The sequence below is a fragment of the Dermacentor silvarum genome, chromosome 7 (assembly GCF_013339745.2).
Source record: "Dermacentor silvarum isolate Dsil-2018 chromosome 7, BIME_Dsil_1.4, whole genome shotgun sequence".
Classification (NCBI taxonomy): Eukaryota; Metazoa; Arthropoda; class Arachnida; order Ixodida; family Ixodidae; genus Dermacentor; species Dermacentor silvarum.
In genome coordinates this window covers 53,288,995-53,360,576 of record NC_051160.1, presented here as the reverse complement: position 1 = coordinate 53,360,576, position 71,582 = coordinate 53,288,995, and the positions used below count along the sequence as shown (strand labels likewise).

General features: G+C 44.6%; 3 protein-coding genes across 5 annotated transcripts in view; 1 reads left to right on the top strand and 2 right to left on the bottom strand.

Annotated features, from left to right (window-relative positions):
* Window positions 1–21,197, bottom strand: part of LOC119458858 (uncharacterized) — a 32,800-nt gene extending 11,603 nt beyond the window's left edge. Inside the window, 13 exon segments of the mRNA XM_049671477.1 lie at window positions 2,687–2,767; window positions 3,913–4,083; window positions 5,602–5,659; window positions 7,491–7,614; window positions 8,494–8,599; window positions 9,385–9,484; window positions 9,927–10,321; window positions 14,207–14,371; window positions 14,373–14,486; window positions 14,570–14,583; window positions 15,294–15,379; window positions 20,347–20,480; window positions 20,971–21,197. Coding sequence (XP_049527434.1) covers window positions 2,687–2,767; window positions 3,913–4,083; window positions 5,602–5,659; window positions 7,491–7,614; window positions 8,494–8,599; window positions 9,385–9,484; window positions 9,927–10,321; window positions 14,207–14,371; window positions 14,373–14,486; window positions 14,570–14,583; window positions 15,294–15,379; window positions 20,347–20,423 — 1,491 coding nt within the window. The 5' untranslated portion in view covers window positions 20,424–20,480; window positions 20,971–21,197.
* A 10,920-nt stretch (window positions 21,198–32,117) lies between these two features.
* LOC119458020 (28S ribosomal protein S10, mitochondrial-like) lies at window positions 32,118–41,269 on the bottom strand. Its single transcript, XM_037719810.2, has 6 exons — window positions 41,135–41,269; window positions 40,682–40,843; window positions 39,838–40,019; window positions 37,924–38,032; window positions 35,074–35,163; window positions 32,118–32,328 (listed from the first exon to the last, which is right to left on the bottom strand). Exons 1-6 carry the CDS (start codon window positions 41,165–41,167, stop codon window positions 32,236–32,238), a joined length of 669 nt encoding a protein of 222 aa, XP_037575738.1. The 5' UTR covers window positions 41,168–41,269; the 3' UTR covers window positions 32,118–32,235.
* Window positions 41,270–41,645: 376 nt separating this feature from the next.
* LOC119458022 (tubulin-specific chaperone E) lies at window positions 41,646–65,949 on the top strand. Of its 3 annotated transcripts, XM_049670677.1 has the most exons (14): window positions 41,646–41,744; window positions 43,056–43,175; window positions 44,692–44,776; window positions 46,567–46,773; window positions 48,625–48,813; window positions 50,391–50,493; window positions 51,373–51,548; window positions 52,711–52,840; window positions 57,251–57,400; window positions 59,032–59,179; window positions 59,500–59,562; window positions 61,323–61,382; window positions 62,739–62,829; window positions 65,616–65,949. In XM_049670677.1, the coding sequence occupies exons 2-14, from the start codon at window positions 43,076–43,078 to the stop codon at window positions 65,635–65,637; spliced, it is 1,524 nt and encodes a 507-aa protein (XP_049526634.1). In that variant the 5' UTR covers window positions 41,646–41,744; window positions 43,056–43,075; the 3' UTR covers window positions 65,638–65,949. The 3 variants fall into 3 exon arrangements, with proteins under 3 accessions (XP_049526634.1, XP_037575739.1, XP_049526633.1); XM_037719811.2 differs by lacking the exon at window positions 41,646–41,744 and having other exon boundaries at window positions 42,871–43,175; window positions 62,739–62,821; XM_049670676.1 differs by lacking the exon at window positions 41,646–41,744 and having other exon boundaries at window positions 42,873–43,175.
* The last annotated feature ends 5,633 nt before the right edge of the window (window positions 65,950–71,582 follow it).

Sequence of the window (71,582 nt, the reverse complement as noted above, 5' to 3'; positions counted from 1 at the left end):
TTTGGTGACACATTGCAAGATCTGCAAGACTCTTATTCAAGATCAGCTAGGTCTACAAGGTTTGCGAGAATTTTAAATGAAACCTTGCAGATGGCACCTCGAACATTCGGCACTCTGGGTACCGTCACACGGTGCAATACATTGGGCAACACTGTCCAGAAATGGCACATTGTTGGTGGCTCCATTGCACCAAAGCAATGACTGTCAGGATTCAGAAGACATATCTGGACGAGCAGTGGTAGGCAATGCTGGCCAATGTGTTGCCCAGTGTGATAACACCTGTAATATGGTGCCAGCGACAACTATTTGGACGCAAAAAAAGGGCAGATTTGTGCTCCAAGGTGCTCACAGATTTGCTTTTTTTTCAGAACAGGTCTTTTGTAAGCAAGCAAATGTAAAATGTAGGACAAGATTGGTGCCACAACTGTGAAAACAGGATACCAGCTCCAATAAAATAATGTCACTTTTATAATTAGTAAATTGCAGTTAATCACAGATAATAACTGATGCAATCACATTGAATCTCAACCAAATTAAAGCAGAGTTGGTCAATTTCATTAAACTTTCCTACAGACGACCTTGCTGGTACAGCAGATTTTAATTAGTTTGACTATGATTTATAGAATTTTCAGTTAATTCGATCCTGACCGAAGGTCCCAGCCAGCGCGCATATATTTATATGGGTCCAAACATTCATTATTTCGATCCAAAAATTGGCCTTTGCCAGATAATTCAATCTTAAACAGTCCTAACACACGCGCCTGACCCCAATAGCGGCCCCTTTAGTGGCATTGTCTGTTTCGGCAGAGATCAGGGGATAGTGAATGCGCTGAACGCACATCATCTCTCATCAAGAACAGCTATTTTTCGGCATGCCCTGGGACGATTTCCAAGCAATAACCATAGCTCACAATGTCTCATTACGGTATTTAACTGAGTCTTAACACACTTTTTCTTAACACACAGGAATAGTTGGGCCGGGCCGTAAGCTGCCTGCACGGTGCAATCACACAAAACCAAAACCGCCTATGCGGCAGTCATATGGTTAACCGCAAAATAGAAATGTATTGCGGCGAAGCCAACTTTAGGAAACCAGCCGCCTTCGTGCAACACCTTCGTGCAACATTGGCCATTTTTACAGCTAAAAATTCGAGTGCGCGTTAAGATTTCTACTAGGTTTAGGAGCTTAAATTTCATTTCTATGTTACTTTTCTACTTTGGAAACATAGAAAGTTGGCACGTGTTTGATTTGGAGGCATGTTAGAATAGGGCAAATACTGCCAAGTGAACCATCAGTGTGCTCTGGTGTTTTTTCTGCATCTTGTTTAATTTAACCCGCCAGATAATTCAACCAATTACATCGGTCCCATCAGGGTCGAATTAATGTAAGTCAACTGTAATAGCTCCTTACACTGTTCCGTCAGCTCTTTTGGTGCCTTTTATCTATCAGTGTGTGTCAGTGTCTCCTAGCATGCCTGACTACGCACATGTGATAGCAGTCTACATAGCATGACCTCCAGGTTAGCCAGTGCAGTTTGTGGGGATGCATGACTCTCACGCGTCCCCTGATGTTGTTTCCCCGCATGGCTCCTGTCTCCTGTAATCCGGCTTTGCCGCATGGCCTAACGGCAGTGGCAGTCGGTGTGGTTACGGCGTATTACAAGAGATGGAGTGAGTGTTGCACTGCTAACGCCACCGAACGGCAGGGTCACTTGGGCTCAAAAGGGAGAAGGCGAATCCTCTTTGGTGTGGGGTCGCTGAGCAGCGCGGACACTTCGCGCGTGCGCCGACCCGCTTCGCAGGACCGTCCCGAGAAGGCTTAGGAGCACGACACCGGAATGGACGAACATGGACTGTTAGAACGTGCCACCGCTCGCGTGACCATATACGTGAATGACTAGGCGTTGGTGTCTAGCATGCGGGCAAACATATTCGCTCGCTATCTCATCGCGGTGAGTCGGACCTCCTTGATTTGTCGTGCAACCATTGGCGTAGTAATTCGACTAGCATGCATTAGTGTATGAAAGCTGCAATAAATGCCCTTTTGATTGTTTGCACTACTGTGTTGTCATTCCTTTGTCCCAAGAGCACAGGTGAGACCCCACAAGTTGTGCAAGAAACTCTGCTTAGTGTGGGCTGTTTGAAATGCGGGATAATTGTGCAGTGCCTATCATTTTTTGTTCCAGCGAGCATCGAAACAAAAAATAATAGGTGTAACATTAAGACAAGGGGAGACGGCGATGTGTATTATATAGCAAACAGGCGTAGTTGATATTCCAGTTAAGATTAAGAGAAAGGTTTAACAGGTCATACAATGCATAGAGCAGACAATTGGTGCTTTATTGAAGTAACAGTACAAGGGCAAAGCGCATATGAAACAGCAGAGGACTAGGTGTTGTGATGAGTTTAGAAAACCCGCAAACTTAGGATGGAGTAAGCTCAAGCGTGACAGGTGTAACTGGATATCGCTGGGAGAGGCCATCACCCTGCGCTGGACATAAATTACAACAATGATGGTGACGTGGAGCACCTTCAGCTATAATTTTCTCTGCAGCTAGGTGTCTTGTCACTAAAACAACTGTTGCAAGGTTTCTAGAAGAGCAATCTGACAATCTAAGATTGGTTCGGCAATCACCTCGTATGTTTATGAGGAGAGATGAATAAACACAAGGAATTTGTTGCTCACATTGCTTGAGCATCCCCAGTTCTCGCTCTTCCAGATGGCTTTCATGTGCAGCTCTTGAACTTCCTTCTCGAGGACTTTAACCTGAACAGACAGGAAAAGAAAGACAATTTCTGATTAAGAATGTGAAAAGGGATACGGGAGATCAGCTTCCAGCAAAATCACAACACGAGAACAAGATAGCACTGAAATATGCCTATTTGTCTATTAAGAGACGTACACCCGGGCCAATTAGGTGCATAGGAATTAGGAACCTCCCATTAACATTCTGAACAAATCTGCATCTGAATTCAAAATCTGAACTCAGATTCTTCTGAACTCCACTGAGCATAGGACCGTTGTGAAATTTGCATGCAGTGTGTTGCCTACTAAGCACTCGCTGTCATTGTGCCGGAACACTTGCTGTACACAATCGTGTTTTTGTTGGCAGACCTGCACCTGCATTTAGTGAGAGCATCTGTGCATTAAGCTTTTTGTGCGCGTGCTGCTCATGGCGGTGCTTGGGTACAGTGCATATCTTTTTGAGTCAACGTGGCGGCAGCGGGCTGCTTTTGTTTCTCAAAGAGGCCACAGAGAACGGCGGTGCGTTAGGCTTATCGCTTATGAAAAACATGCAGTATGCTTCCGATGGTGCTGCGCACTATGCCACATGTGCTGCTGAGCACACAGTTGAAGATGCTTATCGCAATAGGGTTGGCAGTGATAACTCATATCAGCACGTTCGTCGGTGGTTATATTCTTTGCCGAGGCCGCCACCACACCTCCATTAATTTCCGATGCTTATCATCATACCTGCACAGAAGCTGCAATCATTGGTTAGCCCGGTATATGTACTTTTCACAAAGGAAGATCTTTTGTGGCACAGAGTGGTAACAGCCACGTCAAGAGTCGAGGTGGCGCTTTGAACGTTCCGCAACAAAATGTGATTGTGGCACACACTAACGAGTAAGCATACGACGAGCCGCTACGGCTTAAGTGATCAGCCAGTACATTAGTCTCTGTGGAGACTGGGTCGCGGATTTGTCGCAACTGCGTTTAAAGCATTAGTACGCTTTAAGTGGGTACATGTTAAAGAGATTTCACTGTATCTACTTCAGCTAAGGTGCAGCACTGCACTCTAATCAATGGAGCCATTGAAGACATTCATGTGGAGGCCTGTTTAAGAAAGGGGTACGTTTATGGGGGTACGCTTCTCAGCCAATAAAGAAGAAGCTGACGACAACAGTGACCTTTTCGAGTGCAACGTCCCGCTCGGCCTGGATGGCCCGCAGCCGGTGCCGTGCCCTCTTGCCTCGGTGGTCACGCAGACGCTGCACAGTCGCCAGCAGCGTCTCCTGGTGGCGCGTCACCCGTGCTGGCGCCCAGCTACCTTCCAGACCCTGGAGTATCTTGTCAAGACCCTGCAAAGGCAAAACGATGATGCCACCACTGGCTGGCAAATGTTGGCATATAAACAGTGGTGCAGCCATTCACACAACGCAGCAAGCGCTGAAACTAGCTTGCACGCTGGTACAGCAGCTTCACAGCACAACAGGACACTAACAACACAATGAAGCCTTGCAACCAGCTTGGACAAACTCTGCTAGTAGCATCAGAAGGCAATGATAGAGATAGAGCGAGAGGGCTAAATGGAAGCTGAAGATGTCAGCCCCGATATATGCAGGACGTGTTACTTCAGATGACGTATTTGAAATTACCGTATTTATCCAAATCTATCGTGTGCCTTGTTTCCAAGAAAATGGGTCTGTGAATTGCCAACGCATTACAATCGGATACATAACCAAAACCGTGGTCATGGCGTTGGCAACAGCCCACTGTCAGAGCCCTCAGACGGAGCACCATCGCCATCCCAAAAAGGTGACTAAGCATGTTTTTGTGAAGGTCGCTGTTGGTTCATTTTGCGCGCAACTGTTATTTTGAGCGGTATTTTCGGCCACTAACATTTGGAGGTACTATCACTTTCGCAAGACTCGGCACTGGATGTATCAGCAGAATTGGCCCCACCGTTCCTGGTGCTATGCCAAGCTCGTTATCTGCGCACAGTGCCAGGAAGGCTGTCAGACGCATACATCGACAAGTTCGATGCAGTCTCGCGAAAGTGATAGTAGTATCTCTAAAGTAATCATTTGAGGAACACCGCCTCTGTGTACTTGGTGTCTGCAGCCAATGAAGCGCAAATGGCGGTGACGACATGCCGCTTTCATTAAAAGTTCATTTAAAAAGAAAATCCCGTCTGTGAAGGTAAATTCTGCACGTCTCCCCGTTTTCTAATGGTGAACGTGGGGGGCATTGCTATATTTTTCTTTTATGAATCGGCAGTATATTACATTCAGGTGCACTTCTATGTTCTTACCGCTAAGCCCGAAAAAATTGGGTGCACGTTAGATTCGGGGGCACATTGGAATCGGGTAAATACGGTACATCAAGGGGACAAGAAAATAAACAGAGAAAAAAAAGACAAGGAATAAACAAACAAATCAAGCACACATGACTAAGAGAAGTTCAAAGAATGTCTACAAGACCTGACTGGCGTAAGTATACCAGCAGGGCCTTCGCGGCTTGGACTGCATCCCCACTTCTGTCTCAAGGTCCTAAATATCACTAGCCCATATTTGTCCCCGTGTATCAGGTCGTTGCTGCTAAGTGCGCGGTGGCAGAGCGGCGACAGTGACACACAGCATGTGCTGAATATCATCAGATAGTTTTGCACTTGTAAACCAGGAAACTGAGTTGCCCGATCTTAAACAAAATGCCAGTGGTATAGGCTACACACAGCACTAGACCTAGCAAGAGTTGTAATAAAAGCCACTTGGCAGCAGCGTGACAAATTGGTTTAAATGAATGGCATCGGAGCGCTGCCAATAAATCACTGCATCTCCACAAACAAAATCCAGGAAGGAAACGTCAAACAGACTCACACTCAGGACCAGGTTGTCGCAGTTCTCTTCATCGCCTGAGCCATCTGATGCATCACTCCTGAGAGCACAATAGAGAAAAAATGAAAGTCAGGCCAATAATCAGCTCCTTCAATGTGCAGCAAGCTAACCACGACATTGATTGTTCTGGATGCAAACTCATGAAATTTTCAGCCAAACTGATTTCGTTCAAAGGACATGCAAAGCTCACACCAGTATTTGCCTCTGTGTTCAGCTTAGCAATCTTTCCTCTATTTAGCTGTAGCTCGCTGGCACTACGAGTTACATATTTAAATGCTCTCATATCTGCTTCCCTGCCCCTATATCAATATTAAAAAAAAGGAAAAAAAAAGGGAGGATCCCCACTTTTTATTGATCACCTGTGCATGCTGGCATAATGTGAAAGTAAAACATCTCTCATGATGCCTCACTACGAATCTGGGGCATCCTTTCAGCCACAGGTGTTACATGGTACATGAAACTTGCCAACAGAGCCTCATATGCTGTATTATGGCAACAAGACTTCCAAATTCTAGACCATTGCTATGCAATGAGAGAGAAGAATAAAGGTAACCGAGGAGTTTGACTTTTTCTAACAGCAAAATGAAGCGGTCCACCACCACTGCTGCGAGTAGTGATGGCTAAAACTACTACGGCCATGTTAATTACACATACACAATTACCCAAGAAAGTGGACGGGGAACAGTCGCAGTCATAGTTCAATTGGTAGAGCACTGCACACATGCGGACACTGTGGATTCGGCTCCCTCTGGTGACAAGCTTTCTTCTCTCCCACTTTTACTTCCCTTTGCATTATTACTTCCACATTTAAGTTAAGCACATGGTTAATCTTCCCAATGCTTTCCTCAGCCTGTTTGTCCGCAGGCTCAATAAGGTAGTTACATAAGAGCCGCTCATTCTTTTTTTTTTTTCCACACCTTTTCTGAGAGTTGTAAATGAAGGTGTAGATTACTTGTCTCGTTCATATGATAGCAGACTGGCAGGAAGAATCACGATGACAATGACCAAAGGAAAAATGGTCTTTAATGGAAAAACGCCTGCTATCTAAAAAAAAAGTAAGCAAATCGACAGCAGCGAGACTGACTAGCACAGCCGTTGGTCAACAGACAAAGCAATGTAATTTACAATCAGCCTTTACATTTATGCCTGGCCCTATGGCGTTCTAAATCCACCGGCAGAGACCACAGTGATTTAAGAATTTACTATGTGCACTGCGTGCGATTTGTTAAGGACAGGCTTGTCTTTACACAATTGCTTACAGCAATGGTGACATTACAGAGATTGATGCACTGAGCACACCTCACACAAAAACCGAATGCAAAAACCTATCAGCATGTAGGCAACATACGCAGCTCCCCAAGATTACAATTTTCCTGTTCTTACCATGTGCCACGTGATCACCGTGCACTATTTTACTCCTAGATTCACTGCCTTAATAAGCAAAAGGCATAGTGTCTACTGTGATAAGTTAGGTTTTATATGAAAGTGAGATACAGTGGAATCTCGTTGATACGATTCTGCATAATACCTATTTTTCTTATATACCATTTCTTTTTCTTATTTATGATTATGTTCGGATAATACGTTTTATTTTCCGGTTCCCATGAAGATCATATCAACGAGATTCGACTGTATACATCATCTTTTATGCTCTGTATTACCACTACTGTAATAGCCTTTTGGGGCCTCATTACAAGTTTGGGGGCTAACAGTATCAACAAACAGACAAACAAACAAACAAACAAGATACAGTAACCATAGTGTGTGTTATTGCCAAAAATGGTGCACTGTCAATTGCACTGGGACGTGGAATGTTGAGTTTGCAATGTCAGAACAGGCAGAATGGGAAAGAAAGAGCCTGTGTCACCGACCTTGCTTCTGCTAGCTTCTGCAGTTCCTTCTGGTACAGGTCCAGGCTTTGGTTGGCACTTGCCAGCCGCTCACTGATTGAGTCGTCCCGTTCTCGCTGTGCGTAGTATACGTCTGCCAACAGTTCTGCAACAATCAGTGTTGTTGTTTTTTAATGTAAACAAAATGTTAGTCAACGGCATTAGCTTTCACTGTTGATGCCTCATTGGTTACAAATAAGGATGCAGCCCTTTACTTGCACTCGTAAACATCTACAGCAATAGATTTTGTAAGAAGCTTTGCAACTCCAACAGGCAAGTTTACAATCAGTTAGATCATTTTTGTACGCAAGTTGACACAACTGCATGAGCGGAGTTTGGGGTGAAAATTACCACTCAATGTATGGTCGCACTGGCGACAGCAGGGCTAACGTGTGCTTTGAAAACTGAACATTAGCGTAGATGCATTGCACATAAGACATTCGGTTAGAGCTCATGTTGGTGAGAGAAATAAGACTATACTCATCATTTCTTTAATATGTGTGTCATTGGACATGCTAATTAAAAATAAATTAAATTCTGGGATTTTACATGCCAAAACCACGACATGATTATCAGGCACACCGTAGTTAACATGATGGCAGACTGGCAGGAAGATTCACGATGGCAATGAGCAAAGAAAAATTTTGACCCCCTGGGGTTCTTCACCATGCACCCAATGCACGGTGAATGGGCGTTTTTGCATTTCGCCCCCGTCGAAACGCGGCTGCTGTGGCCAGGATTCGATCCCACGCCAGCGGGCTTAGCAGCGCAATGCCAAAGCCACTACATCACCACGGCAAGTGGCATGCTAATTCAAGGAAAGATAGCATTCCTCGATGGGCAGTGCTTGCAACAATGCATTGGGCTGATCATAAGAGCAAGTGGGATTTTTTGCTATACACATTGACAATAACATTGAGTAATCTCACCAACCAGCTGACGCCAGTTAAAGGATGAAAGAAGGGAGGGCAATGCCCCCACAAACCTGCAAAGCTGACACCATTGGCCGAGGTGGAGAGAGACTTGTCTGGCGACTTTATTCTTCGCAGCAGCTCCAGCTGCGACTGAAGGTGCTGCACCTGGTTCCACAGCTGTGCATTGACAAACAAGTTATAAGCACTAGCATGGCAGCCCCAATTATTTGACTAATATGGCTAGTGAAGCTCTGTACTCTAACTAGACATTTGAACAATGAAAAACATTGGTGTACTGAACTCTGGATTCATTTTTTACCATCTGGAGTTTTTCTATGTGCACCAATATCCGACAAAATAGGTGTTTCACTGTTTTTGCAGCTCCCTTTGCAGTCTTGGAACACAGGTTTCTTAGCACAGCTGCCGACACCTTTAGAACCAATGAACTTGTCAATCAATCAGCCAATCAGCTAATCAATAAATCAATCAATCACACTGCAATTTGATTGATTGTGAATTCAACCCATGACTCTTAGCAAAATCATTTGTTGGGCGAATTTGTACATGTTTATTAATACAAAAAGACGAGCACAAAATGTAGTATGAAAACGAAGCAGCACTCATCCTATCATCTTCCTTGGGGTCATGCTATTTCATGCTCGTCTTTTGATGTTCATGACCTTCTGCCCACAAGTGGAACACCACAGTTGCCAAGTCACCCAAGTGAAAAGCATGAATGAATAAAAAAACGGGACTGTGATAATAAAACGATTGCAATAATCTTTGATTTAGTCTGCTTGTCAATAGTATGACTGCCTCTGCACTGCCAGTTACCATTGGCATCATTCAATCAGTGTAACGGAAAATAGAATGTAACACCATTACGTAAAAAATATTCTTGCATGCCATTGAAACAGTGAGAAAACTTGAGCCCTTTACAACTGCAGCAAGTCTGAACTTACCTTGCTGTTAATTTCTTGGAGTGCTTTCACTTCTTCGGGTATCGCTGCTCGTGCCCGCAAAGTTGCAGAATGATCTGGTTTGCTATTGACCAAGCCGGACCTGAATGACAAGCCACTTTCACTCTATAGCAGACTACACACTCCGGTTTGCTGCTTCAATCTTAGAAGCCTGTATTGTCTAAACTGATGACGTCTTTGGAACATCTGAACCATGCCAGAGACATCACTTAAACACTGAATTGGGCAGACACTGATTTACAATCACTGATTTTCTTAGGCCATGAAGGCCTAAGAAAATCGAAAAAAAAAATTATTCTGTCAAGCTACAGTGGAGATTACTGCTGTAAAATGGCCAACAAATGACTCTCATAAGAAATAGAGGTTTGCAAAGACCGAAGGAAACATCAAGCAAAAGACACTGTAATGGGTGGTGGTAACCACGTTGGAACTACAGAAAGGTGGCTCTGATTTGGCCAAAATGACTTGCCAGCACTTCTAAGTTGATGACCTAAACTCAAATGAAAGAATCAAGCTGAACCCACCTAGGTCGATATGTCCAGATGCCTGGATTATCTGCCTGCTCCTCATCAACTTCGTCTAGATGGATGACGGGGTCGCTGTGAGTCCGGCGTGGGCTGCCAGGGGGCGCCACAAGCCAGGCTGGTGTGCAACCACCGTTGGCACCGCCTATAGTTGCAGTGGACCTGTCACTTTCAACACACCCTCGGCGACACGTGGAAGTACTCAATGAGCCGGGAGTCGCCGCTGTGGCAACTGTTAGGATGGGTCGCGATACAACGTCGGGGATGTCCCGCTCCGAGCTTCCGACAGGACTCGGCGGGAAATTGGCATAGTGCAAAGGGGTTGAGCTTGTTGGGAGGTGTGAAGGTCTCGTGTGCAAAACATTTCGTGTGGAAGTTCCCGCTGGTTGGCTGGGCTGCGAGTTCAGTAACAAAACGTTTTACAAGGGCAAAAAAGGAATGAAGTCTCATGCAGCGCACACAAACTTGCAAAGCAATAGCTGGGCATCTGCCGTCTCATGAGCTGCTTTTTTTTCACCCACATTTCCAGCTACAGTTGCTATGAGCTGGTTGCGTTTGGCTAAATCGAGTACTTTCCACAGAGCAAGATGACGAAAGTGCTAACAATGACTGTTGCAGTTCTAAGAGAAGCCTCAGCAATAATAATGAATCTGTAACTGAAAGAACCTGTGCCAAGACTTCTATAGCACAAGGTAGCTTCAGTTAGATTCATTGCCAATGCCATACTTCCAGTAATACGTAAATGTAGACAGCAGAATAGCAGCACCATAACAACGACACTAACTATTGTAGGGACACTCAACTCTGGCGTTCCCTGATGCCAATCTTCACCGCACTACTCTCACGTATTCTGATGTTCAGCTTCCCCGCATGACGCACATGCAATGGTGGGAGCCAGCATCAGAGTCGCACAACTACAAAATATGGCACAAACTCTGCTATGCTAGTGCCATCTAACGGCCTAGATAGCTCGGGCACGACACGAAGTTACTTCACCCTCTTTGGCTGCAGGATGTCAGGGAGCATGGATCAACCACTAGCTGATTGGTGAGCTCCACGGCACTTTTCTGTGCATGGCTTTCTCACTTCGCTTTGGAGTGCAGCACCAGCACGGGCAAAAACAATCCCTGGGATGCATTTTGTTGACCATATGTGTGAGTGGCCCAATCTTCGGAATCCAGAATGGCCTCTCATTAATTCAATAGCTTCCCTTACTGCCACTTTCCCTTGGCAGCCAGGCGCATGTCCTGTCGGTATGTGTTCATCTACATCTCTTTTGTGCCGTTGTTTTCTTGAAGTATGACTCACCAACTAGCTCAAACTGAGGGGCAACAAAAGAAACTAAAAGAAAGTTCTGCCTGGAATAGCTAGGCTACACATACAAAATGTCAAAAGCAGAGCGATGCACATAAAACACTGAGAATAAGTGTACATGTTCATGCCCATTAACGATATTCTGTTTCTCCGGGTATCACACCAAAGCAACTCATTGAAGCGCTAATCCTTTGCAAGGAGCAAATTCCATTTGTCAAATGGCATAGCAAGCGTGAAAGCATGAAACCCGTGTTCAGCATGGCATGCACACACAAGGAGGCCATGAAATTGCATTACATTTATCCTGTCGGATAGGAACATTTTGCATTCTGACAAGTCTGCCTTTTTTGGGAAGATTGGTTACACCACAAGAGGTGGAACAAACACAAGGCACACTGGGTGTTGATATACAGATAACTCGGCACTCTACAACTCTTGTCCTCGGCACTTCTTGTCCTTTACACGCCAAAACCACAAACTGATTATGAGGCACGCCGTAGTAGGGGACTCTGGAATAATTTGGACCACTTGGAGATCTTTGGGCTTAATGTAGTTTGTCACGCTTAACTCTTTCATTACTGTGCCTATAAAAATAATCAACTTAACAGTTTTTCTGCGCGCTGGCAAACATTTCCGTTGGACTTCTACTAGCAACGTCATGCACAGTCTCAAACGACGACTGAACTTTAACTATTTGCAAGATTTCACAATTTTCAGCAGACTGGGGAGTTTAGAAAAATAAAGCTTTGTCTGAATTTCAATCAATCAATCAAACAATCTTCATTAGTGATAAAAAAAGAGTGGTACACAATGAAACATGCAGAAGGGGGTACCAAGGTTACAAACCACAGACGGGACCGACTAAGTTTGTACACTAAAATTTATTACAGCGAACATACAGGATTTGTCCATGAAGTAATGAGACTGGGTCTGGTAAAAAGAACTTATTGATCCGATCAGTACATATCATTAAAATGCTTCAAAATAGTCTCCTTGGATGTCGATACAATGCTGCCAACGCGATTCACACGCTGCAAAGGCTCCCTGGAAGTCAGCTGCTGTAACCTCTTTCATAGACTCTGTGACAGCCCGTTGGATGGCAGGAACATCGTCAAAACGGTGACCTTTCAGGCTTCTCTTGAGCTTTGGGAACGGGAAAAAGTCTGCCGGGCTCACATCGGGGCTGTACAGTGGCTGTGGCAAGGTTGCAACCTCTATCCGGGCCAGGTAGACAGTCACAACGAAGGGTGGTGTGGGCAGGAGCGTTGCCGTGGTGGAGCTTCCAGCCCCCCCCCCCCCCCTCCGGTTGGCAATCTCCAGTCATTTCCGTTTGACGACTCTGTGAAGGCGCTCAAGGACTTCTTTGTAGAACACAGCATTGACGGCTCGTCCCAGAGGTACACATTTTTGTGGACCACCCCACTCTTGTCAAAAAAGACAATTAACACTGTCTTTACCTTGGACTTAGATATCCTCGCTTTCTTGGGGCGCGAGGAGTTCGCGGTGTGCCACTCCGAATTTTGGCGCTTTTTTTGGGGGGTCGTACTGGAACACCCATGATTTGTCGCCTGTTATTACGCCGTCTACAAAGTCTCATTCCCTTTCTAACTGCACAAACATCTCACGGGAAACGTCAACTCGTCGTTTTTGTTCATCACTCAACACTTCTGGATCCAATTTTCAACAAACCTTCCGCATGTTCAAATTCTCACAAATAATTTTGTGAATCGTTGTTTTGCACATGTTGAGGTCTTCGGCAATTAATGTGATACTCAAACGACGGTCGGAGTCCAGGCCATTTTTTTACTTTGGCACATTTTCATCCAAACCACTCATTGAAGGGTGTCCAGATCGCTCCATGTCTTCAACGGTCTTCCGTCCATTCAACTCACTGAGGGCCCCGTCTTTGTAAGCCTCCTTAACCAAGGCAAGCATCTCGGATGTGGTTTTGCCCAGGTGAAAGCAAAATTTAAGCGCGTACTGCTGCTCCAGCGAACACTCCACTTTTGATGTTTTCTGGCGTGACAAAAACTTGAAAACAGCTTTTGCGCCACTTCAGATCTTGACTCTGTCAGAGACTGCCACCGATGCATTACTTAGCTTAGAATCCCCACCACAAATCCCGCTCGCCAAGCGGCAGGCAGTCTCGTTACTTTGCGGACAAAACCTGTATGATAAAGGCAAATTGAAAATCTTATACTAATAAACACAGCAACAAAAATTTGAACAATGTACAGTCAACGACCAATTTTTCAGACGCCTGATAATTCGGACGGCTTCACGGCACCGCCACGTACCCCATAGAGCCACATAATGTATAAGAACGTCTGAAATTTCGGACGCAGAAAGCCTTCGCCGTCCGATTTTCTGGAATTTGCAAAATTTTGCAAGACGATGCAAAGTTTGTGCTTTGGTCAACTCAGCCACATAATTTTTAAATGACAGCAGCAGCGAAGACACAGAAGCTTCTCTCATGTGTAATTTTCCGATCCAACATCTAGGCTGTTTTGAGGATGTCTCAAACAACGGTAGATGCGCATGAGTGCATGTTACTTTGATAATTTTGTTCGACTGATATCAAGGGCAACTTTATTCTCCTAAGTGTGATTGCTTTTATCCATCAACGTTTTCAACAGTGTATATATATATTATTACAAGCAATCCTTCTCGTAGAGTGGGGTTTTCACTCACACAAGAGCACGCAGTCGATTTCAGACTGACCTTCGACAAAAGCTTGACTAGCAGTCTAATCTCTTGCATTTTGAGCACGGCATGTGCAAATGCGATTAAGGTCTGTAAGGTTGCCCAACGTAAGTATATAATTTCTTCAGGTATTAATATCAGGGGTGCACGTTACAATAGAGTACGCATCAGAATAGAGTAAATACGGTAAATGTCTACATAATTCCCCCCAGACTAAAGCTCTGGCTCATTCATAATGCCAAGCAAACTCCCGCGAATCTCACCGTTGAATGGCACAGCTTGCGCTCCTGTGCAACGCTGAGGGGCAGAGAGCGGAAGTCGTTTCGGCTGTCGGGCATCGGCGTGCCACTACCACCACATCCACCACGGCCACCCCCATAGCTCAGCGAGAAGCAAGGGGGCGTGCCACCGCCAAAGTTTGGCGGGGGGGTCGAGAATCCACTGGCCGTGCTCAGCCCAAGGGTCGCCGTCACTGCGACGCCCCTGCCGACCAGACGTGGTGCTTGGCGAGGGGCGACAGAGGCTGCTGTAACGACTCCGTGTCTGGAAATAGTTCGACAGGAATGTTGTACAAACATAGCTCGCCTCCAAAATGCATCCCGAAAATACCTGGGCATTTCATGCACGCTACGAATGTTTCCTGAGGAAAACATGAAGTGGAACACCAAAGCACTTCACAATGATTCTCGTGACAGGTTACCTCGAAACTTAAGTCTATAGAATCCTACTGAATGAACATGGCTCGAGCACTAAGGGGCTTTAATTGACAACTGCGACATGCACAACAAAGTAAGTACTAAGCCGATTGGCTAACTGCAACACAGAATTTGTGCAAGCAATGTCCACTTCTTCAAAAAATATAGTCCATGCAGCAGCATTATGCTATCTACCATAGGTAAATATATGTAAATCTATCGAGCCTTAAAAAACAAGAACAAGGGAAAGGCAGGTAGGAGGGATCATATGCTTCTAGCTCAATGGCAGATTACAACTATGTGCACGCTTGAGAGATGTCAGTGGAAATTTCAGCATGTTATTGCTCATTAGTGCTACTAAGATACAGATGGCAATGATTCTACATCACACACTTCTAGCATAATGAAACCTCACTGCAAGGTTTTATTGCAAAGCTCAGGCAAGACATGCCCATGCACGTCTGGTGCCTTGTTCTGAAAAATCTTCCCTGGTTAAAAATGAGCCCTAATGACATTGAAGTCTAATGAGGGTGTTACCATTGCCAATGAGAGCACCAAGCATTGTCAAGTGGCAATGGCCTTTCTCTGCTGACATCGCTTAGCATTGTGCACTGCGGAAAGCCGATTCATCACGACAGGTTTTAAGCGTACCAACCTTTTAACGATGTGACCGAGTGCCGCCGTCGGGGTGGCTTGGCAGGGGGATTTCGTTTTGCTCCGGCACTTTCGTTCGAGGATGTACTGTAATGAAGTTAAGGCACAGTCACCAGTGAATGCATCGCACAATATCGTATCTTTACGGAAAACACGGAGAAAAAAAACTGTAAAAGTTGAAAATTTATACATGTTATAATTATACACAGATGGAAGACCAATCACAAGCATATGCGCCTTGTCCTATGTGGTCATACGAGCACAGTTCCTCCCAAGACTTGCTGATAAATTGATTAGACAAATTAAATTCTGGGGTTTTACGTGTCAACACCAGGATATGATTATGAGGTACAATGTAGTGGGGGACTCCGCATTAATTTTGACTCCCTGGGCTTCTTTAATATGCACCTAAATGTAAGCACACAAACGTTTTTGCATTCACCCCAATCAAAATGAAGCCGTTGTGGACGAAAATAAAACCATTACCTCGAGCTCAGCAGCACAGCGCTGTAGTGACTGTGCTATGACAGCGGGTAACTAGGTGGGATAATCAAGCCTTCGAGAGACCTATTATACTGAGTGATGTCAGTTGGCACTGGAAAGAGCCACAAAAGTGACGGTTTGCTGACATCAAGGCAGCTTTACCAACAACACCAGTTCCGTGCTATTACAACCCTCAGAAACCTCAGGTGACATCAGCAGACTGTGGGGATGCGCGACTACCACGCGTCCCCTGATGTTGTTTTCCCTGCATGGCTCCCGTCTCCTGTAATCCGGCTTCGCCGCACGGTGGAGGGTTACACGGGCGCAACAGGGAGAAGGTTGTTCCTCTTCGGGTTGGGGTCGTGAGCGATGCAGACGTCCCGCGCGTGGCTAGGAGCAGGGCACCAGTATGGACGAACACGGATCCTTTGAACGTGCCACCGTTCGCGTGACCGTATGCATGAACGACTAGGCGATGGTGTCGTAGCATGGGGCGAACATATTTGCTCGCTATCCGGTCACGGTGAGTCGGACTTCCTTGATTTGTCGCGCGCCCATGTGAATATTCTATTGGTAGTAATTCGGCTAGCGTGCATTAGTGTATGAAAGGTGCAATAAATGCCCCTTTGTTTGTTTGCACTACTGTGTTGTCGTCCCTATGTCCCAAGAGCGCGAGTGAGACCCCACAAGACATATCGTCATTGGGTTGGGCGCAGTATGTCTACAAGTTGACAATGAAGTGAATTGCCTAGCTGTAGCTTACTCCTCAAGGTCAAAGTCACCACCGGAGGAGAAATATGCCCCCAAGTTGAGACGAAAGCCCTTCCGGTGACGTGGGCCTGTGGCCACTTTCGGATGTATGTGTTTAGTCTGCAATGATGATGATGATAAGTGGTTCTTGAGGGAAAGGGAAAGGTTGGCGCTATCTTCTGCAGCCCTTGAGGGAGCACGGCTCAGCGCCAAGTCTGCAATTTCACATAGAGACTGACCATAAACCTTTAGTGCCTCTCTTCTCCTCAAAAACATTGGCAAACTTGCACACTAAAAACAGTTTACACCCTTTGGGGCATATCCTGCTTAAAATGCATTACATTACTTCAGCGTTACGCATATGTTCCAGGCAAGCACATGCATAATGCAGAAGTATTTTCATGGAAGCCTGAAATTTAGTAAAAGCCTTGCTTCAGTAGTACAGGAGTACGAACTTCTGACAGTTGAACAACTGCCGGCCCATATGCTGACATGCTAAATAGAACCATAGCTGAGCTAAGAAAGACGCGTCAATGCCTTGGGCCTTACACTAATTGGTAAACAAGTGGCCGGAATCAGCGACTCCGAGTGCGCAAATATGCCAGTGTGACTGAGGAGTTGTTTGTCGTACAAGAACTTTTGCTTCAGAGGCTCAAGACTAGTACTTCCACCAAGTCTACACCAGGAAGTGCTTCAGCTAGTACACACTGGTCACCAATGTAGTGCGAGGTCCGGGGCTCAAGCACGAAGAGTCCACTTGGTGGCCTGCCTTCAATAGCGACATCATAGCTTTCATAAGCAGATGTCCGACCTGCGTGAGACACCACTAGCTTCCAAACGAAGCAGAACTTAATACATGTGTTCCTGACCTTCTGGGGCAAGTAGTCAGTACGGGCCTTCCTTTTTTCCTTTTTTTTATAAAGGCAAGCCCTACATCATTTCTGTTGAGCATTATTTGAAGTTGTTCCAACTGGACAAGGTCCAAGCAACACAAACATAGGACGCCAAGCTTTTTTCTTTTTTTTACCAGTTGTTTGCTCGCTTTGGCATCGCAGAGGTGCTTCAGTCAGGCAAAGCACCAGTCTAGTTTGACTGAATTAAAACAATTTTATAGGGGATGGGAGTGAAAAAGGTTGCTCAAGTTCACACTATTCCCAAGGCAATGGGGAGACAGAGAGTTCCATACAAACAGCTCCCATGAAAGAAAATGATCTGTAAGTCGAGCAACATTGCAGAAGCTCTGGATGCTCTGGCACCACAGACCTTCTGGACCTGAAAGAACACTGCCCGGACAACTTTTAATGTGTTGCAGGTTGAAAACAAAATGTCCTTGCGATTCCAGGGCTGCTGGAAATTCAACTGGAGCTACAAGTCCTAATATCGGCATAAGATCAAGCTAAGAAGTTAGCGAGAAGCCAGAGAGTATAGTAAATATCGGGTACAGGGAAAGAAGATGGCACCAGGATGCACCCTCGCATCCTGGTGCCATTGTCTACATAAAGCAAGGGGCACAGCAGCAAGGAACAGGAGCCTAGAGATCATATGTTGAGCACACATTTAAAGGCAATGTGTATACGAGGTCTGTTAGAAAAGTATTCGACCTTATTATTTATTTTTTTTGCGAACACCTGATGGATATAAAACAAGCGTGCTTGCATCAGCCAACCTTGAACCTTCGTGCGCATGCATGAATTTTTTCCCGCCTGCCGATAGCGTCAGTCGCTTGGACGCAGCACTTGAGTGGGGTAGTGCGCAGTGTTCTCGTCAGTTTTTTTATTGCAGGGAAAATGACAGAGCAACTGGAACAACGCTACTGCATCAAATTTTGCCAGAAACTGGGCGACAGCCAAGTGGATTCTGACGGCTTTCGGCGACGATGCTATGAGCAGCACACAGATTAAGGAGTGGTACAACCGGTTTCAAGACGGCCGCACATCAGTGGAGAGCGAGCCACGCTCCGGTCGGCCATCAACAGTGATGCTGACTGCTTTCTTTGACTCCCGCAGTGTGGAACACCACGAGTACGCACCACAGGGTCAAACAATCACCAAAGAGTACTACAGGAATGTCTTCCGTCGCCCACGTGATGCTGTGTGGCACAAGAGACCGGAGTTGTGGTCAACAGGAAATTGGCGCATCCATCACGACAATGCTCCTGCACATTCCTCGCACTTGATTCAGACTTCTTTATCGAAAAACCAGACTCCTGTAGTTCAACAGGCTCCTTACTCTCCTGATATGGCCCCCTGCGACTTCTGGCTGTTTCCCAAAATCAAGAGGACATTGAAAGGAGCGCGATTTCAGACAAGAGAGGACATTATGGCTGCAACGACAGCTGAGCTAAACTCCATTCCGAAAGAGGCCTTCTCAGAATGCTTCCAACAATGGCAGCACCGCTGGGAGAAGTGTGTGGAGTCCCAAGGAGACTACTTTGAGGGTGATTAGGTTTCGAATGCTCCAGTTATGCCAGATTTTTTTCTTCGGCCAAAGGTCCGATACCTTTCTAACAGACCTTGTATCCCATGAGGAAATACCTCTAAGAGGTACCTCAAAACACACCGCCCTTGTTGGACCTGAATGACACCGTCACAGGCTGGGCACACCACTCGCAACAGTGAAACTGCGAGGCCACCACAATGCCTGAACTTGTGATAACAGTTGACTCTAAGAAAAGGAAGAGTCATATGTGGGCATACGAGCATACTATCACCGCCACCCCCAGCATGCTAGCCACAATCATTTACTGGGTAGCAAGGCACGGGAGCATGTGCTTTGGAATGACCGGTTTAGCCCGTAGCCATATTGAGCACTAGCATGAAGATCAGTGCTGTTACCAGGTGGTCCGACAATCAATTACCTTGGTTATGCGACACACCTAAAGGCAGTTTCTTATAGGCAATATAGAATGCTGGCTGCAATGGCATTTTACCTTCCAGCAATGGCAGCAAAAATAAAATTTAGGAAACTAGTGCACTGCCAGAGGCAAAAGCAAGAAAAGGCAGAATGAGTGGTAGTACAATGGCCTACATTTCACCCACCTGGTGCACAGCTGGTTGACAGACAAACCGCACTCAGGCGAGACATCTGGTTATCACACTATTGACCTGTTGATCTCATGCTGGCCAAATAATTATTTTTGTACTTACAGAGCGAAAGAGTGCGTAGCAACAAGCTGCAAAATTAGTACACTCTTTCTTCCTAAATGAAAGTGTACTGCTCTCAAGTCACATCTTAAGTTGATTAAAATGTTTCCAAACGCTGACAATAAAAAAAATATGCACTGCCAACATTAAGTGCAGTAGAGTATATGCAATGCTGCAACTAATTAACAGAAACTGACACAACGCAGGCTCTGTTTCGGTTCCCGGCTCGCAAGGAATATCACATTTGAAAGCGATATAAAGGTGCACGATGTAACGCATTTCGACTAAGCAAAAACTAAGCTTTTACCCGCGTCCAAAGGCACTCGTGAAAGCTCCGAGCAGGGCGTCTACAGCCTGACTCGTGACTACAACACTCACTCCCACGCGCAGCACATGCTGTATATGACAGCTGCCATCGTAATTTTCGCCCGTCGAGTTCTCATCCACATAGGAGTCCACGTCGTCGGCGCCGCGACGTTGAACGGCTCTGAGGTTCCGTGGCGCAAAAACACGTGCGACCCAAAACGGCTACACATTCGACGATTTATTTATTATTATTTTTTTTTCAACTATCGTAAACCATACCGGGCGCAAACACGTCAACACGGCAGAGGGAACACCACGCGCGATTCCGTTTTCCCCGCCCCAAGGGAAAGCAATCGTCGCCGCCTCGCTTACCTCAGGCTCGAATCATCGGGCGGTGTTTCGTGATTGTGCGACGCACCGTCCGAGACTCGCAAAGCCGCTCGATCCATTCACAGAACGACCGGCAAACTCATCTGGGGCATACGGGCAAGTCAGCGACCGCCAATCTGAAAGCGGAAAGAAAACGTCAACACGGTGTTCGGCGGGACACACCGGCGGGCAGAGATAAACGGAAAGAGATCACACGCGGCACACAAATAGTTTACCGATGGAGTAGCACAAGTTTACTGTTGGTCGTTCGCCGAACCAGCAGCTCTTTCAAGGCACGTCATCAGCGAACAAGCAGCGCAGCACCTACTTTCGGCAAGCTGCATGTAGTGGGTCGTAATTGGGCGCGGATAGCGGCGATTAATCACAGCCCTTCGGCCCGCTTTTATGATCACGGTCAAGAGTGGGTTGATTGCCCTGCGTAACACTCCAAGAAGGTGTGGGGGGCTGATCGCGGAACAGACAGAAACATAAGGAAACAAACGGGACGTGGGACGGTGCCAACATCGAAGTGTGACATGCATACGAACAAGTGGTTCTCGCGGTTCAACGCACGACAGCGACGGCACGGCGTGTTTGAGCGGTCAACACAAGAAGCACGCAACTTACGCGTCGTCTTCGCACTGTTGGCTTGCGAAGCAAAGGACGCGATGCGTACTTTTTCACCGGAGGTGCGCCCCTTCGCAACAATCGCAGTTTTGACAGCACGGCATAGAGGAAGCTCCAGCTGAGAAACGCTCCCGATCACAGCAGCAAGAGAAACACGTATTTGATAGCATAGCAGCAGGGGTGTTTGTGTTTGCCTAGCTAGGTGGCACGGCGAACGCAAACGGCGCGACGGTGAAACAGCGCGAAGGACGTGAGAGGCCGACACTTCTTTTTTTTTTTTTTTTTTTTTTTTTTTTTTTTTTTTTTTTTTGAGCTGCCACTGGTTTGTTGTTGCCGCGTGTGAGAGATCCGGAAGCTGTCATTCTTTCGAATGAGCTTTAACGCGAGTTTCGTTTGAAACAATCGGTACTGTCAACGCGAGTGTCAACGTGACGGTTTGTAGGCTGTCAAATCATTTGGAAAAACCCTTATGTTCGATGCCCGGGCCGCATCGCCATCGGCGAGAAGCCCGGGCGCAATTTATGAAAGGTTAAAGCACCACCGTGGATTCAAGTTGCTGTATCAACGCTAAAATTTCCTGGAAGAGGTGTTTTATAGTAGGGATCAATGTCTTCGCCTCTTAAGTCAAATTCTTTCACTCTGCATATTTCCAGTGCTCAAGCGCTAGTCGATCTGATTCGTGGTCCAGATCGGAACGGTCTTCCGCAAGTACTCCAGCGCGCACATGCCGTTCGTGACCTAAAAGTACTACGGGCAGGGAGAAAAAAAAAAAAAGAAAAAAAAATGCACGCAAGATAGCTGATTATTGTTTGACCACATGATAAACCCCAATAGGGTGCAAACTTGACTGATGGAGGGAAAAGGGAAGCCCCAAACAGTGTTTTTCCGAGCGTGAAAGAAATTCAACAAGGCTGATCCTTGGGCTAGTTGGTACGGTTTCCTTCACGGTGGTTTCCTCATATTGGCTAAGCCTTTAGCGCAATTAAAGAAAGACAGGGACGTGACAGAGGCACAGGACAACTGTCCTGTGTCTCTGTCACGTCCCTGTCTTTTTCGAATTGCGCTAAAGGCTTAGCCAATACGTGAAAGAAGCCCGCGAATACACACAAAGTGCCTCGAGCGGCCAGTCGCGCGGGAATTCTGCGTGTATTCGCGGGCTTCTTTCACACTCGGAAAAACACATTTATGTAGCACGGATTGAGCGACAGAAAGCTGTATCGGGAGATTTTCATGTTGCTTTACAATTTTCTCACTGACACTTTGATAATTAAGAGTACTTCTCGAGTTAGATCATTAATTACAATTACCTAATTAAATCTCAGTAACGAAAAAATTACTGGCGGCTACTCCACTGTACTGTAAACAGTACGCACTAGGTTTCCTTCGCTTAACGCCGTTCCTCTTTTTTTCTTTTTTTTTTTTTTTTAGTTGTGCTGCATGATAGCTGGGGCACCTATAGTAGGGTGGCTAGAATTGGGCCACCAATTCTAGCCACCCTACCTGTATATTTCACACAATAATAATCGCCATCTGCCTAATAATCGTCATCTGCCTTGCTTGCGCTTCCTTTCTTGAAAAACTCTGCGCTCGGTACTTTCTTGTCGATATATTGCTGTGTCACGCTGATAACGCGCATGCCGTTCGTGACCTGGAAGTACTGGAAAAGTAAGTAAGTGAGTGGTCCTGAAAGAAAGGCGCTCAAGAGATGGCGGTTACTGTGTGACAAAATAAGCCCTAAAGGGTGCAAACTTTTTTAAGAGTGTAGGACAACCGCATTTGAGGTGTATATAGAACACTTTTCATAGATACACTCAGTGCCTCCTAGGCACTGATACACTCTAAGAAAAGTTTGCGCCCTTTGGGGCTTACATATCTTGCCCCAAACTACAGTGTACTAGAACAGAACAACTCTTATTTATAGTACACTGTACTCCAAACAATAACGGTCATCTACACTCTTATATATAACGTTTGCACCCTTTGAGAGTTATCTTGTCCCACAACGATAATTGCCATCTGCCTTGCTTGCGTTTTCTTTCTTGAAAACTCTGCGCTCGCTACTTTCCTGTCAAGAATGCAATGCCACGCTGATAACGCGCATGCCGTTCGTGACCTGTAAGTACCGGGCACCCACCGTTAAAGAAAGGTAGATAGGCACGCAAGATAGATGATTATCGTTTGAGGACCAGATAAGCCCCGAAGGGTGCAAACTGTATATCTGCCGTGCATTTCCTTTATGACGCTGCGCGATGACGACGGCATGCTCATTATCAGGGTGACATATAATTCTTGACAGGAAATTAAATCACGAGCGCAGAGTTTTCAATAAAGAAAACGCAAACAAGACAGATGATTATTGTTTGGGGACATGAGACGCCCCAGATAATGTAAACATTTTTTAGAATGTAAGATATACTTAAATTTGTGCACTTAAATCGTGTAAATAGCGCGCCAACATACCGGTGTCACACGAACACTTTTGATCGTCATCAAGCCCGATCCGGATCGAAATTCTCGAATGCGATAGGCTCCCTCGCATAGATTGCGCAAAGGAGCCATTCACGACTGGATCCAGTTCCGGATGGGGCTTGATCGCGATCAAAAGTGCACCTTGTGACAGCCGCATAAAAAAGTTTTCACCCTTTGGAGCTTACCTTGTCCCACAACAATCAATAATGTCATCTGCGTCGCTTGCATTTCTTTTCTTGAAAACTCTGTGCTCCCTACTTTCCTCTCGAGAATGCTATGTCGATCACGCTGATAACGCGCATGCCGTTCGTGACCTGCAAGTACCGGGTGCACTGTTAAAGAAAGGCAAATGTGGGAAGGATAGATGACGATAATTGTTGTGGAACAAGATAAGCCCCATTTTCTAGAGAATGTAAAGAACCCACACTTACCCCCTTTATGGGTGTCCATAAAGAAAAAAAGTGCGTGTGCTCACTTAAAAAGTGAGACTTGTGAGCTATTAAATGTATGCTGCATAAAAATCTGAAAATACCTGTTGTTGATTTCGTGAAAGTTGCTCTGCAGTGTCTGCACGGAGAAATTACAATTGTAGAAGGTGGCAGCTGCAGCCAGAATAAAATCACAGCACATCATAATAAACTGCCCTGACCAATTTGTTCCAGGGAAGTTTCTTCACTAAATAATTAGTTCCTTACCCCAGCAAACCACCGATATCCTGTCAACATCCAGGAATGATCCATTTGTCCACGTCTCGTTATAACATCTAAAGGACGTCCTACTAACATGCACTTTGCAAATATGTAGTAGCTGATATCCTATTGACATTCATTCTACTTCAGAATTGAACTCTTTATGTGGACATCACATACTGACGTCGTAGATACATATGTGCTATGTCATATTCTTTGGATACATTTCAAGATTTCTTTAAAATGCCGCATCGGTTGGGGGGGTGTTATTACGTTTTTGTAGTTAAATTTTTATGCGCCTGGATCTTCGAAAACGCCAAGTTCCCTGAGCTTTAATGTGCATGAAATGCCATTGACACTGAATGTGGTACTTAAATTTTGCAGAAGTAAAAGGTGGAAGCATAGGTTCAGGTTAAACAACGAAGACGCGTTGAAAATTTTCAGAGAATTTTTGTTCCGAATCGTGGTAGTTCGTGGTTATGGCATAGCGCTGCTGATCACATGACGCCTAATGTATGTTGTAAAAACATGACAAAATGGCTTTTTTCGGACCACACATTAACATAGTGCATCTTTATTCGCATGTGTGCAGTTTATAACTATTAATGATGCAGAATTCCGGCAATGTATGGTTCATTCCAAAAGTTTAGAGAGCGCAGGTTCCATGAAAGGAGGAGGAGGAACAAACTTTTATTTAAACCAGCAGTTTAGTTGGCTGGGCCTAGGCCTCCCACGTGGGGACATCGAGGTCTTGCCTCTTCGCCGCCTCGCAGGCTTGCTGGGTAGCCCAGAGTTGGTCGTCGAGTTGGGAGCTGCGCAGGGCGGCGTGCCATCTCGACGAGAGGGGCGCGTATTATTTGTCGGATATTAGTTTTTACATTCCCATAGCATGTGGGGAAGCGATGCTACCTCAGTCTTACAGATCTTGCAAATGTTACTAGGGTAGGTGTCTGGGTAGATCCTGTGGTAACGTGTTAGTGAGGGGTATGTGTTTGTCTGTAACAGGCGAAGGGTGGTTGCCTGTGCTCTGTTTAGCTTGTGATGAGGGATGGGGAAGGTTCTTCTGTTGAGATAGAATGATTTCGTGAGGTCGTTGTAGCTGGTGAGGCGATCGCGTTCCACTGGTGCACCTACGCTGTCTCCGGCACGGTTGACAAGGCCTCGTGCTACGAAGTGAGTAACGTCATTGAGGTTGGTGAGGTGCGGATGTACGTTGCCAGCGTGCGCTGGGAACCAGACGAGAGTGATTTGCTTTTCAAGTGAGTGAGGGGCTTGGTTTAGGATGCGTAGCGCTTGTTTTGAAATACGACCTTTGATGTAATTGCTGATTGCCGTGCGGGAATCGCTCACGATGGTATGGCAGTCAGGATCAAGGGTGGCCAGGGTGATGGCCACTTCCTCGGCCGTCTCGGCGTTTTGGGTTACGATGCTGGCGGCATGTTTGAGCGAGCCGCTTACTGTGGTAGCCGCGGCGAAGCGGTGCGCATCTTGATATTCAGCTGCGTCGATGAAGGTGACGCCCGTGGTGTCGCCATAGGCTTTAATGAGGGAGGCAGCCCTTGCCTTCCGACGTTCATCATTGTAGTCCGAATGCATGTTCCCTGAAAAAGCAAATATTTTTCTACACTCTGTAAAAATGCAGTATAGACTAATGCGAACTGGAACAGCATACTTTCAGCTCATATTTCTTGAAATTGGTGCTAGTCGCAAAATTTTTAGCAAGAGGTTATGCTTTGAGAACCAATATCAGTTGTGCAGTGACTTGCCCATAAAGTCATTAATTTAAAAGATTATTTGTCAAATTTGTCAATAAATAATTCAGTTAACAAGTATTCTGCAAATTCTTATTACCACCGCTGCTATAAAACTTGGCCAGTAAATAAAAGTGATAATTTTGTCCCGATTCTTTTATTTTTAATAGAATGAGATAGTTGCAGCACAAAAACCTGGTAGTACATATTAAGGAATGTTCCTTATGAAGTGAAAGGCAGTTGTTTAGTGCATTAGTCATCAAGAAGCAAAGCAGTCCTCTAGTGTATATGGTTCCTTGACCGAGGACCAAGGACTCTTCTGACAACTGCTTGGAAGCAGCTGGTGCTAGCATGAGGAAGTTCGCCACATTTTATCTGCTTAGCTACATATATGCTTGACTGCATATCATAGTTGCCATTCCATGAAAATATCCTTGCGAGTTCATGCAGTATGTAATATTTAACTACCATATTTACTCAATTGTAACGCGACCGTGATTGTAACGTGAGGGGTGACATTTCATTGCGCCCATCAAGAAAAAATAAAACCGCGAAAGTAACACGAGGGGTGACTTTTGTTGCATCCAGCAAGAAAAAAAAATGAAGAAGAAACTGCTAAAGTAATGCGAGACCACTGGATGCATGAAAAAGTCACAGTTTCGCCCCAAAAAAAAGCCGAAGCATCAATTGCGATAGCAAATTAGTAAAGGATAGTAGTTTTATTGGCTGCATAAACTTGGACACATTCGCTTACTAACTGAATTAACAAGCATGGTGTAGTGCGCACAAGCAAACATGAATAGATCACACTCGATGACCGCAGACAACCACTGTCAAAACGCTGGTGTGAGCAAGCGCGGCAACAGCACTGAACGAAGGTTCATGCAGTCTATCGCTTCAATGGAAACTGAGCGGCGAAAGCACAGCATATACAAAGGTCAGAGCCATCTGGAGATCGCTTTCAAGATACGGTGCGTGCTACCTCAGCCGCGCAAAGTACGCAGTGGCTTGCGGAGAAAGCCACGCCCCCTCCCTCGCATGCTGCCTTCGCGCTTTCCTCCTTTCGTGTGAGAGATTGAGTCGCCAATTCCCCTTGCGCCCACTCACGAGATACGCATTTGGTGCCGCACTCTAAACGTTGCCTCCCCTCCCTCCCTCCCATTCCCCCAAAGCCTTTCGCGCGATGGAGACTTCGCATTTGCTCTCCGCCGTGCATTCGCTCTCCACAAAAGCGCGCATCCCTCGCGCGCTTTCACTTGCACATTCCACTTGTTCATTAGAATTGGGTGCATCATTGCACTTTATAGACAACTTGAATTTTGGTATTCGATTGTAATGCGAGGATCGACTTCAGGTAGCAAAAATCTAGAAAAAAATCTCGCGTTACAATCAAGTATATACGTTATAACAATGCATACAAAAGTGCTTAATGTTTCACGCACCAAGCCTCCTGGCTAAAACCACCAGGAGATTACACTCTGCGTGCTTGTCTCGTAGCTTGCTGCTGTTCAGGACTGGCAGACAGACACAAAAAGCATGTTAAGCAGCTTATTTTTTGCAACCGTGTTTCGATTTGTACACATATATATGGTTCAGTTTATGTGGATAACTGTAGATCTGATCCAATGCTACACTTCTGTGATAAAAGGTGGCCTGGATGCCTTGAGACGTTTGGCTGAAAGGACGGAAAGGCCACATATTTCAATCGGGGATGCAAGCAGCACCCCGCATGACCACATCTTTTTTACAGCATGCATTCATTGGTAATACCAGTCTTTCAATATACTGGCTACAGACAAAGCTTTCAAGCACTCTGTTATCTAGGAGCTGGTGTTCAACTTGAGAAAAGTTAAGCTGCAGCAGCCAACGGCTGTGTATGCCACGTACAACAGGTACACCTAGGCCAACTACAATGAAATTTCACTTTGGACAGATTGGTTATGCGTATAATATTCCATTGAAGCAATCTGCAAAGCTGCGAGGCTGGTAGGTATCTCATTTTCTTGTTTATGGCCTTTAACTAGTGCCAAAGCAGATAACGCATGCAGTGGTGGTTGGCAGCTATATAATACAGATCCCAGACCATTGCCTCCTAGATTTTCAGCAAGTTGTGGGTACTGCCCAAGTTTGGAGGTCATGCCAAGGTGCCACGTCAACGTTATGGGTTCAGTGCCAGTGGCGTACCAACTAGTTCTTGAGTGGGGGGGGGGGGGGGGGGCAAACCGCAAATCCACTGGCACCCCCTCCCTCTCTCGTCTCTCCTTTTTATACATATACATATATACATATGTATACGCCATAGCACAATTGGTAGTGCATCGCACATGCAATGTGAAGGTTGTGTACGCCTGTCAGTTATTTTTATAATAAGCAGACATAGATCTGATTATCGATCCCACATGGTGAACCATCAAGGATGGGTAACATATTTGAATTTATTTCTTGAAATTATTCATAATGTCAAGATGATGCAGGGACAAATGGCAATGAGTGCCTGGCAAAGGTCTCTGACCCTGCACAATAGCAGCAGTAGAACACACATAAAAAAATACGTATTTGCCACAAACAATTTTAATAACTATACAAAGGATAATACCTGGTCTATAAGTATTGTCAAGGCAACACGCAGAAAAGTACAATCAACATAAAATATTTGCAATATTCACAAGAAAAAGAGACAACAGATGTGTGAGACCCTGAAGATTTACAAATGAGTTTTCAGCGAATCTGTTTCTAAAGCAGTTGCAAAAAAGAGTTTCAGTTTCCTGTAATTATATCACACACTTTAAAGCGTTGCCTATATATATGACTCTTCCATTTGAAACCTTGCCTGCATGTAATGCTTTTGAGCACCTATTGTTAAGGAACATTGAAAATGCCAGTAATTGATGAACAAACAGTTTACTTCAACAGAACATTGACCATGTTGTTCCCCCACCCCATTTCTGCTAGATTTGATCTCGGTTGCATTCACAGTTCTCCCAAGGCAGAGGGATAAATTCTGCTTTGTTCTTAAACACAAAGCTCCAGATTGCTTGCCTGCGTAGTTTACTGCATAGGTTGTCATTAATCACCTCACTTTGAACTTTACCTACACATTTATTGCAATCCATTTACAATCCATTTATTATAGAAGAAAGCCATTCGTGCAATCGCCAACATAAAATATGATGTGCATACTAAATTTATCTTTGTACAACTCAAGCTTCTGCCCATAACAGACTTACATTTTGCCCGATTGATAAAGCGCTATGAAGTGAGCACAATAAATGTCAACACACAACAACAGGCCTCACAACAACAGGCCTCATAGACCTCCAAGAAAGAACTATTCTGTTTAAAATAGCAACTTGCGATTCTTCAAAATTAAATGAAACATTAACATGCGAAACAGTGACCGATGGAAAATACCCAACACACGCACTAATATGAACGAGAGATGATTCGATTTACACTGCTTTAAAGAAGAAAATAGTCATTTAAGACAGCTTGTTCCTAATTTCTTAATGTTTGTAGCTGTGCTTGAGAAAGCCTTTTTTCCATATTTTTGTACTAATTTTGGTGTACCAGTAGGGCCCTTTTCATTTCATACATTTTTTTAAAACCTGAATTACATTTACGATGTACTGCGCTTTTCCATCTCTGCCATGTCGGAATAGGGCACTGGCCCTGTCAAGCTCCTTCACGGGCTTTTCATCTGTGTCCTCGCTATCACTACTTTTTTTGTATAGCGAATGATGGAAAATGAATTTGTATTCGTACATTTAGGCATAATGCAGCCTTTATTTTTGCCAAATATAAACAGGGTGCCTTGTCTAGTTCACTGAGGACACTGGAGAAAACCACAAATGTTGTATGACGCATGAAGATAGAAAAACAAAAGAAGGTTCAGTAATTATGTGAAATGTTTCCAATTAGGCCAGAAACGAAAATTTTGTGTCACATTGCACTTACCACGAACCCCGTCCCCTTTCCACGAAACATGAACCTGTTGTAACCTACAGCTGTGTCGGAACATTGGAAAGCACAGCTGACAGCGACTGTATCACACCCTCTAACATTTTATTAAGAAATTTTTTACAAAGATTGTGTTTGATCCAACTGCATTCAACTTCGCTCAGAGATTTGCTGTGGCATTTCACCCACTTTAGCTAAATTTGATCTCGGTGGCAGTCGTAGTAAGACACACTCATAATGCTCTTGAGCTCTTGCATAAGGAATTTATTGCTAAAGCCGCCATTATCCACTCACTCTAAACTTTGCCTATGCATCACTCATTATCTTGTCCTTACTGTCACTAAATATAAAGACACTGCCTCATTTAGTTCACTGAGGACAGGCAAACCTCATATATATCACAAATAATAAAATTAAAACACAATGGTTTAATAATTATTTGTAACGTCTACTAAGGAAGCCAGGAAAGTTAAACATTTGCTATAGTACATTGCTCTTCAGATGTCACCCATTCCTTTTAAGTATGTTTCTTAAACGCAGAGTTCCCTTGGGACTTTGGGAAACGTAGCTGATAACGGCAGAGTGACACTCTTGAAACCCTTGCAGAAGCATTTCTTTACAAAAGCTGTATTTGATCAAAACGCATTTATTCCGCCCACTTGGAACGTTGCCTAAGCACTACCCATAAGGTGTCTCTAATTTTTCTCAAATAAAAACAAGGTGCTTTGTTTAGTTCACCGAAGATGCAGGAGAAGCAAACAACCAACTTCGTACGACACACGATAATAGGGAGAAGGCAAGGGTTCATTAATAAATTGGAACGCTTCCATTAAAAGCAGGAACACGGAAGTTTCACAATGCATTACACTTAAGATTGTCCCTATTCAGATAGAATTTGAAATTGGTATCGTATGCATTTGTATTAGGAGTCTCGGAAACATTTCGAATAACAGCAGTATGACACCCTGGAACGCTACAATATGGTGCATCCCACGCGTCATCCGCTACAGTGTGTCACGAAATGGCAATCCTCGCTGCTGAAGCGAAGTGTATGTAATAAATAAAGGCATTAAGTGACCTCTCTATTCAGAAATACAGTGGAATCTTGTTGATACGATCTTCACGGGAACTGGAAAATAAAGTGTATCATCAGAAAATCGTATCATCGAACGTATTATCCAACCAAATCGTATTATCAGGAAAAGAGATAAAAACGTATCATCCCGAAAAACGTATTACGCAGAATCGTATCAACGAGGTTCCACTGTAACATTTGGCCTCAAATGCTGTTTTGCTGTATTTTCCAGTGTGTAGCTGAAAGTGCCTGATTTCAAAAGTGGTGGGGGGCAAATGCCACAGTTTGCCCCCCACGTTTGAAAGTGGGAGAGCAATTGCCTCCCCTGGTCAATACGTCTATGTTGTGTCACTTCTTGTGAGTGGTAATGCCGGCATTTTTTAAGTTTCGAAAATGTCTACTTTTGTGAGCTTTTCACGATGTATCCACTCATACTTCAAAAGTAAAAGCTTGCGATGAGGCCGCTCTATACCTAACAATATATGAAACTACACGTTTTAGGAGATCCAAAATTTTATTGCAAGCAGCAGTTGCAGTTGAGGTTCTGCTAGCAAACAAGGCTTTAATGTGCGAAACAAAGCAACTGCCACCAGTAACCGCTGCTAAAAGTGGGTACAGGTGTCACCCTGTCCCGACGCTCAGCTTTCTTCAAGTGTGAACTACTGGGAGAGGAGACTGCACCATTGAAACTCCTGTCGAAACCCTGTGGGCACAAACAACCTCGAAAGATGATTTGGGGCTTCTTCCATTGCAGCATTTCCTATGTTGTGTCTTGAACACATGATAATTGAGGATTCTTGCTAGTTGGGGATGCCATCCTTCGTAGCACTGGAGTCTCAAAATGATGAAGCACTTGGTTGGGAATGTGCTTGCACCTACTGTACTGATACATTCTAGCTGGCAGCTCTAGTCTGCTTCCCACAGCCATGGTAGATGCTCTAATATTAAATAAAGCCAACCACTACTTGGAAAATTTAATCTCAGGCAACCACGGCAGAAAAATTCTTCATATAGCCCCCCTGTCTTCACCTACTGAAATGAAAACCTCACCACCTAAGCACCAGAGTGGAGACTGTCAGAGAACTACTGGGTTCAGTTCTCGGCAGTATACTGTGATTGAGGCTTAACGCCTCCTGCACTTATGGTGGATATTCTGTCACTAAGCCACTGCTGTGGCAAACTGAGAGAGAAAAAACAAAACATGAATGCTGCTTGCGAACAAGGCTTTATTCTGTGAGATAAGCACTTTTTCATTCACTAGATTCCAAAAGGGTGCCCTGATTTTCTTTTTCTTTCAGTTTGTTACTACACAAGAACTAACTCCTCATTTCGAGGTGTCTTCTTGCAACGCTGGTCTGGCATCGCTTGTTTCATGTGCTGGAGGCTTTATGTAACTTGGCAGCCTTTCCAGTGTGGTCTAGTAAGAGAAAATGAAAAGACGCATTTCATTAATGATGCAAGATTCGAAAGAAGCACGACAATGACGAGTCATCTCAGTTGTGATACAGGACTTTTCTCAGGAATTCAAATAAAAGAGTGCTTTGTTGAGCAGCAGCCCATGAATGCAAACCATACACCTACACTGCTGTCTATGCTATACAACCCGCTACAGGAAAACGATTGGTGGGCATATTATATTACAGCATTCTAAAAGAAGGATTTGAACTCTCCAGTATGTATCATCAAGCAAAGCAATCGACTTATTTCACAAGGAGTTTTATTACACCTCCGTAGGGCTGAAGGGCAAATGTGGCAACATCTGGTAAGATGCATGACTGTACCATGAGAAACCTGCTTAGCCCTCAAGATTAAAAGGCAGGAAGCTGAGAATTGAAAAAAAAATCCTTAGATAGGAGTGGGGTTGAGGAGGTGCACCCCTTAACTTCCCCCTAAAATTCACTGAAAAAGTCTACAATGGCATTGACCTTGGCATTCCAGTCGAGGTCGCCTTGAGCCCTACATACAGCAGGAAAGCCAAGAAGGCTACTGTCATAATGGTGCGGACAGGGCCACATCACGTACGCTCAATGTAGTGAAATCAGTCTATTGGAACACAATACAGCGCTGCTTCTAAACTTCTGCTTTCTATGAACTACCCAGAATTTAACTTGTGACTTCACCATCCAAGCTTTCACAATGACAGGAGCTTTGCAAATTTTACTGCATGAGCACTGAAATTTTGTCTGACTATTCAAACAGAGTGAATCAACTGAGCAAAAAATTAACTGAAAAAATTGTAATCTATCCTGTATCCAGTAGTAGGTGGAAGCATGGATTCCTCAGTGTCCACCGTAGCTTTTCTCACTTGGACTGAATGTTTAACTTCCTTCATCACACTTTGTTCTACCCACGATGCTGATGTGTGGGCCTAAACTTCAGGTTTACGACAAATGCCTAGCTACATGAGGGAAAACGCCGAATATGCTGCACAAGGAGACTGACAGCACGGCAATCGGTACACGCAATGGCAATGATGAGAAACGGCTACTAGGGCCTCTGACGCAGACAAGCTTCCTTGAAATGTTGGCTTCAGCAACATTCCTTGTCATTGTCCTTCCTGGTCCTTGTTTATTTGTCCTACATTAGTGAGTTGTCCTTTTACAATACCAATAAGTCAGAAAAGGCATAAAAAGAAAAGTAAAATGGGTGACGCCGTGGTGCCACCACCTTGAATTTCCTGCACCAGCTTGCCATGATGTCATCGATATTGATGGCTTCTGCTTGGGCCTAGTTAATTGTAAACTATTTCTATTGTAACTATTTCTATTTAAAGGAGCCAAAGATTGAACATCTCAAATTTTGGAATCGAGCCAACGCGACAGAAACACGCAAAAAAAAAAAAAAGCTTCGAAGTCTGTGACATCACACTGACATATGAGTGCTGAGGTTCCTGCACAAAATTTAGAAAAATAGAACTTTGACCTAAATTCTCTTTCCTTAATAATCTACCTATTATTGCAATAATAATAGGAGCATACGAATATTCAAAAAATCGAATATTATATTTTAATATTCGTATTCAATTCGGAAAGCAGATATTCGGAAATGTTCGAGTATTCAGTTGGATATGAATATTCGAATCCAATCGAATATATTGCCGGCTGTTGCGGGAGCAAACACGGTTCTTAGCACTTGTTGCTATCTAATCCAATATATTGGGGCGATTTTGTGCTAAATTGGGCGATTTCGTGATGCTAGCAAAAATTTCCCTGTAAAGCACACTTAGCCACTAAACGGCTAAACTTCGCAGGAAAGCCAGACTCAGTAGCGATGGGCACGCATTTGAAACGGCAAGGATGCACTTTTTTTTTTTTTTTTTTTTGCAGTGCCACCCCTAATTCTGAGCTTTTGCATGACAGCAAGTGTGATGAGTGACGACTGGCACAGGGTCAAATTCCTCCGAGTTTATGGGCATTTGATGTGGTACAATAAGGCACAGGCTGGCGAGTACAGCTAGTGAAAGTTACTAAATTTTCCAAGTTAACATGAGCCAAATACACAATGTTTTACTATAATGGCTTACTAGTCTAGTTTTTTGACAATGACAATGTAACTGCAATGTTACGACATAACAAAGTAACCCAAATTGCTAATAAATGCACGTGCATATCATTATTCGATATTCAAAAATTTTGATATTTGCACACCCCTAAACATTATTGAAAATAGAGTTTTCAAAGAATACTTTATCTCTAAACTGATTTACCGCTTCCCTTAAGTGTCTCTTCAATCACTACTAGAGTCTGTCACACCAGTGATTTGGCCCTTGCACCAGAAACACCCACATATCATCACCACAAGCAAGTCCATTGATGCTTGGTGATCACCTCTGCATAACTGCAATGAAGAATAGTGGATATGGGGAGGGGGGCACTTGCCATGTCAGAACATGCATGCCAGTTGAGGACTTGCCAGACAGTAGCTGCTGCGGTCATCATGTCTTATCCTATTTCATGGAGTTTGTACTATACAGGACTGCTGCTTTGCACTCGTTAGTGCGGTCATCTGCACTCAAGGCAGACCGAATTATTCTGTTTCACATCATGGAGTAGACACAATGGTCATTCACTCTTTTACACATGCAATGCCTGAACTAGCCAACATTAATTTACAACTGCATGCACGTGTAGATTGCTGCACGGGAATGGAAAAGACGTCTCACCTTTGTGACCTTCATGGCGACTCCTTCTGGAAGATTCCTCTGGATGTATTCGAGGTAGGTGTCTGCTGTGGAGCCTGTCAGATGCTTCAGCTGGAACAAACACAGGATCGAGGTGCAGGAAACAAGGTGTCAGCCAGGTAAGCCATTAAAGAGGCACCAAAACAATCAAAAACCCAATCCAACAAAGAGCAGGTTTGCAAAATGTAGCACGTACACGGATTAGAACAGAGATGATGATTGAGCCAATTTCAAGATCGTGCTTTGCAGGCGACGTCATGTGCACAGAAAGGCAAAGTAAGCAAATCCATCTGCTTGTGTGTAACTGCATCAACATCATCATCCTATTAAATGGTCGAAGGCCTCTCCCAACAATGTCTAGGCACCCTCGTCTTAATTCAGCCGGCTCCATCTTATGTTTGCAATGCAAATACTATTCTAACTTTATTCCACCAGCAAATCATCTGCCATCCATAACTGCATTCGCCTTCCTTCGCCACCCATTCTGCTGTACTAATAAACCATTGGTTATCTGCTCTACGCATTGCCTGACTTGCCCATTGCCAGCATACCATTCAAACTTGTATCTCTCTCCCTCTTGCCCAACTAACTACACCTCTGCCTCTGGACTAGAATATGAGCTACCTGATAAGTGTCTGCAAGCCATACCTTCCTGTCTCTTAACATTGTGCATGGCACTTTTCATTCTGTCGCTCATTGTACAGTGCTGAGCTTCCCTTTCAAGTTTCACTGGTACCTTCCGAGTTTTGGTAGAAAACTGGTAAGCTGCCATTCACAATTTAGGAGTGTTTGCCAAATGTACTCCAACCCATTTCTGTTTCACTGCAGATTTCCTGCTTGCGAATTGGGTTCCTGTGGATACTCATTCACCCTACAACTTCCAACATTCTGACAATGTATGCTGATTCAGCAGTTTGTGTTACAGTCTAGAATGTGCTCACAAGACAATGCCCGCAGTTGCATTTTAAAGAGTAAGTGTGGTGAGATAATTCAAAAGCTATAAAGAGGCTTGCAGCTGCATGTGCCATAAGCTATATGCCAAGAGAAAAAAAATTTATAAAAAAAATTTGAGGACCACAAGACATTACGTCAATTGATGTGAGGTGATATCGAAAACAAAGCTAGGTGCAGCTAGATAGTGAGGTTTCCAGACATTCCCTGCGCAGTAGTGTTTTAAGCTTAGCAGGTCACATAAGAAGTCATCCCCCCCAATAGAGGAAGTTGAGCCCAGCAAATTTCACTGATGGTTACAGAACAGCATAAATAAACAGACACACAAACATAGGCGTATTTACCGAAAGGAGGCACTTGCAAGCCCTCCACCCCCCTTATTTTCGAAAGCAGGCAGCGTCAGCTGCAGAATGGCAAGTCCAACAAAACAAAAGCTGAAGCCAAGTTTTCTTTCACAATAGCACTCACGCAAGTAAAGCTTGTGTTTATTATGTATCTCCTGCTTGGGTTGTGAGGATTGTCTTTTGTGCCTCACCGCGACGTGCCTTGCACGCCTGCATTGCGAAGGAGGCTGCTGCTGAATAGTTTTCTTCAACACAAGCTTCAGCTTGCGCTGCCTGCATCATCCCGAGTTGCTTAGGGCTGGTGAACTAAGTTTGAAAACACAAAAATAGCATTGATATTTTTGACTTGAGGGTGGAAGGACAAGTCCGAATAAAGTACTTTGATTTACCGTTTCCTAATGGTTAGCTGTGAGTGATTGTGAATCAGAGCTGTTAATTATAAAAATAACTGTCACCTTATCAATGAACTGTCACTCATATATATCTATATACACACACACACAAAGTAAACCCTTGTTACCTCGAACTCTGAATTAACGATTAACTCTAATTTTTTTTTTTTTCGGCCTGAGGTTTCAACTCATGTCTTTGTCACCTCTTATTCGAAAAGTTTCTGTGCGGGACTAAAAATCTCGACTTCAAAAATACCGGGAAGAAGGCACCGAGGCTGCGTCGAAAGTGTCGCTTGCGCTCGCTTTTCACCTGGTGGTCGCTCGCTAGCCGAACTAGACGCCCTACCACGCTCTCCGCTTATCTTTCCCCCTTCTGTCTTTCTATTACCACCCATGTGCTCTTGATCTGCTGCTCGCTGCCAAGTTGTTGTCTTTCATTTTTCTGTTTAGTGGTTAATTAGTGACTTTCTGCTAATTAGTTGAATATATGTTTAGATTTCTTGTGTAAGTAATGTCCACCTCTTTGAATTAAGTTAAAAGGAATGGAATTATGCTTTCTGCTACAAGTGATTTTTTAAAATTCTGTAAAACTTAAAAATGATCACCCGGCATAGATATGGAAACAAAGAGGGTGGTAATGAGGGCTTGTGGCTTGCACTCCCTCTACTCAAGAACTAATTGGTACGCCACTGCGCACAAAGGGAAGTGACAGACGGAAGTGCGCTGGCTCTTAACTAGGAAGCTATCACCAACACCTTTGCTGCTGTTGGCATAGCAGAGAGCATCAAGGTTTTTGTTTAGTAAATAAAACAGATTCCAAGTAGAATAACGATTTAGTGATTATAATGAGTGCGCTGTGTAAGCAGATGGGCTTACTGTTGCAAAGCAACACAGGGACTCAAAAAGATTCTGCCGTGAGGAGCTCTAATTAATTTTGAACGCATGGGAGTTTCTTCAATGTGCGCCGAAAGCTTGTTAGAGAAGGGTTTTCCCAATCCACCTCAATCAGAATGCGGTGGCTATGGATAAGAATGAAATGCACAAACTGCCATAGTCAGCTAGCAATTGCAGTGGGCCCGAGTAAAATGCCAATGCAGTTCAGTGCATATAGCAACAGAACAACCTAGCATAGGGTGGGGGCGTACCTCAATGAATTGAAAGTATGTCCTCATCTCGTACTGGACCATGTGCTTCTTCTTGCCGAATGGGGCCTTAAGCAGCGTCCACCTCTCGTTCACATGCTTTGGCTGCCACCTGGACAGGGAAGAACATCCGACTTTTATTGTACTTTCATGCCATAGCAACGTTCCCAAGTGTGCAACACAGCGCATCTCCCAGAAACGCTGAATACCATTCAGGAGTTGCTGCAAGTAATATAGTTCAAGTGCACAGCCAACACTTCTCGTCAACCATCGTCGGCACTTTGCGTCTAGGTAGGAATACGTTAAGCCATTGGCTGCCAGAGCCTGCGAATTGCCAGGTGGGCGGTATTGTTGATTTAAAAAAGCTATCTGCAGACGTTGCGACGACCAATATATCCACTGGACAAGTTTATAAATGTTGTCAATAGATGGCACTAGTTGTCGGCGTCGTTTTTTTTTTCTTTCGTTCTTCTATCTAAAAAAAAATATTTGGTTGATATTTGTAATAGTGTTTGGGCATGCGCAATGTGCGTTCCACCAGCTATGAGCCTTGAAACAGAGCATTAGGCACGTTTTTTCATGTCAGATTCCGCTGAACACCTGGCAAGCAAAATCTATCACGACAGTGCAAAGTATGCAGCGCAAAAAGGGAAAACGAAGCAACAACAGGAAGAAGGTGAAAAGTGCGGTGTGGCTCACTGCCTGAGTATTTCAAGTATTTCCATGTAAAAATCAATCTGCGACTGGCATTTAAAGTTATAAATTGAAAAGAATTGCTCCATATTGTAAATAAAACACATTTGTATGCCTTTCTTCAGTGTTTATTACCGTAGAGCATTATATAACGAGTCCACAGCAGAAGACTGCGTAGTGTGCGTGCAGAAGAAAAGTCATTGGAATGAATGGCCACATGGTGTATGTAGTATTTGGTAGCCAATGGGCTAGTGGCATAGCCAGAAATTTTTTTGGGGTGGGGAACTACTTGACTGAGGACAGGAAGCGGGAGGGAGGGGATGTAGGAAGGGGGCTGGGAAGGCCGCATTAATCTGGTACAGAATAAGCACTGCAATTCCATGATGCGTGCTAGAATTGGGAGCTTCATATTCCAGGAGAAAGGCTTAGCGGCTACCAAGCATTGGTCATGCAGGCACAACAAACCACTAACGAATGCCTAGATGATATCTTACTCAAACAAAACAATTTCTGTAAGGCAAGTGGCTTCTTACTGAGAATTGCACACAGAGTGAACAACGTAATGCCACTCATGCATTGTTGACTCTTACTGTTACTGTGCTATCACTTCGTGCAAGACACACTTGCTGCGCCGCACACTTGCTGCGCCGCACACTTGTGAATGTTGTCGTCACGTTGACAAAGATAGGCCCATCCTAATCAGATGGTACACATGTCACGAATGCTATCGTACATCTTTTTAAACTGATGTAGGCATTGCCCACTGATGTAGAATGTGCGATGACGGACATATAAACAGCAGCCAGGCTCTGGCACTGCAATTCTTAATAAAATAATGTGCGGTGTAAGGTTCAAGGCACTGCAATTCAATTGGGCGATTGCTCACCATGCTCATTGCTACTATTGTCAGCTAAGTGTTGGTTTGCTTCTTGAGTACAAGTAAGCCCAATAAGGAGTTCTATCCATCCCATTCATTCTTTCGGCTAGTGTTGCTGTCTCAGAACTGTGCCTACTTTGTGAGAGTATGAGCTTGTGTATAAGTATACACCAAGCTTACACTAACTACAAGCAAGGTGTCCATGATTGGTGGACACTTATAACAGCATGACCATGCAGCTGGGGAACCTTCCAAGGGCCAACACGCTGGTTTTGCTAATTACAGCATTAATGTAAGTCATCTGAGAGAGCTGCTTTAGGTCGACAATCTAAGAAGGAAGAACTCACGTCCTTGAGACACTGATGTCCAGGAGCTTCGCAGCCTCCATTGCATACCATTTGTAGCTCTTAAGGACTGCGGGGTCGTGACCTCTGACTTCAAGCTCAATTCTCTTGTAGAGCTTGTCAGGTTCGCTGCTGTCTTCTGCAGTCACCTCCGACTGAGCTTCTGACATAAGCAAGGCAGGATCCTGGAATCAGACCACAGAGACAGGCAAGACATTGGCCAACTGATTAGTTTTGGCAGAAGCACTGCACATAAATGCCATTCTCATAAGTGTCAACTGGCACATCAATGCACTTCTATGTCACAGATGTTGAGCGAGAGACCAGGCAAAAAGCTGAATTATAAGCTTGAGAGGACTGATACACACGTTGGCATAATGGCGGTTAGAGGAAAGCAGTACACACTGATACATTATGATGCAGCTTACATAGGCACACATACAGATATAGATGTAAGCATGCATGCATATATAGATGCATGTTTACATATATATATAAACTCGTGCCAAGCACAGGACTATTGCTAAGCGGATGCAACTTCATACCGCTGGGTTTTAATTCTGCAGTGAGACGTGCGCCCTAATGTGAAAAAAAAAAAAATTAGCTTGAGTAGCCCTTTGCTAATTCGCTAACACCAAACCACAATGTGTCGTGCAAGTAATGTTTGCTTCTTCAAGTAATTTAGTTGACATGGGATATCTTTAATGATCGATGGAGTTTGCCTTCCAATTTAAAGATCACCTGGTGCAATTATACAAAAACTAATGGGGAGATTGAAACGCACCAGCCTTATCAAATTAAAAGTGAGAAACTAGGAATCTAAACGACATTAATCAGCGACGCTTACCTGTTCAGCAGACTGATTAGCCGTGATTTGTGAACATAGTCGTACTTGAGGTGCGGTGAGGAGATCGCTAAATCGAAACCGCTGCACCGGCAACAATAACCGAGCGGGACTCGCGTTAAGGACGTCAGACCATACACTGCACCTCAGAGCACCGGTCAGGGCCTGGAATATTAAAGATAGGCAAAAGCAAATGAATATAAGGCGCGATCGAGTAGCACATAAGCATTTCACAATCACAACCTAGTCTAGTTTCATATGGGTAATACTAATTTTCTGAAAATCTATGAGAGGGCATCTGCCTTTGTTTTTCTTGGTTTAATGCAAAACTCCTGTGGCTAAAACGCATGCTAAAGTTGGGAGCTGTGGACTGTATACGCAAAGTACAGTAAGCACGCTCGGCGATTCACTGACACAGAGTTGCATATTTCAGTGAGCAGACGCAAACGCACGTACCCTGCCGACAGAGAAAACCTTGGAACACATCATGCCGGAGAGTTTAAGCCCGCGCGATTCACAAACGCATCACTACAGTGCACGTGCTCAAACTCAGTTCACAGCAGAGGATGCAGACGCCATCAAACAAACTTAGCGGAACCGGAACACCGTAAGAATAAGCTACTAGACCTCTATGCGAAAAGTACTATTGAATAAAAAATTTAGCTAGCGCCACAGCGTGGCCTCCGTGATTTGCGCGCACCGGCCGCTGGTAGCTTTTGCTCCATCGTCCAACAGACGTCGCGGTCGCTGCGCGAAGCCACTTCCACTTCCGTCAAAATTTCGGCTCAGCTGTTTTGGATGTTTTCTTCGTTGCGCCTTGTAAACAGTCTCCGCAGTCTCTTTGTTCTTGGAGTGGAAACTGCTGCACGCTCGCGCTCTAGTGTAATGCGTTATCGCGCAAGACAACATCGTGCAGGGATAGACTGCCTAGAGCCGCTGCCCCTAACAACGTGAGGCCATCGGAGCATGAGGAGCGGAAACTTCGGGATTCGGAAGAGGACCGAAGCAAGCGAAGTCTGGTGCTCCGACGAGGGACGACCTTCACCCAGCCCGAGGATTACACTCTGTGCGTAGAACCTACCTGCGCGTACCATGCGATGCGTTGTTTAATCACCGCTTGCACAACAAAGAGCTCGATGTTTTCGCGTGTTGTGCGCTCGCAAAGCTTTCTTGAGCTGGCTGTTCCGAGACGAAAGCATCCCGAGCGGCGATCGAGTTGACACGGCGCTCCGCTAACCTAGACTGTCGCGCGATATTTTGGACGTTTTCCATGGGAAAATGTAGGTTGCCCCCGTCGTTGGTGCCTCTTCGTTTACTTTCGTTGGCGTCTGCCTGGCCGACGGCTCGTTGCTTTCACGTGCGCTTGTCGCTTTCGGTCTGCTTCGTAGGGGGTTCTCAATTTTGTCCGTCCTGTGTTAAAACTAAACCCGATCGCAGTTTCACCTACGCGAACGCGCACCCACGTCGTTTTGTAAGCACGGATGCTTGACTCTGTACGATTTTTCGAAAATAGTTGTATCCGTGTCATGCTCGTATCGCGTGCTTTCGGTTGTAGCTGATTCATAATTTTAGGTGCCCATTTCTTTTTTCTTTCATTTCAAATTGTCGTGTTTTCGATCACCCGCCGTGAGCAGTATTGTCAGTCGTGCGTCATGCTTCTTCACTGCAATCCGCGTACCAGCCAGCGCCAGCACCCGCATTGCGTGGTGAAAACGGGAAGCGTTGCTACCTGCAGTGATTGAAGTGTTTTGGGAGATGTTCTTCTTCTTCTTTTTTTTTTTTTTCACGTTCATTTCTGCCATTGAACGGCAGTGTTGTTTGCAAAAGACATCCTTCCATTTAATTGATAATCACCACATGCGGTACCGCCTGTTACCGTAAACACGACGTATTGTAGTAACGCGCCTTGTGATCAACCCCATATCTTCCTGAAACACCACTTGCTTACTACGTTTCATTACCAGCAGACGTCTTGGATGTGCGAACCAGTCAACATGCTAAACAAAGGGTGTTTCTAACAGCAGTTCATTGCGGTTAAATCTTGCAAATAACGCTGGAGATTTTCAGGGACAGCCGTGTCGAGAAAAGCGCGTGTGTTGCGGTTTTAATTGTCGCAATGAGATCACTAGAGAAAGCTCTAAGGTGATGAGATGGTCAAGATATGGGAAGCGGTTTGTGCGAATGTCTTGGGCGCGGCGGCGCTTCTAGCCCTTCTAGCACTCAAATCTCTTCCCTCCTCCTCCCTCACTAGGCCTGTTTCGCAAAGCGGTGGAAACTTTTGCGCTCGGAGCGTACTGCAGAATACAGAGTAAAGTAAACCTCGGCGTGACCCATTTCACGCCACATGGATCGGCGCGCGCGCGTGTGTTTATTTCAGATGCGCGCTAAACTCGGATCATGGGCGAGCAGCTCGAAGAAGTGGCCGTCGGCACGCGCGTCTCCTGCGACGGTCACTACGGCGTGGTACGCTACTGCGGACCGGTAGTCGACACCAAGGGTAAGACGGCGCTGCTGCCTTCTTGTTTCGTCTTGTGTTGTTTCGCTTTCCTTCGTGTGAAACGCAAGGTCTCATTTTAATGGGTCTCCAACTGTCGTGTGCTGCATCACAGAGGAAGGGCTATATGAGTGTTTTAGGCCAAAATTTATATACATCATCTATTAATTTCCGCAGAACTGTAAAGCAAGGCACTGGATTTGTGACACTGGTATGTGGCAACGCTGCTGTCCTTGCAGAGATTGGCTGCTGGCGTCTATATACACGTCAAGTGCTGTTTGAATCACTAATACTGCAGCAGCTTTCACGTGTTAAGTGTTTGCTACGGGGTTATTTCCGGATTAAGTAGCCCACTTAAATTGGATGTGGCAGATTTTCACTATAATAGAGGAACTCGGCAGGCTCAGCAGCAGTAGGATTTGCTTGCATTCTTGACAGAGTAACTTTGACACCGGTGTAAGTAACTGGCTCAGTAATGTACACCGTATTACACAAAAACCCAAGGCCAACTGGCCTTGATTTGTGATAGGGTGTACAGCTTTCTGAGTCGCAGTTTTTACACCCTTTTCTCCTAGTGGTGCAGCCAAGCCAAGGAGTGTAGATGCAATGTACTGTGATTTGCAGTTGTGACTACAGCTCTCTTTCTCTTTTTTTTTTTTTGCTATCGACATGCTAATCACAGAAATGCTTGCTGAGTGTGAAAACTTACAACCGCTAAATTGATAAGGGTGTGCTTCACAAGCAACATGTCAGTATGAATCGTGCTTTCACTATTGTTCGATCCTTTTATCTAGTACTTCCCGTGCATTTTGAAAATTTTCGTTGGAGGTAAGGGGTTATTCACACCAGTGACTGACAGTGGTAGCGTAACCACGTTGGTCACAAATGGCTGCTCTCCTAGAAAAGCGCTACTCACCATATTACGCACAAATTAAGTGTCTTCACTTCTGTGAAATTTACACTCTTGGGATCCCGACTGTTTCACTTTCTGTAGTATGCATTTTTCCTGTGTTGGTTTTCATCTCCTGCAATCTGCAAAGCGTCCACCAAAAGGAAGAGTTATATAATTAAATTTTACTTCTCAACAGCCATGCACGACTTTAGTCTCAAGCTATCTTTAAATGGTGCATTCGCTTCAGAGAAAAACACTCAGCAACATGTCATTAAGAACTAAGTTTTGCTTTGCTGTATCCGTGCTTTCTTGCTGTCTTCCAGCGAAGAAATTTAGTAAGTACCACTTTAACCTACGTGTGATTAATGGATTGTGTCGAAAGAGCTGGTCAGTGCTGGACCATCACGCGTAGTGTTGTCATAACATTTCTGTGCTACCCTTGGAGTTTGTTATGTGAGATCCTCATTCCCCATGCAAGAAGAAACAGGCTTGTGCCACTGCAATTGGTGCGATTATAAATTGTGCTAACGTAGGTTGCAATTACGTCATTACTTGAATTGTGCCATTGTCATTGTAAATGACGAGATCTTGAAATTTTTGTGCGCATTATTTCTGTCACGATTGCAGGCACATGGCTGGGCATTGAATGGGAAGACCCATACCGTGGCAAGCACAATGGATGCCACAATGGTGTCCAGTACTTTCAAACAAGGTGAGCTGGCAAATTTAATGGAAAGATGTTACAGGCACTTTGAATATAGTACCATATAAGGCCTCAGTGCATATGTTAAGTCCTCGTGTGCCTTGATGGTAGTGTTTCTTCAGAACTGAAAGAGGACGTTTTTAATAATTGACACATTTCACAACATTCTTGGTGTGATGGAGATGTTTGCCCCTCGTACTGAATTGTGCCTTAACCCCTTCAGGGATCTCGATGGCCTCAGCTCGTCATAAGCAATTGCTACTATTTGGCTTATAATGAGCTCACCTTGTCATGCATTTCACTACTTTCTGTATGGCTTATAACAAAATGCGGCTGTCAAAGGGTCTTTTTTCTTTGACAGCTTTGATTGGTGGCAGCCGTTCCATCGTCTGTGCTTCTATTTTTTTCACGCTAGATGGCAGCTAGTGATCCTGACACGGACGTGCCATTGCGTCGTCTGCTAAAAAATACTCGTAAGAAAACCATAACCTGGTGTAGAAACACAATTTGTGTTTTGAGCACTATCATACCCGCTAGTGGTATGCAGTAGATTGCACAGCATCAGTGGAGAAACACTACAGTCCAAACAATCTTTTTCACAAAGTTCCAGAGAGTGAAGGGGGCAGTTCATAATCGTAAATAATTATTTGCTATACATACAAGGATTTAAGAGATCTTTTTGTGTTTTAATGATGTTTTCAAAGTATTTCAGGTCATAAAGAAAGCCATTTTGTACTGTTTCTATGAGAAAAAAAAAATATTCTTCAGGGTTTAATGGTACAACTTGAGCTGCAAGTTACCTTAGGAGCTGCAAGTTACCTTAGGAAGTTAAATGTGTCACTCAAAAAAAAAAAAAAAAAGTAAGAGCTTAAGCACATAATGAGATTAAGCAATGAACAATTTGTTTTTATGTTCCATCCTCAACAGAATAAATTGTATCATTGTCATGAAGGCATGATGATGACAGCTTTCGGTATGGCTCATTTGTGGACACATTGAGAGTCAAATGAACTCATAATTGTTGCCACTACGAATGTGAGCAGATGTGCAATGTCCAGGCAAGCAAGTAATGTTAATTTAAAGCTTCCTAATTGTAGCAGTGGTTATGAGGGGTGATTATTATAGCTTTTCGGCACAATAACTTGGAACAAAGTGCTAGTTGAAGTAAAAGTTGCCAGATGATTTGGCCTTGCTTGTAAACAATTTTGCATGTCCAATCATCAAATGTATTAGCCCTGTCTCTCTTCAGTCGATCTTTTTTTTTCTTTTTTTTTTGAACAGTTGTTTCTTGTTGAGAAAACCTGTGCACGTTTGATCTACATGTGATTGCACCACATACTAGACGCATAAGCCAGGTCCAGGTATTTTGTATGTACTGGATGGTCGTGTGAAATTCAGTTGTATAAGTACAGCTCATTTTTAATTTACATGCAGAAGTGAAATGAAGGTACCATCTATGAACCTGACACTAACCGCAATGGCCGTAGGGCCCAACAATGTTTCGAGTATGTACATATGTAAATTTTTGTCCACCGACTACATTTGAAAAAAAAAAAATCGAAAGTTCTGTCTCAGTTAAAATGAGGTTTATTTATAAAGCTGAAGCAATACAAAGAGTACATACAAAATTCTTGGACTAATACTCTATGCAGCTAATATATGGCCTATTACAGGAAATTACATGTGATTCAAACATGCAGATTTTCTCAACAAGAAGCAACATTGGTTAGGCTGAAGATGTGTGACCAAGAAACTATATTGGTAGCTAAGGCTCGTATTGACCTCTTGTCGGTATGCAGGTCGGAGACAGGCGGATCGTTCATTCGTCCGCAGAAGGTGGAGCGGACGCTGAGCGTGGCGGATGCTGTGCGCGAGAAGTACTTCTCAACCCTATCCGATCTAGAGGCACCCAGCCTCAGTGAAGACCAAGATGTGCTGCTCTTGCAGTTCACGCCGAACCGGACTGTTCAGTTTGTCGGCCCCGAGAAGATCACCGCCATTCTCAGGTGCGTGGACTTGGCAGGGGTGGGATGCTGGCAAAGTTTCAGGAGTGTTCAATTCTGCTTAGGCATAGTCCTTTGATTGTTCGGTTGATAGCACTCATGAACGTCCTAGTGAGTTGGGCTTTTGATTGTCAATCCTGCATAGTCTGGTGCACTTGAAGCGTGTGCAATGGTTATTGTCAAGACTACGGTATGGCAGCCTCTTAAAAGGTTCACTTCAGTAGTAATAAAGCCAGTATAACTTGAAACGTTGTTTCACTTGTGTAAAAAAAAAACAAGTGACTGATTTGAAGCATTAGGTAGAAATCTGTGCATAAAAACTTAAGTGCAGGCCTTGTCACTGCTGTGTTTTATTTGCGGTTGTGAGGAAAACGAAATACTGTTAAAGGCGATGGAATGGGGGGGTGAAGGCCTGCAGTTGCACAACTGTATTCATTTGCATTTGTCACAAGTCCAACCTGAATATGGCTTCATGAGATGTGCTGTTATGTTGATCCCTGAAGTGCTTGTCTATATACTGTCTCCATGCAGCAAAATTGTATTGATGCATCTTTTTCTGCATTGACAAAGAAAAGGTGTAGTGCAAGAACTGAAAAAAAAAAGACAAAGAAACATAAGCGCCGTGAGCTCACAAAACTGGAATTATACTGGAAATGTGAGAACACGCTGCGTCCAAAGCAGAAAAATGTGGCAAGCAGCATGGACAGGCAGAGAAAAAAGAACATGCAACCCACTTCTGCGACGTGCCCGTGTTGCATGCTGAATTCACCATGTCATGAACTAGCACGTACTAGTTCGGATGGGAGCCATCCTAAGAATGGATTATGGAACAATTGGGGACATGTGAGCAGAGCTCCAGTGCAAGCGTGATTCATCTGTTGCAGAGGGAAGCTCCAGCTTGACTTTACGTCCGAGTATGTGACTGGGCTAGTTGGTGATCAGTGAGGCAAATTCACGGTGTGGAAACAAAATGGGGACGAGAAGAACGTAAACGAGGGCAAAGCACCGACTTGCAACAAAATTTTATTTCTTGAAAGCATCATGTACAGTAGAACCTCGTTCATATGTTTTGGAAAAGAGCGCGAGAAAAAAACGTTTTAACCAAGAAAATGTACGATACAAAGTAGCTAGAAAATTTGACAGACTCAACTGTAGTTGACATCTACGTAATGTGGATCGTTGCGCACGAGACGCCGACGCGCACTAACTCGTGGGGCTTCGGAGCACTGGAGCATATGAGCGCTCACTCAAGCCCTGTCGTGCAGAGCAAACGCTGCGCATATGCCCTACAGTTGCATGTAGCTGTGGTCTGTTACATAGCGAAGGTACTGCGGCCGCTGCGACGAGTCTGCTGACTGCGTGCATTGCGACTCGCTAAGGACAACTGCATTTGGCGCGTCGTAGGCACCAAAATGGGAAGTAGTGGCAACTACGTGTATATCCAAATAAAATTTGAACTGCTCGTCATGATGACGTTCAATAGGCGGAGTGTTGTGGGCATGCCCTGCTCCGCTGTAGCCTTCTCAGTGCAAGTCATTGAAAAAGGAGAGGAAGCACCACTAGGGGATGTTTGATTACCAATAATTCTGCATCTGCTGAACGCATTGAAGTACTTCTTGTGGCATAGTATTTCTGAAAGAAAGAAAGAAATAGTCTTTTAGCTTCAAGTGCACATCTCGACTTCGATAAAAAGTGGTTCAGGGCCCCTAGTACCTGTTAGTTTTCTCAATATATTTCCCACCTCAGGATAGCACTGGGATCGTTTGCATTCTCATTTTGGGTGTTTTTTCTGCTCTCTGAATTTAGACCAGAACAGGTTGGGAACATGGGCCTTTTATGCTCTGCACTTTGCAGCCGTGGCGAGACTATCCGTGAGGTGGTCCTGGCAAATATGCCCGTGGACCGGCCTGGCAATGATGGTGAGCTGGCGGGCCTGGTGCCCAAGCTTCAATGCCTGGTGCTCACACACACCATGTTGTCGACGTGGGAACAAGTGGCACAGATCACCCGTCAGCTGCCGTACCTGTCGGAACTGCACCTCAGGTGAGCACAACAGGCTCCTCCTCGTGTCTATAGCACCGACCAATTTTTTGGTTCAGCTAGTTATTGGGATGATTGATTGGTCCAGCGTGTAAGTCATGCCTCCTAGTTTTCGCGACTTTTGGGGAAAAAAAAAAGAGTGTTAGGGTATAAGATGCACCTGTGTATAAGACGTACCTTTATTAACTTGGTTGGCATGATGAAACGTGATTACGCACGCTTGTACATTCATTGTGAAGTGCTGTACTTGCCCATTTCAGGGCACTAAATTTCTGTAAAAATTTTTATTAGCAGAATAAAACTTGAACCAACACTCCTTTTAGGCGCAGGAAACCGACAATTATTGCACTTCACTCTTAAGACATCGAAGGCCGCATCCTCTGACGCACTGTTAAAAAGTTCATCCACTTCAGCCAGCAGCGTCGTTAGGTTACCGTTGTTGGCTTCTGAATAACTTTTACACAACGCAACGTTGTAATCATCTTGAAGCACCTTGCTGGTGTTACCTCTGCGGTGTGGCGTGCTCAGGACAAACATTCGAACAACAATCTCATCACGCTTTAATGTACGCATCATCAGCCTATACTATTTATGTCCACTGCAGGACGAAGGCCTCTCCCTGCGATCTCCAATTACCCCTGTCTTGCGCTAGCTGATTCCAACTTGCGCCTACAAATTTACTAACTTCATCACCGCACCTAGCTTTCTGCCGTCCTCGACTGCACTTCCCTTGGTATCCATTCTGTAACTCTAATGGTGCACCGGTTATCCATTCCACGCATTACATGGCCTGCCCAGCTCCATTTCCCCTCATAATGTCAATTAGAATATCGGCTATCCTCGTTTACTCTCTGATTTTGATATTTGCACGCCCCTACGCAACCCCCGTGCACCATAAGCCAGCGCACTGCCGCCGCATCTCCCCCCATCCGGCGCACATTGTTGAGACCCATGCTCACTGCTGCACTTGCCTATGCGATTTTGCAGCAACCGCATTATAACTGATACTTCATCTCGCGTGGGTGCTGTACAAGCGGTTTGCATATACATTGAGTTCTATGGGAAAATAAAACAGGAGTCAGAAAAGACCGCATTATAACCGGTCTTGCAGTATGATCTGTTATGTTATAAGTGGTATGAGCTGTATACAGTAGTATGTGTGACCTACAATTATAGAAGCACCTACATCACGGAGGCATTCAGGCATTCCGCTGCACTCAGAAGGCATCGTATGGTGTCGTGTGGCGTCTGGGTCAGTAGTACCATCTCATTTACACTTTGCAAACTAACCGCTGTAACTTGTCTATGTCCTGTAGTTATTCGGCAAAGAGCTTCCTAGATTGAAAACAACTGCACTGAGAACCATGCAGAGTGAGACTTCCATCACCACATTACTTGCTTAGCTTCCGCATCCCTGTCTGCCAAGTTTGAAACGGGGTGTAGTGGCAGATGTTGCCCACTTCATGTTGCACCTGCGACTACGGCATGCACTTGGCCTCATCAGTTACCATGCACCGTCTTGCTTCATTGTTGCCATACCATTTCATACCATCGTGCCAAGTTGTTGCTCTCTGTTGCAGCAAGAACATGCTGGAGATACCAAAGGAGCCGGCAGAGCTTCGGGACTACTTCCGGTCTGTTCGGCAGATGGTCCTGCGGGGTGTTGGCTACAGCTGGGACCAGGTGGGTGTCATCTGCATTTCCCCATTTCGTGGGTAGCGAAGTCTTGGAAGGCCAACTAAAACAAAATTTAGCTTTGGCTAAATTGGCAATAAATGTGTAGTATATACTACTGAACCAATCTTGGTAAAGCTGTAGGGCTTTACCAAGTCTTTAAGTAGCACCTAAGCAGACAACGCGTGCACCGTGTGGTTCACGGATATGACACAAGTCTCAGCACTTTGCCTCTGAGATCTTTTAGCTCGGCGCAGGCGAATGGGGGCTTATCTTGGAGGTCGTGCCGAGGAGTTGCACGTTGTCAGTCATGCGACACTGTCAGTCAGCGGTAATGGGACAGGATTTTTAAGTTTTGGTATCACAAACGTCGACGTTTACCAGTCTTTCGTGACACATACACTTGTGTTCCAAACATAAAATTTTGCATGGAGGCTGCTCTATATCTATGCTATCCAAAAAGTGTAAGTTTAAATTTAATCAGATTTAATCAGATTTGTAACTTCCAGGTTCAGGGAATTTTAGGCATGCTATATTTTCTATCGTGTAAAATCATTTGGGCCAATTTTTTTGTACTATGAAGTCATAAAAACTAAGTGTGCATTAGGCTCAGGTAAATACTGTCGAGTGAAGCAGTGGTGTGTTCGGATGTTTTTATGCTTCTAATTCAGCCCGCTAAATAATTACATCAATTTTGTCGATGCCATCAAGATCAAAACAACAGAGGTCGACTGCAAAAACATTCTTGACCCTAAATAAGGTGATTGATAGAAGCCACACATTGTTGTGTGCAGTGTCATTTTAAATAAATTGCAATGGTTCTTCTTTTCTTGGAAGTTGGGGGAGCTGTAGAGTGTCACAGTTGGAAACGTCCTTTTCCTACTACAGGCCCTGCAGTGTGCAGAGATGTGGCCCTGGGTCGAGAATCTGGTTCTGTCGCTGAACGGCATCAGCGTTCTGCGGCCGCCACCCGAGATGCTGTTTCAGCAGCTCGAACGCCTGTCGCTACAGGACAACCCTATCTCCTCCTGGGAGACTGTCTGCCATCTGGGGCATTTGCCAAGGTGAGCTGGTGTGCCTGTGTGGAATTCCAGGCCTTGCAGTTGAAAGGCCGTTAAGTCTTTCCCTACTGCACCCAGTGGGCATCGTTAGCCTGCCATCGATGGTTTGAAACGCAGCTTTCGAGACCTTCTGTGCCACTCATGGACACACTGCACCATCGGATGTGCAGGAGGAGAACTATATTTTTGTTTCCTAACCAGTTTGCTTTTTCCTGCTTGGCTTGATTTTTTAATGTGCTTTGAAGTTTCACGATGATCAAAGTAGAAAGCAATAATGGCTGTCTCCGGAAGCTGGGTGTGCGGTTCGAAAGATCGCAGATCTTGCGATTCTGTTATGTCTGCGGTTGATTTTATTGATGGATCGAGCAGCAATGAGTCTGAGGATGCTGTCCTTTCGTCTAGACTTTGACTCTGAGAGCAACGACGCAAACCAGCCCACAATATGTCTTGCACATTGGTGGCCGGTTTCCTAAAGTCAGCTTTGTCACATTGTTTTTAAAGTCGTCTTCACCGCGATACATGCATGTTATGTAGTAGAGCATACGAACGTCGCGAAGGCAGTTCGATTGCACCATCCAGGCGATTTTCGACCCAGTTTTCTTCAAAAAAGAGGCACGCATTAGAATCGGGTGAATGCTGTAATCACACATTGTGAGCTACGGTTATTGCTTAAAAATTCTCTTTAGCAGGCTGAAAAATAGGTGTTTTCAATGGGAGGTGGTGTATGTTCAACGCATTCACTGTGGCCTAAGCTTCGCTGAGACAGATGCTGCTGCCAAAGGGGTCACTATAGGGCTCAGGCACGTGCGTGCTGACAAGTGAAGTTCAAATTATCTTGCGAAGGCCAATTTTATGATTGACATAATGAAAGTTTGGGCCCATAGAGATGCATGAGCACCAGTCGGGACTCTCAGTTGGGATTGGATTAATGGAAGTCTGCTGTACTAGTATTATAAGAAACTGTACTGCCCATATGGGATTTTCTAGGCGCTCTTGTATCAGCTGATAAAAACTATACACGTTTGGGATATTTCTTGCTTACTAGATGCAGATTAGCAGGTTTGTTGAGCTGTGATGCCTGTGTGCTAGCTGCTTCAGCATTTGTTGCTCAGTGTTGCAAGCAGGAGAGTTGAAGTGATCTAATTCATTGCTCTCTTCTGCTCAGGTTAAAAAGCCTGTCACTGGCTGACTGCGACCTGACAAGCATCTCGTTCCCGGATACACCGCCGGGCCAGAAAACCCCATTGTTTGCCAACCTGGTGATACTGAACCTTCACAACAACCGTCTTGAAGAGGTGGGCCGAAAGTTGTGATTGTTACAATGCTCTATCTTTTATTAGAGGGACCCTTCAGGTGCACCTGAGAAATCTTGGTGGGCGTCACTAATAGGTGGTCTCCAAATCAATGCCACACTGGTGGCGCCCTGTGGATAAAAAATGCGGACCTTAAAGGCTATGATTTTGCTGGTTGCATGCGGCGGAAAAGATTGCGGGAGCCAGAAACACATCATTGATGACGAGTTTTGGGCACCACCTATAGCACCATTACAGTGTGCCGATTCTGGGCACTTAGTGCAATGGATGTGACGCTAATCTACGCCACTATGATTACTGGTTAAAAATGTAATGTGTGATTTAAATTCACACAATATTGCCAGTGTTGCGAAAAAAAAAACTACGACATTATGTTTTACAACTGTTTTAATTATTGCCTTATCGCAGCAGCTCTGCCGAAAGTGTAACCATGTTAAACTCTGCCATCAACATGGCGAGCATATGGCGCACCAACTGCTGTGCCTCACGGAAGCTGTTGTAGTCATAGAAACGATGCCATCAAGAAGGCTGAGCAGGCTTGGCAACCATGGTATGTCAAGTTTCGCTGCATAATGTCAATGCCTTGGTGCTATTGGGTACTGCAGTTCTACTTCATGGGAGAACGTGGCGTCGCAAGCCCAGAGAATTCTAGTTGAGGGTGACTCCCATTTTAGTGGTACAGTAGAACCTTGTTGATACCATCCCGTTCCATATAATTTCCCGGCGCCAATGTTCACGATCAAGAACGCAAAGAATGATTAGAGTTATGCTTGTTTTTTCCCGGTTCATACATTGCTGGAAAATAGGATTTTTCTGCACCAACGTTCAGTACATCGCCAAACTGAGATCGTATGATACATTCTCGGGATGTTAGATTCCATGCAAATAAGAAAATGCACGAGGTGCGTACGATCGAGAACAGTATATAGTTGCCCGCAGCGGAAGCTTCACCGCAATACTCGCCCGCCCCTCTCGCGTAAGAACGCCGGCGTAAACTCAGTTTCTTATTCCGGTACCAGCAAATTGCCTCCGGGGTCGTCGCACGCCGCATTCACAGCTGTCGCCACCAACCCTGTTGCGATAAGCATCTTTGACTATCGGATTCATAGCACGTGGTGCTGTTGGAAGCTTACTGCATGCTTTTAATAGCTGATAATCCAAACACGCCGCCGTTCCCTGCTGCAGACTGTGATCGTATGCGTTTTCCGGCCACTAGATCCTATGCAAACAAGAAAAGGCGCAAGGCGCGCGCCATTGAAAATAGTAGCTGCTCGCCGCATCAGCTTCCCCGCAATACTCGCCCGCCCGTTTCACATGAAAACGCCGGCGCGCCCTCAGTTTCTGAATCTGGTACCAGCAATTCTCCTCCCGGGTCGTCGCACGCCGCTTTCACTGCTATAGCCGCCAAACTCATTGCGATAAGCTTCTTCGCCTAATTGTTTTACAGTGCCTGGGGCGTAGTGCCGTTGGTAGCGTACTGCACGCTTTTAGTAGGCGATAATCCAAACGTGCTGCTGTTCCCAGCTGCAGGTGGCGCGATGTGAGCGTCAAATTTCGATTCAGCGGCAGTCGGCATTGCCCACCAACTGGATTTCGTTTTGGCTTCCTGTCGCTGTCCTTAACCCTTTCAGGGTCAATATCGTACATGTACGACCTCCGCGAACACCCTCAAAATGGTCAATGGCGTACATGTACGGTATCGCTTGTACATTTAAAAAGCGCGCCTCTTTCGATCATTTCTTTTGCTTGGCATGTGCTGCCACTCGACGGAAACACGTGGAATTTTTTACTTGCGCCAATGCCTCGCCGTTTTTTTTTTTTTTTTTTGCAAGGGCGCGTCGGCTGTCGCTCACGTATCCGGGCGCACGCGCGCGCGCGCGGCGGCGAAGTGCACGATTCTTTCGATTATTTCTTGCGCTTGGTATGTGCTGCCACTTGACGGGAACACGTGGAATTTTTACTTGCGCCACTGCCTTTTTTTTTTTTTTTATGGCAACGGCGCGTCAGCTACCGCTCGCGCATCCCGGCGCGCGCGCGCGGCGGCGGCGGCAAGTGCGCTCTTCCACAGAACACCGCTCTTCTTTCTATCATTTCTTTCGCTTGGTATGTGCTGCCACTCGACGGGAAGACGTGCAATTTTTACTTGCGCCAATGGCTCTCCGTTTTTTTTTTTTCTTTTTCTTTTTTTTTTTTTTTTTTTATGGCAACAGCGCGTCAGCTCTCGCTTGCGCATCCGAGCGCGCGCGGCACCGGCGGCAACGGTTTTCTCCTGCGGCGGATCCCGCTTGTTGCACTAAACTGATGGCTATCTGGTTTCAAATCTCTCAAAGGGTGACCGCTTGTTACTCGATCGTTTTTCGCCCACCGCGGCGCGATTACACCTGTTCCCAGGCAGCCGCCTACATACACAAACGATGCTGCCATTTTTGCAGTTCCCTTTTTGGAGACCACAAAAGCTCTATAGCCCCTTGTTGGCGATAAGACGAAGGCTTCTCACTTGTTTCGGTTTCCGGACGTGCACACAACCATTTTTCAGCGCGCTTATCTTCTTATTCACGAATAGACATTGTGTATTTTAGAACACAAACGATTTTTTCCTCACTTTACTGTCACTTTAAAAAAATTACGACCATATTTTTTCGAAATAGATTCTTTCGAAGAATTTAAATCAGCAATAAAAAAAATCGACCCTGGGGGTTCGCATTTGGCAAAACAATTCGACCCTCAAAGGGTTAAACACTACGCAATAGGAAAACAACAAAATGTGTCTCGGGTCACTGAAGCCACACCAGCTCAATGCTTATCGACGTCTCGTGCCTCGTGCGCAATAATTCACGCAGCACTTTGCATTTCGTAGATGTCAAATACAGTTGAGCCTGTGACATTTTTAGTTACTTCGGATCATACGTTTTCTTGGTTAGTATGTTTTTTCTCGCATTCTTTTCCAAAACGTATGAACGATGTTCTGCCTTATTTTGAAGTTTTTGCAACCAATGACTTGGGTTTGTTTGCTTTAATTATCATATTCCTTTTGCTCTTACTTCTTTGACATGCAGAAAAATAATTTAGAGCAAAAAAATGGTGCCTCCGAGCAAGGTTTTGCATGGTCCCCGTAATCAATGCTTGTTGCTGCTAACATCCGAATGCCTTTCGCGCAGTGCATTTGTATAAACACAAGAATAAAGACCTCATAGGGAACATGAGACAACAAATACAGAGTATTCATGTGCAAAAAGTGCACAGTAGAATTTAATGAAATTGAGTATTTTTCTTGGGCTCAATGTGATTGAATAATCATAAAATAATTAACTTAGCGAAATAATGTCAGGTATTTGTCGAAATGTAAAATATTAGTGAAAGTATTTAACAGCAAAACTGCCTCTCAAAGTCACTAGAGCTAGGCGAGTGTATTTCCATGTTCAGCCGTGCCAGAATAGTTAAGCTGACAAGCTTAATAGTCACCATACTTGTATTAAACCAGTCTGCTAAGGCCACTGTTGTGACAGGTTGTCCACCTGAACAAAGTAATACAAATTTCATCACGAAGTGCTCTGGCAACAGGGATTAGCACAGTCAGGAAGCAGTAACATAGGAAAAGTATGAGTGGCTGGTGCAAAATGAAAAGCTTTAAAAACACCTCTACATGCTTTCAAGATGTGAAAATGGCAGAACTGTGTAAGGAAAGAAAAGTCTACCTCACAGCTTGCAGATGTGATAGCTTTGACCCATAGAACACCATACCTATTTCATGATATATCGACTAGTTTTTGAGACTTTCGAGGTTTGTAATAGATAGAGGTTCAGTACAAGAACATTATGAACAATGATGATATAACCCAGGTTCAAATTGTCAAGAGTAATGATAAATTAAGAATTTGTCAAAAAATATAAGATACTTGTGAGGGGTGAATCGAAAATGTTTAACAGCAAAATTGACTTGGAAAAAATAACATTCTGCATATCATAAGACAAAAGTCGGACACAACCACAGTTGAAAGTTGTGTCAAGAAACACAGACAGTAAGAACACTGATTATGCACGGATGTGCATACACAGGCAATTGCTAACATTTATGTCCAAATCAGTGTAATGGGAGGAAGCAATTTGGCTAATCTTTATTGTGCCTGAGAGACTCGGCAAAAATCCCAGGCGCAGCCCGCGATGATGATGATGGGTACACACGGGTAGTGATGAAGAAATATGATAATGGTAATATGCAGACGAGGAACAAGTACGGCAATAAATGTCCACCTGACAATTAAATTCTGTGCGCCTAACTTTGCATTGTATCTTGTCGATTAAACTAGTGTGATGCCTGCAGTTAGGCCCAACAAATAATGCAGCCAGATGTAATGGATGACAAATGCCGTGCCATTGTTCTCATTGTTGCAGTGGGTCAGCATAGCGGAGCTGAACAAGCTGGCGCGTCTGGAGGATCTGTTTGTGAAAGGGAACCCTGTGACAGTCCGTGAGAGGCGGCACATCTCACGCTGCCTCCTGGTGGCTCACCTGGGAAACCTGCAGCTCCTCGACAGAATGGCGGTCAGTATTTGAGGCCAGCACAGGCCTTCCCAAAGGGTCACTAAAATGCGCGTTTGCTCACGTTTTCATTGAACAAACCAGCACACACAGCATCCTGTCATGGTCATGTGGAGTGAATGCAGTCGATCCCTGATATAACAAATTATTAGATATAATGAAGTAAATATGAAATTATTCTCACCAGTATTAGTTTTCATGTACTGGTGACAGTGAATCTAACTCTTTATTGGGCGAACTTGGGCCTGGAAAAACAAGTAACACTCGAAGCGCAGCAGTAACTGCGGACACAGTCATTGGTTGTTGAAATCTGACCTATAGGAAGTGCGTTGGCTGTTTATGCATGATGCATCGCACATTCGAGCGTTATTGCTGGAGCTCGTGTATGTTTCAGAATGTATGCCACCATTCATGTCACATGCACAATCTGATTCTCTATACTCTTTCACTATACGATCGGCGACAACATTCTGGAAATTTCGGACGCATGTAGATGCGTCTTGCACTGTGCAATAACCTTGTAACAGTGGTTAGACTCACAGATTCACATGATTACAGCCGTCTGATTTTTCAGACTAGGTAGGGGCCGCAAAACATCCAAAAGGTTGGGCAGTCCAAAAAATGAAGGCATGACTTTTATGGTCCTCAAGGGCTCAAATCACCACAGGCATGTCCGAAACGGGTCTGAAGGCCTGCCAGTATACTTATTAGGTGTATCGGTGCTCGTACTGTGATAGGAGACTGCAGGTATACGCGTGTATAATTAAAGGAAACATACTGTGTCCCGTGACAGTGGCTCCTTTCTGCTCCTGGTGTGCTTCACTGCAATGGAATGCATATGCTTAACCGAAGTAACACCGCTGTATTGCGGCGAAAAGCTGACTTTCTGGAATCGGCATTATGCAACGCTTGACCCTTGCCGTACTTTCCGCACTTCAAAGCCATAGGAAAGGATGACAAAGTTGGGAGTCGATGCTGACGTGGCTACGGCTGCTAGCGGATCGGCGTGCGAGAGCGCTGGTTCAGTGCTGCGAGATAATAAAAATGGCAGTGGTGGTGACTTCAGTTATGATGTATCAGACCTGCGGTCATGGCAAAAAGTCGGAACAATCGAATGGCTAAGGGTTTCAGCGTCCGAAGTTTCCATTGGCTCTGTGGGAGACATGGCGGTGGCGTGGAGGCATCCAAGTTATCGGGCACATTCGAAAAATCTATTGTTGACTGTATTTGGGTTTTGTCGTGGCACCACAATGTAGATATTTTAGACAAAATCCATGTATGCTAAGTGGCAAATATAGGTGTACTAAATGACAGAATCAAGTTTATTTCTTGTGGTAGGACGACTCTCTTGGTTTTTAAAAAAAGTTTCTCGGCGTCGTATTGCAGAAGTTTATATAATGGCATGTCTACTACAGTACCAAGATCTCAGAAATTTTTCATGGTGTTGTGCATGAGGTAAGCAAGCCAGAGGTCTTATGACAGTGAGAACACCAACTGTCGCCATATTGCGTGGCCAGTTTTCACTGTAACTTAAGATCTTTGATCCTTCTTTGATCCTGCATATTCAGCTGATCACTCAATCAGTGTAGCTAAAGGGGAGCTGCCATTGCATTAGTCCATCCGATACTGTCCAGGTCACAAGAGATGAAAGGCGTGAAGCTGGCATCTACTACGTAAACCGGTTCTTTCCATTGTGGGTCCAGTGTGGTGGAACTGCAGAAGGGGGCACACCTTCTCCAGAGTTCCTCCGTGAACATCCTAGGTTCCTCAGCCTTCTCAAAAGTGAGTCCTTCCTCTTTCTAGTCTGTAGTGTTGAACCAGAGATTCCGGTAGACCAAAGCTCGTCACATTGAGGTTTGACTGGAACAAATGGCTTCACTTTGAGCATTAAAAAGTTTTAATCCTGCAGGCATATTGGCCTATTCCCTCTTTGTCTTAGCATGATCTTAGCTCGTGTTGTTCATCCTGACCAAGATTTGTAAGGTAAAATTTGACATCTCTAACCATGGTTCTGTATGAGCTACTATACTGCTATTTATGGAGATGGAATTTTAACTGGTCTGACTTGTATCATTTATTTTTGTATTTTTCCTTTTTTTCAGCCTATGGAGCACCGGAAACTGTGCCAGATGGCAAAACGTCGTCATTAAACAAGAGGGTCATCAGTATCCTTTCCGTCTTAAGTTATTTGTGTCACCTGCCGTACCACAACTGCTACAGTGTGAAATTCTCTCGTAGACTTTAAGCATTTCCCTTTTTCTATTTTAGTTTAAAGGAATGCAAATACCTGAAATTTCAAATACGAATAGAATAGTCCTTGCTGTTTGGTATATGTTCAATTTGAGTATTCACTATTCAATGTTTTTAAATATTATTTTTCTATTCGAATATAAGGGATGATGCTTATTGGAGTCCGCAGGGAAAAAGTCAGTGCAATTGTCGACAATTCCAAATGATTCTGTTGCTGTAGAGAGGCTTCGGTTGCTGAGTGAGGATGTCTAGCCTTTAGGCAGCCTATACAAGTTTGCTTTTGCAATTTAGGCAAGGCAGTTTATCATTCAGACAATCTTGCCATGTTGTTCCCATTCTCTCTAAAAAATGTATGGTGCTGTAGTATTACACTTGCTTTTCCTGCATTGCATTACTGCCATTTTCATGGTGCACCAGATGCGATCATGTTTCAGTTTCCTTATTTGCAAGCTCCTCAGTTGAGCATAAGTTGTGAACAGCAGTAGATATCCTAAATAACACAAGTCTTTTTCGTTTTACCGAGTAGACTCCACGTAACCTTTATACAGGGTATGTCCGAAAGGTGTCAGTGAGTCAAATAAAAAAAAGTGATGGATCGGATCAGTACAACACATTAAAAGGTTTCAAAATAGGCTCCTCCTGTGTCGATACATCGCTTCCAGTGAGATTTCCAGGCATCAAAGGCGTCACGGTAGGCTTCCTCAGAAATGTCCTTTAGACTAAAGCCTTGGTGCAAGCCTCTTTGACTTTGTAAAATGTCCCGTTTTCAAGCGCCACTGGTAGACTTGACGTTCTGACCAACAATTATCACCCGAGGCCGTCTTTATCATAGGAAATAGTTCCACTGTGGACTTGCCGAGTTTCACACAAATCTTGAAGGCAATCCTTTGTTGCAACGAGCGCTGCACTGTGGCTTGCACGGGAAATGATGAGTTTCACCGAAAAGCCCGTCCTTACTCTCCAGTTTGTAGCAGACGATGAAGTGACCGCGCTTGCGTAAGCTAACTTCCCTCTCCACCAATCCCAACTGGTCGTAGCACGCTGCAATGAATAGTCGCTTCACAATATAATCACTGACATTACTTTTCGGACAAACCCTGTATTGCACTTTATAATTGAGAAAATACGTATGTACATACCTGGGACTTGATTCAATGTTCAAAAGTTGTTTTTCTTGAATATTTGTATTTGATTTGATTAGGAAATCTCGCCATTTGAACATCCTTAGCTTAATTCCTGCAATGCCATTTTAAAGTTGCGGGTAATGTAGTAAGCTGTATTGTGGAACGTTAAAGCGTGTCTTAATCTGTCACACTTCGTACTCGGCACGCTGGCTCGGTCACAATGACTTTATGCTTCTGAGCTCAAGATTACACATTCCATTGGGAAGCGGAATGCAAAAACATTTGTGCGCTTAGATTTCAGCATGGATTAAAGAACCCTGGAACCAACCCAGCGCCCTTCACAATGGGAATTTTTGTAAAAGCCCAGATGTCACCTGGGAACATTAAACACTGTCGGTCAGTCAGCTTGTTCTTGTGTTTAACATGATGTGCGTAGACTGTATGTGCTTAGAGGCTCTCTGGTAATGGATCTACAGTAGTCCCTATGTTCTGCTTGTTGCCTCAATCTTGTCAACTCGTCACATGCTCCTTGACAAGTGCGCTCCCTCCAGCTGTTGAAATTCATGCGCCCCAGGAACCTGATCGAGGACCAATCAGGAAGCGCCTACCGTGTAAGTACTGAGAGCCAACCTCCATTGGTCACACTTGGTCAGTGCAACCCAGTTTCAATTTAAGGATCAGATCTTCAAGTTTGGGTAGCACTGCTCTGTGTTGTTGCTTTCAAACAAATTGCAGCACAACTACGAGGGCGACATCAGTGCCACAGAGGCTGTAAGTTGCGGCAGGTTTGAACCGCAATGTGATATGCGATTTTTATTTAAACAACCTTAATAATCATTAATTATGAGCAACACGAGAACAAGGTGAGAGCAGGAGCCAACAATTCGACAAGTGGACTTGTCTTTTTCAAGGCCGTGAAAAAGACAAGTTCTCATGTTGCTCATTGTCTTGAATTTCCATCTCTGGCATTCCCAGTGTTTTCCCTTAACCATAAATATCACCTGTGGGCTGTTGATGTCTGAAAAGGTATTAATGCGGCATAAAACTCGTCTATGTGCAGCAATATAAATGATGCGCACAAGCAGGGTAGAAACATCATTGTAGTTCCAGGAATGGACACTTGTAGTAAATCAGAGCATTGTTCTCTAGAAAATTCTTACATTTTCTGTAGCAAACGTTTATGGTAAAACTCGTGTATCAATGACTTTCATTGTTAGTGTGAGGTCATTTGCATGAAGACTCACTCGAATCATCATCATAGACATTATACCAGAGCATCATCATGCTGTATCATTTCTTCAGAACACGCAATGCGTGTTTATCTGATAGCGCTGTGCCATCATCTGTTGTTTTAACTACCCGCCGTGGTTGCTCAGTGGCTATGGTTTTGGGCTGCTGAGCACAAGGACGCGGGATCGAATCTCGGCCACGGCGGCCGCATTTCGATGGGGGTGAAATGCAAAAACACCCGTGTACTTAGATTTAGGTGCAGATTTAGGTGAATTTAGGTGCAAGAACCCCAGGTGGTCCAAATTTCCGGAGTCCCCCACTATGGCGTGCCTCATAATCAGATTGTGGTTTTGGTACGTAAAACCCCATAATAAAATTTTTTTTTATTTAAGTGCCAAGTCATGGTGATATACGCTGTGATTTTCTTGGCAATGCTTAATTTAGCTACCATTGGTAGACGAGGGCCCTGCCCTGTGCTGAAAGCCCCTATTTTAAGCGATTTGGCGCAACTGCATTATGCATAGTTACTCCTCATTGTTATTGTAACATCAATTTCCTGATTTCATTTTACAAGTAGCCAGAAATCTCCCCCCTTGCATTATATTTTGTAGTTGCATTATGTATGTGCGAGTGTGGTGTGTTCATAGCATGCTTACAAACATTACACAAAATTGCTGAAAGGAAGGCACAGTTATGCATGTTATGGTGTTATGTGTCTTGCCCTGATTTTGGTGTAGTGTCCATGTCGGTGGAGAAGCTGAAAGCCCTGGTGATGCAGCTGTTCCCTCGGAAAGGAAGCCGCTTCTGCCTTCCCTGGCAAGTCTTGAGGTGAGTGGTGTAGAAGGATATGTTGCAAGCAGTTTCTCAGGGCAGACGGTCTATGTTTATCCTTGTCAGTTACTTCCATCATCTCAGAGGCGGTATTAAATGACTCGTATTCTTGTGGAATTCGTCGTGCGGAAGCGACATGAGCACGAAAGGAAGGAACACATGGACAGAGGCACCGATTCGCAGCTAATTTTGTTCTATTTCTAGTAAATCACGAAATAAACTGGGGGAATCGTGAAGGAATAAAGGGACAAAATGTATGCAACAAGCAGCAGGGTATTCCGGCATCGCAGAACAGACGTGGTAAACGCAGTGGTGGAAAATCTGCTACAATTGCTCCGGTCTGCTAAATTCTGTTAAAGCTGCTACATCCATGCTACAAATAAGAGAAGCTGCTACAGGACGAGCCGCACTGCGTAATCTCGGAGGCCACGACAAAGAGGAGTTGCGGTCAGTGCCAGGTGGCGGTTGCCACTACCTTACATAAAGAGTACCGCCACATCTCGTGCCATTCATAAAGGTAAATGAGCACAAGGGTCACTGAGCTAATCCGTCCAGCGCACACTCACACATGCTTGCGGTCCCCCATTAGGGAACTCTGTGCCATATTCGCGAGTTGTGCCTAGTTTAGGATGAAGTGCTGTCGGGCATATTAGTGTGTGCGCGGCCCATTACGCATTTTTGGTGTGTCCCGCACTGGTGCTTCGTACCGACGGTGTGGCCTTGGAGAAATAGGTGTTCCTCTACCGACGACGCGTTTGACGCGGCATTTTGTTATATAACGGCATATAACAGCATTTTGTTATAGCTGCTTTGCTGTGTCGAGTCTTATCTGTGTGTGTTTGTAACGCAGCGGATTTGTAGCTTGGCCATTTTACTAGCTAGGTGTCTTAAGGCCTCAAATAAAATTTCTCAAATGGCCATCTGACTGTATTGCCGTGAGTTTTTTGTGCCGTTGCGTGGCTTGCTTTACACGCTTGAGATGCACAGTATTTGCTTTTTTTGAGCATGCTGGTTGACTCAGTGTGGACACATGATGGTTTTAATTTGTTTGTGAGTGGTCACGTACGCAGATCACCTTCCTAGGAATACTCGTGATAATTTGTACCGGTACTCTGTAACCAGTTTTGATGCGCTAGAATAGTGTCCCGCTATAACAATACAAAATCATCTTGTTGACTGCTAGAAAATCTGCTCCAGAATGTGCTTGGCCATTCCCACCACTGTAAACATGTCCGTAAAAGCTAGTCAGGTGTTCAAAAATTTGTATTCTTTTGTCAAACAGTGCCATTGATGGGGTGGCTAACAGAGGTGTTATTTTAGATATGAAACAATTCTGTTTTATTACGTGCGAGTTGATTTTTCTAGTGAACTTTCATCACTTATGCCTGCTGAATTCTACAAGAAAATTGATCTGTACATACTTGCCCAGCTTTCCATTCCACTGCTGTATAAGTGGCCTCAATTTACTGAAACACAAAACTTGTCGTGTCTCGCCATAAGGAACAGATGGCGCAGCGCCACTGTTCCTTTCACTGAGCCAATTACTTTTTTCGGTCCCTCTCCTCCACAGACGCGTAGTTGGAATTACTCTGGTCAAAACAGGCCAGTGCTGCATCCAAGCATGGTAGTAAACAAGATATGCCAAAATGTGCCACCATATACAGTGGAATCTCGATGATACGATCACGGCTAATACGAATTTCCGGATGATACAAATTTTTCTGTGGTCCCGGCCAAGCCCTATTACTTTGCAACATGCTAGAGAACGGTTGTTGCGAATCGATTTTCGACCTGCGTCGGTTGATACGAATAAACGCCGCCCCACCGATGGCCGCAAAATAGAACAGCACGCAGTCACGTGCTTTCTCTTTTGGTGCGAAGGCGCAGACGCGGCGCCGGACGGCGCGGAGGCCGCTACTGGGCGCGAAGAGTTGAAGCGGTGGCGCTTTTGTTGCTTTTGTGCTTTTCCTCCTTTTCCGCGGGCCATCGGACGGAGTGGCTGCTGTGCTCGGGCCGCATTCTTGTTAGCTCTCCGCTGTGCGTTCGCTCTCTGCGAAGGCGCGCGTCCCCCGCGCGAAAGGCGCGCTTTCACTCGCACATACAGAGCGCGGCGACAATTTTATTGCCCTTGGACTCATGCCCATTGCCCTCATTGATCTCCTCTCCATCGGTGGGCGCACCTCGTTGAGAAGCGTGCTTGCTACCGCCCTTATCGGCGAGATTTTCCCGCGCAAGCCGCATTATAACCGGTATTTCGTCTCACGCGGCTGCACTGTAAGCGGTATGCGTATACATGGAGTTCTATGGAGGGTAACGGGAGTCGGAAAAGGCCCGCGTTGTAGCCAGTTCTGCACTATAAACGGTTACGTTATAGGTGATCTATACTGTAAATGCTTTTTACGTGCGTGTGCCTCAGTGAGTTCACCTCCGACTCTTTAATTTAGCTAGTTTTAATTGTGTTTCGATGATACGAATTTCGGCTAATACGAATATTTTTCGTGACCCCGTGAGGTTCATATCGTCAAGATTCCACTGTACATATTTTTTAGTGCAAATCAAATGGTTGCTTAGCTGGAAGAACTGTTTACACGTCTCCCCAACTTGTGCAACATTGTATTGTCATGCTACCATTGTGGAGCTGGTATTGGCACCATCATTTCTGGATCCAAGTTCTGCGTTGCTAATTTATCTTTGTCATTGTATTCTCATACATAATAAGTGTCTCATGTCCGTGCTGATGTCCTTGCTCGACTACATCTCAACTTCCTCTTGTCCTTCTCCAGGAAGGAAAGGAGTCAGTGCTAGACAAGGAACGCCGTGACCTCAGCTTCTATGACATCACCGATGGCAGTCGCATCTATGTGCGTTGGTAGGGGTGCGCACGTCGTGTGTTGGGCGTGAAGTGTTTGGAACGAAGTGTTGTGATGGCTAAATGGGTACACTCCACTGCTGTGCTCGTGCCGTGTCATGTAGACCAGCTACCTCGATCACTGTTGCAAGCGCACCGTATTCGATGTGACAGAGCGACCCTCCATCATCTTTCTGTTTCGTTTAGCCTGTGAAGGCTAGTGCGTGTCAAGACGTCATCAACCACATCTGCCATTTTGTTTGCTGCTACACTGCAGTGAAGCATTGCTGTCCGTGTGCGTGGTGTGCATTGCGAGAGATGTTAGAACATAAGGAAAACCTTGTAACCTCGCTTGCTTTTTTTTTTATATCGTCAGCCTATCCGCTAGTGTACAGTGGAACCTCGCTGATACGATTCTGCGTAATATACGTTTTTCGGGATGATGCTTTTTTTTTTTCCCCGATAATATGATTTGGTTGGATAATGCATTGGATGATACGATTTTGGCATGGATACGCTTTATTTTCCGGTTCCTGTGAAGATCGTATCAACGAGGTTCCCGACTGTACTTGTTTCGTGCGGAGACCTTCTGTGAAGGTTTGCTGTGTTTTGTTACAGCTAACTTATCAATATCGCTCATATGCTCCTTGATAGCTTCCTCACATGAGACTAGGGGGCAGCATATATATACATTTATACATATATACAGGCCTTTGCAAAATGCAATTTCAAGGTACTCGTGGGGGCAGGAAACCTGTAATATAGTTGAACAGGTAATTGAGTAATAAGACATAGAAGGTGTTCCCACTGTCTGAAAAGCAATGCCTGTATTAAATCATAACATTATAAATTGTGACTTGATGCATTTTATTTAGCATAATGTTTCTGGCTGTCTCAGAATTCCATACAGACCCTATTGTCTTGCAATTTTGTGCAGCCCTTCAGATATAGCTGCCCTAGATTTCTGCAGTAACGTGAACATTTGTATAGGCAACTTTGATATACTCAAGTTGTTTTTAGGGTGGGCTCCTTAGCTGTATGAAATTAATACTGTGCTCAGCCCTTCATGCAAGTATTCATCTTTTTTGCCAAGCAAACCACTTCAATGTGCTGTTGCCATTGTCAGAGTGCAATGTTGCCTTAGCAGCTTGTAGAAAAACTAGCTGTTGTGATGTCAGCATTAGTTTTTAGGTATATGCACTCAACCCTTGTGTGTTGCATCTAGCAAGTAAAGTACCGTATTCGAATATAAGGCGAAGCTTCTTCCCAGAATCTCTTGCTGCAAAGTCACCCCCTGTTTATAGGTACGCGAATTTTGCCTTTAGGTGTGGCTTCACGGCAGCGTGCATATCCCTTGTAGTGTGGCTTTACGACAGCGCATGCGGCCGTGAAGCACACCTAAAGGCAAAAATTTACTTGTAACCCGTACTCCACTTGTTGGAGCTCCCTTCCCCCCATATTTCATGGTTGCCATTTTGCGTTTTAGCTGTGTTAGTAATTTAGTATTTTGGGCAATCCCTGCCGAGTCTGAATAATCCGTCGGCTACTCTATATCGCCTTATTTTAGTGTGCATACTTATTTTTCTTGGCTCCTCCAACTGGCACACCTTATAATCGTGACCGCCTTACAAATGAAAATACGGTACACATTGTGCAAAGTTGGCTTTGCACAGCTGTGGCCCCAAGTTAGACCTGTGATGAAACTTATGTATGTGCGTAAGTAGTCAAACGAAGCCGTCAAACATGGCATGGACATCATGTGGTGTGCCGTAGTTTGTAACGGCACCCATGTGCACAGCCAGGCTTTGTGCCAAGGGATAGGCTGCCTTGTCAGAAATGGTATTTTTATGACGACAGGCGCGTGCTAATTTTATGAAAATGCACACTTGTTGCAAAGATATTATGGCATATGCTACATTTAATAAATATTTCTTGCTTGTTTTAGTGGAGGCGTGCGTTTAGGAAGATAGTGTGTTAAAGGGGCCATGCCATGGTTGCCCCACTATTTTCAGTTTATCATTATAACCGAGAGTAGAGAGGCCAATATGGTTTCTCGCAGGCGAAAAATTGGGCTATCACTGCCACAATTTTAAATCGAAATTTCATTTTGAAGTCTCTGCTTTGAAGCCCCTCTCACCAACAGTGTGTTGGCATGGATAGTGTGATGTCAGGAAGTTGGTGCCACTGCTGTGCTATATGCTCCAAAACCACATCGGATGTGTCTTGCTCCGCATGCTTCCAGCACAGCAGCGCCACAAGGGTGCCACGGTTGATTTGGCCGTGCAATTCTTTCACTCTAGCGATAAAAGCAGTGCAAATCAAACACTTGCGGAAACCATTCAGCCTGACCACCATCGCCGCCGATGGTGACCGTGACTATTTCCACCTCCTGTAATTCCTTCCGGCGCTTGGAGTACGAACTAACATTACTTTTCCGATCGACTTCCATTACTTTGAGCTAGTCTTCAGTGGAAATGCGATTTTATTTTGTCACCAGTTAGCGTTGCCAGACTGCTGTACGATTCAACTGAGATGGATAGATGGATGTAAAACTTTAATGAACGTCCTGAGGTGCGCGACTCAGCGCGCAGCGGGATAACCGAGATAAAAAAATTATTAAAATGCAACTTTTCTGTCACATGGGCGCACTCAAATTTTGCTAGCTTGCTGCGAGATGCTTACGGTTTAACGTGCAATGCAAATTGAAGCTCGAAAATTGTTGTCGTGGCCTCCTTCAAGCATGTAGAAAACAAGTTGCCCACTGCATTAGAACGCTTGGCAGCAGACATTAGTGAGGAATATTGTGTGCTCTCTGAATGCTGATGTTTCCTTACAAGTAAAAAGCACAATGTCTTGAGATGAATAATTATGCCGTATGAGAGCTCAAGGAACTGCATGGAAGTCTTGTGAAATTGCTGTAAATAATAACCCAAAATAAACTCTATATTCATATTGCACATTTTGTGGGCCTGGACATGCAATCACCTTGAATCTGCTGCACCTGAGCATATATTGTGTACGGCTTCTTATTTTCATGATGTTCAGCTGGGACTAAATTTGGATTTCAATTCCCATGGAGGCGTTCATAGAGGTGTGCCTCCACGGACTGATAACATGCAGAATGTTAGTGTTTTTGCATTTTTAGCGACAAGAAAGCCCCACACACTGTGTTCTCGACATTCTTTTTTAATGACTCGCACACCTTTCAACAACTGATGTGCTTCAAAAAAACAACACACATTGAGAAAAAGCACAGGCAAGCAAACCCTTTGATGGCTTGGCAGCTACAACAATAAAAAAGACAACCCATGCCTTAAAAAAACACAGGTGCTTGAAACATCGAGACGTGCTGGCACAGTACAACGAAGACACGTGCACAACGGGGAATTTAAAGACGAGTGTGTGCATTTAACAGTCGGCAAATTAAGGGCGCAAGAGTAAAAGTTCTGCAGTCTGTGTAAGTCTCTTTAAAGATACGAGGCTTGAACAGAGCTATGACGACTTTAGTAAACACAAATACAAAAGCCTAGCTAAACGCACGGCTGGCTGCATCAGGCATGAAGGAGGTGTTCAATAATTTAATACACAAACCAGAGCACAGGGTGCTTAATGCACCTGTGACAACGTGGTGCACGCAAGTGTCGTCTCTCAAATGGTAACATACAAAGTTTGGCCTGACAGCATTCATTCGTTAAACCTATGCGTATGAATTCTCTACGAACCAGTAACCCCAAATAAAACTAAGTCGTGAAATAAACTTTGCAGCTAGGTCACAGAATTTAGTAGTGGGAACGTAGGTGCAAAGCGTGTAGCCACAAAGGACAAAATATAAGTAAGTGTAAAAGTCGGGAGCACATCCTGGCATAAAGAAGGAAAAAGCAAGTAGACAGTCTGTTCATCGTACTTCCTATGTAGACCGAACCAGGTTACTGTTACAAGTTTTACCAGGACTTGTGCTATTATTTGCTGCAGTGAGATCATGTAACTACTCCTATTTCGCAGTCAACAGAAGTCAACAAACACTCGGGTAACCACACATTCCCTCGGTAGATTCGAAATGGGCATCTTGATTGCATTGACATGAACACCGGCACATTTTATAGCAAGCTGCACTTCGCTATCAGCTTCACGAGATGCGGCAAGCTATGATGCACCAATGTTTCACAATAACCGTGTTATATTGCAGCTCACACTCGCAATATGAAACATCAAAGGCAACTGGGTTCCCAAGTATTACACAGTGCATCCGTCTCCAACCTTAGCACACAAGACTGGGCTCAGGTACCATAATGCAACATCGTTCACTTGCCTGGTTGCCACACAGACATAAGAGGTACGCATTAACTACAACTACTTAGGCTAATTTCACAGATCCCAAGGACTTCAAATGCCCATAGTAACAATGGGAAAGGGGGGAATGTCTCATTACTACATAAGGCTATTAAGATAGACGAATTGAACACACTGCTGGAAATACTCTAGGAAAACCCTGTTCCACCTTGTAGTTGCTTCGTGCAAAATGACCCCTCATGGCATCAACACCTTACAACAGACTCCTTCGACAAGGGTGACAGTGGTGGCAGCTTGTCATGATCACCAACGGTTGCTTAAGATCAAGTTCAATGTCCAGCTCTCGCTAGCCAAGCAGCAAAACTGTGCGACCGCATTCAGTGGTAGCTGCAGACCATGAAACAATCTTGATTACATGCCATATTTGCCCCTAACATTTGCATCTATTCATGGGAGTATAAGAAATGTTCCTATGGCAGAACACGCAGTCTTACTCTGCTACTGCTCTGTGCCTCTGCTTCTGTCAGCCACATGAATGCACCATAACGTGAAACAACCTGTACAGTTTCACAGTGCAGTCCACTGTTAAAGGGAACGAACACATGACAGTGAGCACATGCAAATTTTCCCCTTTGCAGCAGATAACTTGTGGTTAGTGGCACTGGCACTTATCGATACACAAGTGCAGTGCACTAGAGCAGTTAGGCTTAATGTTAAGCCTAACCTTGTACCTTAAACAAGGTCAGGCTGACATTTGACAAGAATGTTAACAACTTCGCCTTATCAAACAAGGCAATGATGCACAACCTTCAGGCAGCTAGCTGTATTTCTTCACCCTGTCACAAGAAGCAATTCCTAACCAACATCGAAATTCTTGTGCTGTCAATGGTGAACACAGAGCAGTCAGCTCATGCAGGGAATAATGCTGTGCCAGGTTTGTTACACCACTGTGACTGTGTCGGTGCCTTCAAGTCAATTTTTGGTTACTAGCTGTTCACAAAATTTTTTGATAGTGGATCAGTAAAACTGCATAGATTATCCTCTGTGCAATATCTGCCAGCTACTGCAGAAGTAAAACAATACAGTGCAGGCATTTACAACCACACTGTTATTACAAAGAACAAGTGCAAAAAGTGCAGTGCTGCATAGAAACGAGGCAAGTCTGAATGCAGCAGCATCTTTGTCAAAACGTTTGCAACAGCAAGTCCACAGATATATGACGAAGTTCTTGCAATGATACACCCCTGAAGAAATGCTTCACCTTTTAAAGTGTGCTCTTTTCAGCTACAGTAATACTCATCGAGGACTATCACTATTTCAAAGCCTTTAAGTATTGCTTTCATAACAACCTTGCCTACTCGAGAAACAAAAGCACAAAAGGATCAGCATTGCTGTCTACAGATCCACCGATCTCAACGTAGCTCATGAAGTCGAAAGCCAAGAAGACTGTGGAGGAACAAAGGGTCACCCCACAACCCTGTTAGTAGAACCTCGTTAATATTTTTTCATGGGATTGCTGAAAAAAATGTAACAGTGAGCAAGGGCCCCAAATCGCTACAGCAACGCCACAAATGGCTCTGAATGACTGCCAGTACCGTTATTAGACGTATCA

Bases quoted from the DNA above. Each gene is read 5' to 3' on its own strand.
- LOC119458020 (XM_037719810.2), bottom strand. From the start codon at position 41,167: ATGATGTGTTCCAAGGTTTTCTCTGTCGGCAGG. The intron at 40,844-41,134 runs GTACGTGCGTTT...TTAATATTCCAG, and splicing joins AGGTTTTCTCTGTCGGCAGG to GCCCTGACCGGTGCTCTGAG. The intron at 38,033-39,837 runs GTGAGTTCTTCC...TTCCCTGTCCAG, and splicing joins GACATCAGTGTCTCAAGGAC to GTGGCAGCCAAAGCATGTGA.
- LOC119458022 (XM_037719811.2), top strand. From the start codon at position 43,076: ATGGGCGAGCAGCTCGAAGAAGTGGCCGTCGGCACGCGCGTCTCCTGC. The intron at 44,777-46,566 runs GTGAGCTGGCAA...GTCGGTATGCAG, and splicing joins GTCCAGTACTTTCAAACAAG to GTCGGAGACAGGCGGATCGT. The intron at 51,549-52,710 runs GTGAGCTGGTGT...TCTTCTGCTCAG, and splicing joins CATCTGGGGCATTTGCCAAG to GTTAAAAAGCCTGTCACTGG.